Below are 72,089 nucleotides of genomic sequence, written 5' to 3' on the forward strand. Positions count from 1 at the left end.
AAAGGGAATAGTGTCTCTATATATTTATTACCCTTTCAAAACTTTACAGAAATTGGAAACCTTCAGGCCTATACAAGATGTTTCAGTACTCTTACTAAAACTTAAGGTATTTGTTCCATAGATCAAGTTATTTGTTTCCATAGTGTATGGTTAGGTGGTTAAAGACATGACTTATTAATAGGCCTAACCTCGCCAATTGAATTTAATTTCAAGACTAGCCGAAAACTCGATGTTAGCAATTGTCTATTTCTATAAGTGTGTAGTATATCTGTATACCATACTTTTAATTCATATTTTAATACAATCTTATCTTTCTTTAATGTATCATATCACACACTAATTCAACCATCTTTTACCAAACTTTATAAACCTACGTTGCTAGATATACCAATGTAAGAAGTTTCGTAAAAAATTGTGTAATTCGGTGTCCATTATAATTGTAAAAACAAATTAGCAAAGTACCTTTTTAGTTGAAACTGTTAGGAAATCAAATAAAGAAACTTAAATCTTGATTTTATTCAACGGTAAATAGCTAGACTTATTTCAAAAATTAATATAACCATAAATACCCAAGTCTCAAGTATCTTTTCAATAACAATGTAATAATTTACAGTTTACAAATTGTATTAAATATTATGAATTAACCTCTACAATTTATAATCACATTGGAAATAAATGGGGATAACTACATTGGTAAGGGTTTTTAAGCTCCCGGACTATCCAAGAATACACAAACAGTGGTTGTGCTTGCTTTTTGTGTTGACGAAATTCGTTTGAAAAGTTTGACAAGTTTTAATAAAAATTGCAAAAAAAATTAATATCTTTGTAATTTGTTTGGACAAAAAACCGGTTTTTTAAATTACTTTAACAAATTTATCAGGCGACATTTTTTGGCATTAAATAGAATAACACAATTTTTTTTATTTATCACAACCTACGTGCAAAATTTAGTATCTGTATCAATAATAGTTCCAGAGATTATAATTTTTGTATAAAAAATAGAACCATAATAGCGGATAGCTTCTAATAAACAAGGCATTTCTCGACCTATGGTTATGGGACATGTTTTCTTTGAAGTGGTGCGATTTATCAGGCATAGAAGTTTGTAGCACATTTCTGAACACATTGTATGCACTCAATCAGTGTTGTTTTATCTCTTTATTGTAACACTTCTCTCTCTATAGTTTGGCACCCAAAAAAATTGCACTTTGTTTTTTGGTGCATTGCTTATTATTGTATTAGCAATGGTCACTTTTTCCAAAAATTGTAGTCACAAAGGATGATTATTTTGGTTTTCTTCTTGCTACTGTACATATGCCGTCCCAGAATTTCAAATAAAAAACTAATTTTGGTAACCGAAATAATCTAAAAAGTTTTAATTCGTCAGTACTGCCACTGTTTTAATAATGAGATTATTATTATTATTAAAAAACTACCATCATAAATATTTTTCCCCAGAACAGACTGTACTTTTCTCATGCACATAAAAATTCTGGGATGGAGTTGGATTTCGAGGATAAATGTAATATTGCTATGTTATTATTCCAGTTACCAATTGCCAAATGTCGTCTCAACCTGTCTATTTGAATTTTTAGTAATTAAGTATCAAGCATACAAAACATACCAAGCATGTAAAATCATGCGAACATAATTCCCCACAAAATTTGCAAAATTTTTAATATTAAGAGGTATAATTAATAAAGGAATTTTATCCCTACACATCTGTTTATCTCTTGAAGTTTGAATATTAAGAAATAATTTATATCTCAGTTATTAGGACATCATGAAGAGAATTGAGATAGATCTTAGAAATCGTTGTTCAATTGATAAAGTGCTTGGTTCTTACATGTGTTTTAAAGTATCTTAAGATTTCAAGAAACTGACATACAAAATATTTGAGAAATATAAATAACCAATACAATGACCCTTCTTTTAAATTTAAAAGTTATTTAACCTTCATTTTTATATTATTACCAAATTGTAACAAATGCTGCAAACAAATTGTACTATCATTACTGCACAAATAAAAAGTTGATTTATTACCTTAGTAGTTCCTTAAAAGTAAGTTTTTTTCGTTACCTTATAATTAAGAGATCTGATCAATCAGCTGGTACAAAATATAAGCTTTTTCCAGTACGCTAACCTTATAAAAACTTTGTTATTGTTTCAGTACAATTAAGTTTAAAAATACATAGCTGTTTTTATATTTAAACTTGACAGTATCAATATGTAGTGTTGCTATTTAATAAAATGTGCAATAGACTTTATATAAAGTTGTTTCAACATACTTTTCTCTTATGTAATTGGTCAATTACTCTTTTTGATCTTTACTTATTATTACCAAGTTTATAAAATACCAAAACTAGTCTTTGAGCATTTCCTTTACTTTCCTTACATTCTCAAATATATGCTCTCACGTTATTAAACAGCACGTTTAGATCGAAAAACTGACACCATAAATCCTGATGCAGAGTTTTCGTTGCGTAATTTATGGAGTAGCAACTCTGCAGATTTGTTTTTGTTAGTCAACATTTATATGAAACTCGACTCCTGTACCTTTCCTTCCACAGATTTTTAAAAAAAAAATTGTATAGTCATTTTAACGTGTTATGTTTTAATAAAATATTGTTTATTAAATTTGTTTTTAAGTTCAAACTTCAAAATTATGAAATTGTAAGCACTTTTATTTTTAAATAATTTAAATATATTTATAACATTGCATTATTTATTCAACAATTTGTTACACTGACGGATTTGTTGATTTTCCTCAAATGTACGTTTTACCTTATAAAGTTAAAGAATAACGTATATCAAAATAAAAAATACAATTTACTGTGGGTTAATGTGTGTATATCATAGCGAAGTATCAAAACGAAGATACACGATTATTTTAAATTTTTCGCTATTGATGGTATATCCAATTGAGTCTTTTTTTAGCGTGCGAGAATTATAGTGTCTCAAACAGATGTTTACAATATTGTACTATTATTTAATTTGTGTTGGCTCAATATAAACAAACCACATGCTACTAAAATAATTAAAATAATTAATTATCATTTACATTTACAATGATTATTCTCAGTCATCATTGTTTCCTAATAATGTAAAAAAAACTAGACATGTAACATGAACTTTTATTTAGATCTCCTCAAATTAAATACATATACAAATGTACCAAAAGGCCATATAAAATAAAAATCTTATTTTTAAAGTTTAACACACTAGATTTAAAAATATATTTATTTATTTCAGTCAAGTATATTGGTTAATACAAGAACTATATTTTACTATACGTTATAAAAGTTGAAACTTAAATAATACTATTTACTTATATAAAATGCATTAGTAAATACAAGTTGTAAGATACCCTTTTTAACTGCAGTACATTATGACTATATAATAACGTTATTTTATTCATCTTTCACACACATAGCTTCCAACTTCAAGAAGTTCTCTGGAGTTTTACTGGATTATTACAAGTCTGAATTTGGACTCAGTCATTTCAACTTGATAATTAAAGCTAACTTGGAGTTTACCAACTAAATTAATAACTGGTACTGAGTTCATCTGAAAAAGAAGATATAGATACAAGGTGTATGTTTCAAACTTTAAAACCCAATTTGAATTCAGAGAGTGATGTAAGACTCCAGCTTCTTTCGTGAATAGCAACTAAATTAAGTAAGACTTTGTTCATATAATTGATTTTCCTCCTCAATTGAGGTTGAAATTCATATATATATATATATATATATATATATATATATATATATATATATATATATATATATATATTCTTGACTGATACCTTAAAAGAGATATTGCTTGTTTTGTATATATTGAACTAAGTTAAGTTATTCAAATATTTTCAAAAGCAAGAAAATTTTGTCCTAATAAAATCAACTCGAAGAAAATTGAAATTTATTACAAAATGAAACCACATACCTTTTACCGGAAAATTTGTCTGGGTATTTTCGAATTACTGTTCTAAGATAAGTATTATTTATAATTAAGGCTATTACTAAAACAATATTAATTTTAGACGTTTTGTGTGTAATTGAATTTCTGGAATTATATAAACTTGTCGGAAATGAATTAATTACAAATCTTAGACATCTTTTTGTAGTAAGATTTCCTGAAGCCCCAGAAGAAAGGTTTGATACTGGCAGGATTGTACCTTCCAGTTTAACTTAAAATGGGTACAGCAAAGAGGATTATCCTTTTGAATCTGGGCAATGCTATGGATATTCAGGAGCGTAAAATCACAAACAGAATATCTAGAGATATTGCTATGCAAGGAGAGACCGGTAGGTCTAGCCTACTGCGGCGGACGACTGTTAGAGTGGGTGGAGTTGCTAGCCTCTACATGAGGGAGTGAGGTCCCCTACCTGCTTTGACTGGAAAGGATAGAACAGAGCTGGTTTTTCCTACTTCCGAAGAGACATTAATGTGATGCAGTGGCCACAATTCATCCTTGTAGGATCTCTACAGAAGGCGGCCCCCACACCCAAATATAAATATCCCAAATAACATCAATCCGGAATCAAGTCAAAATGTCCTTTTAGAGCTACGTACAATAAACGGTCTCCCACCTTTAAAAAAGTACCGGTCTCCCTGAAAGTACTTCACTTGAAAATACATATTTGGGTTGATTTATACTAAAAATACTGTATATTCTTTCAGTAATGTACATATGTATGAATATCCTTGTACTCTTGTTTACGTTATTGAACTAGACATTATTTGCGGTATTTACAAAGTTTGAAATATTTTAACTTAACCTGCGAATTTATTGCACATTTTCCACGAATCTCTCCAGGGATAACATCTGAGCAGATCTATTAGTTTAATTTATTTTGTACTATAGACCTTTTAAAATGACTGTGTAGTTCTCATAGGAAGGAGACTAAATTTATAGTAAATGTGAGCTTTGGGCTCTGAAATCTCTAAAGACTCAATATTAGCACAAAATATGTACCTGTAATCTCAGTTAGTGTTTACTATAGCTTTTAAAACATAAGACTTGCAAAAGCAAAAGAATTTGCAAAAATGTTACATTACACATAATCTATAATGCATCATAAAAATAATCTTGAAAATCTTAAAAACAGACCACAGAGTTCCATTGAAAAACCTTAACTCTGCGAAAGTACTAACATTTTCATAGCTATTGGGAGTGGGTACTTAAAATCCTTATTACAAGTAAGCATCACAAAGACAATATCTACTATATTATGTTCCTATATAATCGTGTATAATATAATGAAAACCCGGGAGTTCATATGATCTTTAAATGCTTCATGTTTAGCTGTTTTATTTCTGCGAATTAAAATTCAAAATTGAATACTACAGAGGCACACATGCAAGTAAACAATATATTTTTGTTCTAATGCCGTGCAGCCTGTGGAGTGAGTGGTGGTCAGATTATCCTGATAATCAAATCTTTGCGTGTTAAGCGGTGGTTGCACCAAAACTTGGTAGTTGGTGGGAGGGGCGAGAGATAAGATAAGGCTGCCCATTTACCGATAAGCACTAACAGAACTCGGAATAGGATTAGGTCGAACTGATTACGCTTATTATTAACAAACAATTATTTATTATGTTTTAGTTTTTAATTGTCAGTTTTATTTTAAATGATACATTTTTGACAGCAAATACAAAAAATGTATTTCTTAATGCAAAAAACTATAAATTAATTAATGTTATAATAATATAAAATGGTTACCTAAAATGACAAAATGTACGGTAATGATTGGTATTTATTACTTAAATGTCCGTTTGCAGGAAAATTTATCATACATCTTTAGAGTGGGTTTTATTTGAAGAGCAGGAATATTTGCCTGAAGATGATTGCTGGCGGTCCTGTGATGTGGGTTTTCACTCGACATTATGTTCAATGTGGTGTTGCGAGCAATTACATGTTTTGTATTTATACAAAAATAATTTCTTTAGTATTTTTTTTAAATTACACTAAATTAAAACATATAACTATTTAGTTTTAAACCAATAACAAATATTTTACTTCCTGAAGCTATGTACCTCATTTAAATAAGTCAAAAATTTCAAATTTTTCTCCTTGATTTTTGAACCTGATTGTACAAGACCGCCTAAATTTCCTACTTTATGTCTGTAATTAATAGTGTAGTATTTAAAAAATGTTCTCTGCCATTTATTTCTTCGGGAATTTGCCCTTAAGTGTTATTAAGTTAATAAAACAATAGTTTGCCAACAATAAATTAATTGTGCCACCTGAAGGTTCAAGGTCCTGCCTTAGTGCGTAATGCATTTGCAAAACCAGCAACCTATAATATTGTCGTGCACATCACTATGTATGGTAATGGGTTAATTTACAATACAGCTGATAAATGCGAAGTCATCGTTTCCTCGTAGCTAAGTCGGTCCCCTCCCAAATATTACTTTCCTTACATAAACTGTTATTTCTCTATGTAAACACATCTTTCACTGTATACGCAAACAGCTGATTTTATTGCAAAAACTAATTATGAAATCGTGTTAACTTTCCTTTATGAAAAATAATTACTGGAATATGAAATGTCATATAGTTTTTTATTATGATTTTTTGCTTCTTGAAGAAAAGTATCGTTCAATAATCGTACCAAAAGTTATATTGCGGGATTTAATATTATTTTTCATATAGAAATTATGCTTGATAAGCAATTGGAAGTAATTTGAAACTAGTATTTGGTAATAACAACTCTTTTTTAATATTATTTTTTTTGGGATGAATGTCATTCGAAACCAAACGTTTCAGAGGCGCCTCCACAAATAAATATTTAAACTGAATATTATATTAAAATACCACTTATAAAACCAAATAAAAATATAGGTAAAAAATAAAAATACAAACAAAATGTTTAAATGTTTTATAGCCAATATCAAACATTTTGACGGGACTGCAGTTTAGTTTTTTTTTTTTTTTTTTTATTTAAGTATTATTTAAATATAAAATTGTTTGGTAGGGCTTTACTGATTATATTGTTAGTTTTTTCTTTATTTCTATTTATTTGAAGTGATTCCGACGAATTTAACTGCATTTATTTTAGTTACTTCTTTTTTTCATTAAATATTTTATTGATATTGTATGTTTTAATACAATGTAATGTTTGACTACAGCACTGTAATTCTCATTCTGCTTTCTTCTCATTTTATAAGAAAAACTAAACTGTAGTTCCGTCTAAATGTCACTCTAGCAAAAATATTTATAACATTTTTATTTGTACCATATAACACATTTATTGGATCATTATTTGCAGTAATCATTATTTATATATTTACTTGTTAAGTCACCTGAACTTGAAAGCTTTGGTTTCAGAAGGGCTTGTATACAAAAAGAAATAATAGTAGAAAAGATTTGCTATTACTAAATGCACTAGCTACAGAAATTCTTAATTTTTAACTTGCAATAGAAAATAATGGTTTCACCTATATTAGGACACCAAATAGCATGAGAATCTGCAGGAATGTAAGTTGTATTATTAAATTATAAAAAGCTGGTCAGTTTAGTTAAATCTCAATTTTTCTCACTAAGATACTACTTAGCTATAAGACTTAAGCACTATTATCTAATACGGTTGGAAACTTCAATGGCATTTATACAAATACATTTACTATTCTATAAATATCCTAACATTTTCCATATAGATTTATTATTTCATAGGCGCTTAACAAGACCCAATAATTCCTCTCCAAACATCCCAAACCCTTTTTAGCTATTTGGAAATAAAAAGTAAAAATGATGTTTTATTTTGTCAAGAAATTAGAGCTAAGAGTTCCTCTTTAACACTTAAACAGGATAGCTCAAAAGTTATCATCCAGAGATAGTCATAGCTGTTTGACTCGATAACCGTGTATCCACTATACTGCGCTATTGACAATAGTTCCACGACCATATGCGAGTGAACCTACAGGTAATCGTTAGATTACAACAAAGTATTTTTCGTGTTCGCTTTTTTCATTTACAATAAAACGATTCAACAGCGTACTGAAGGACTCGACAGAACCTACCATAAAGGACGCATGGTCAGACAGACGGACTTTAATTTTACCTTTTGAACCTAAAATTAATAGTGCTTATCCTTGGACGAAGATGAACCTATGTACAAAACTTTTAATACATTACTTTATGACTCTTATGCATTGTAGTACATACAGACAAACAATAGATAAACAGAGTGATGGACTGCTTTTTTACCTTTTGAACCGAAAATCAATAGTGTTTTACCTTGGACCAAGAGGAAGCTATGAACCAGGTTTCAAGTTTCTAGGATCTGTCTATCAAGATTTATCGTTTAGGTGGGTAGGCGTTCAGATAGCTTGAGTGTCATTCTATCCACATGGAAACTTTGGACTTCGAGGAGTCTATTGTTTCAAGTCTCTAGGACTGTTTTATCAAAGAGTTACTGACTGGCAGGCAGACTGATAGATACACAGATGAAATTTCCTTTGACCTTTTGACCCCAAGGGAACTAATTTCACCGTTGTACTAAGTTTAAAGTCACAGTAACTTTCTTTTGTGAGTTATCAAACAGACGGAAAGACAGGCAAAGACACGATTTCGAAAGCTCTGCTGGCGGGTCCTTGGAATCTTAAATCAAAATTTCTTTGCGATGGTGAAATAATAAGAATTTATCTCACGCATCCTTTGCATGAGCAGTCAACATACTATTTCTGACTTTGAGTTATTGTAGCTAGTTTCGCTCAAACGATAATAACTAACTTCTGACATTACTCGGCAAGTTTGTGACGTGCAATATGATACATTATAGTTGTGAAACAGAGTTTCCACGGTGACATTATTGACATACCGTTAATGGACATACAGGGTTGCTTGCAAACTTTCACAATCAGGATCATCCAGGTGGGTTGAGATATTGTTATCTTGTAATAGCAGTTAAGCAGCAAGAACACTTAATATTATCGCTATCATTTTCTTAATAAAATTATAAAGAAATGATTAGGTTCTTTAAATGTAATATAACCGTTAAACAATGGAAATGCACTGGTTCATATAACATAATATTAATTCAATTTGCATAATGCTAGAAGAAGGGGTTTGACATGAAGGTAGTTTGAAATAGTGACATATGTTGCTTTCTCTGTTCTGTGCACACCATTAACGAAAATCTCTTGCAAATCTCAAACCAGTATAATCTGAGTCTTTCCTATAGAATGTTTTGAAATGACTTTTAGTATTGACGGAAATCTTGATATGTATGGCTAGAAGTTCCTGCAGCGAGGTCCTCTCTGGCCTGGTTCAACAGGGCTTTAATATACCAGATGTAAAATTCAGTGTTTCCCAGCAGTGGTAATCTCTCATACACGTGGTTGTAAGGAAGTTCATGGAAATGTGCTATGACATTTTAGTAAAAGGTCTTCATCTTCTGACCGAACATAAGGGTGGCTGAACTGACGGAACGAGATTGATTCGAGAGGCAAAAAGGTAATGGTTGTATAAATTTGGAAAGCTATAATAATATCCACCAAGCAATTCTATGGACTTCCTTAACCGCTCGATTTGGAAGGTAGGCTACACTCCGGTTGGGGGACAATCTTTGATGAGTTTCAGTAATAAATAATAAATTAATAATTCATTTTAGATTCGTTATATTTCGTAGCCAAAAACAATACATATTACAACATTTTATCTATAAGGTCTTCAGGTCAAAAATGAAACTGAAATCAACATTCACCGACCTTAAAAATATTAGCTTGTTTTCCTTTCCTTAAAATAATTAAATATTTATTTAATGTTATCAACCATATTAGGTCATAACATTCATTCAATTAAACAAAAATATAGTGTATACTTTACACATAAATCTAGTAACATTCTACCCTGGTTGCTATGGCACACATTCACGTTTTATAATGCTAAAAGACCAACCAGGTTGTGTTCTCATATATTGTTGTTGTTGGTTGTTGTGATTTAATGCATACATTATTTAGGTTCTTGAACTATACAGTACACCACTCTAAGAAGGTTTTATTTCTATTGAGAAATAAGGCACGCATTCTACAAAATTAAAACGTCTACGTTATTTTGACCTAAATATAATTAATATTTAAGATCATCAGTAATACTAACTTACAAAGAAAGGCGAGATTATCTGCAACTATTGAAATGCATTATAATGTGGTTTGTGTGCAACCTTGGGGCTGTTTTGGTCAAATATAGACAATGAATTTTATACACACTAAAATTGAACATAAGAATATTCTATAGAGTGGATTTTGAATGTCATGGTGATCCATCGCTATCTTACAAGTGTAACTTCTCACGGCGCTACAAATTAACAGGTATTCTTTATAATTTTAAGTTAAATATAGAAATAATCTTTAGTTGGAAGATAACTGGTTGCACTCTGCAGGCTATCAGCCTATCAGTTAAAATGCTCAGAAGGAACCAAGGTCGTTATCAGATTGGGTATAGCATTTTTATCCGTATAAAATAATTATAGCAATCCAGCGTGTAGTGATATTATAAACTAATTGACACTAGAACATAATATTTTTAAAAATATTATACATGGTGATGATCTAATAAACTTTATACACTGAAGACCTCATTATCAAAAGTGCAAATCGTTTAAATAAATGCACGTTTTCTTGTGGAAAACCAAGAGATTCGGTAAGTTTGTGACAAAGACATATGGGTTGGAAAGTCTCCGTCTTCTACCTCTAGACGTGTCTTTATCTTTTTTATTTCTCTTCAGCAAAACTACGCTATTTCATAGCATTCAGTTTAGTGTTTATAAACGTAGTTAACATAGTTTAAGTAATACCGTTAATAAAACAAAATTGGCTCTAGGCTCGTAGACTATAGCTGTAAAGTAGTAACAAAAGTAGTTTTAGGCAGTTTCGAAAAGACAAGTTTTTAAAACTGTCATTGAAATTATTCGTTAGTCCTTGAACGCATTTAAAAAGATTATCATTATTTTTTAATTTCTGTAGACATTCTTCACAGGCAGATTACACAATTAGTTAAAGATAAATTACAAATACTACAAACTGGGTGTGTTAATGTACAAAGTAACTATGAACTTGTGCCTGTAAAAGCAGAAGTAAGCACTTCCAACGAGTTAAATTTCATTGTATGTTATGGCTCTTAAATTTTTGTTACAAAACTGATTACATATTCAGACAAATAATATTTAAACTAGAAAAATGTTTCCTAGTGACTCCATAATTAGAAGGTTATACTTAATTGTTTTTACCAAAGAAGCAAAAAGTAAGCTACAACAATGCAATAGTATTCTAGAATTAACCAGACTAACCACACTAGAATTAACCACATAACCAAAAGAACCTTAAAGATTTGCAGCCCATTGTGTCACACGTACTCTACAGTTAATAATGCACTTATTTATGACATAAACACATTGTGTTTAAATACAACATTTTTGTATATGTATGTTCATAATTTATTACTTGCAAAAACTACTCAAATGTCATTGAATACTGTTTGCTACGAAATATGCAATTATTTACTTCTTTTCTTTAATACAATTTATCCATGCAATTAATCATACATACATTAAATGCTGCACAAGAAACACAAAAACACTTAACGATGGTATCTATTTAAGCTATATCCGTTTTCATACGATTGCCTTGAAACGAGGAAAACGTCATTGTTTTAGAAACTCTGAATAACTTGTACGTACATTTTAGTCTTGAATACATAATACGTAGTTTAAAAATCAATTTATGATACTGAATTTTAAATTTTTTAATTTATGTAATATGCTATTTGTCACTTATTTGGTTATTTTTCCTTATCAGTACAGTTCAGTAACTAAAACAATTAATGTTTGTACTAAAGTAATAAATAGTATAATAATTGCGTTTTAATACAAAGTTAACACAAAGCGTTTATATTTATTATATTTTAATGTAAAATAATTCAATAAAATATCTAACCATACTGACATAAAATCACTACAACATTGGAAATTTAGAGATGCTTGTAGTATGCGTTGACAATAGCTGAAGTATTATACTCTGTCGTATTGTTAATGGAACTACGAAAAATACAATGCTTTCAGGCAGACCAGATAAGGATGTCGGTTGGTCACGACACGACATCAAACTTCCACAACCGTAAAATCAGGATTGGAGTTAATACCGAGTTATAGAGAGTTCAGTTATCAATGTTACAGACTCTCCCGCTTGGTAACACCACATAACTACGATATTGCACTCTTACATAATGTAAAGAGAACTCTTGAAACCACTAGGATTTCAGAGAGGTCAGATAAGGATATCGATTGATTGTAAGACGTAATCCAACTTCTTTAATCCTAACATCAGGGAGGAACTAGTTCTTGGTTCTTTGTTTAAAGTTACTTTATTGACAATGGGTGGTTTGAAGAGATAAAAAAATTCCGTATATTTGCCATCCTTATATGTTATAAAATGTACAACATTACGTTTTAAAGATTGAAATCCACCCTCTTCCTGAAGTATAACAAAATAAAAAAAAAGTAACTAAAGAGAAAACCTGTCCATTATTTAGTCACAGACCTGTAAAAATCAAACAAAAATGGAACATAGGAAAATTATAGAAAATAATAAAGTATGCACAATGGCTGGTGGATAAGTATAAAACTGTTTAACACTGTTGCTCTGAAAATCAAAATATGAAATGGGATAAACCCAACATAATACAACACGAGAAGATTTTTTTCGAACGATAAACTTATTGAGGTTTCATACATAAAATTAGCAGACCATAACTATATAAACTTTGACCATCAGTATTTAAAACAGTTATTTAAGAAACCTAAACAGTTTTAACAATTAAAAATCAACCAAGTACATTCTCCAGTATGACCCTCAACTGTTAGTTTATCAGTCAATTATGTTACGTATTTTTGAGTTGCTGTCCATTGCTGTTGATTTTTAGGTTTTAAGTATATGTTTATGTATTAAGTTTTTTACACCTAAAGGAGGGTATGTTTCAAAACGTGGTGCTATACATTTTGTAACATGTAACGATAAAATATCCTAAATCATCCCTTTAAGGATTTTGTTTTTAGACCTAGTTACAGAGTCCAGTTACCAGAGTTACAAACTCTCACGCTTAGTAACAATAATTGCTACTTAACTACAATATTATATTCGTGCATAATATATTTTCAAGTTTCATATTTTTAACTTATTGTAATGTTCAACAGTTAACAATAAATAGAGTTTTGTTTCTTTCTCTCTTATTCATTAGTTTAGTATTTTGATTATATCTTTACACGCGTAACAATCACTCACTTGTTATGTGCAGAAACTAAATGTCTTATAGAGAGAAATCTGTAGTTTATAACAATATTAGAGTATTTTATCAGTATAAAAATATATGCTAATTTTTACCGAGGTGGAATATTTCGTAGATTCACTTCCTTGAAAATTACGGAGAGAATATTAGTGGCATGGTTTATACAAACGGTGAGTGGGAGTAGCTCTATCAGACACCAAGTACCGGTGCCTATATCTCCATCAGTAATCAGGTTTTATCGTCAATCCCACAGCTGATTGCGTTCCCCGCCAATAACGCCACCCTCAGCCATATCAGATCCGACTGCGGCAACTCGTCCTACCTGAACTCATTAGAAACTCTGTATCCTCTCTCTGATGATGATCCCTGTTAATTTTAGTTGTGGAGTACATTAGTGTGCTGACTATCCTTCTTACAACATGTTGTATTGCTGCTTCATGTAGAGTCACATTATCATTTTTAAACTGTATTAGGTTCTGGTATTCTACATTTTAAGACAGTTCTTTGTTTGTTATTTACATATAGTTCTATTTTCTTCACTAGTTTACTTCTTAATTATATTTTTAAATATTTTTATGTATGTGTGTTCGTGCATACATTTTGAAATCTGCTACAAAAACTATATTTCCACACTTTATAAACTGTTTTTAGTAATATTTTGCTTCCCATAAGTTGCTTATTATTAGTATTCTCCTAGTATATATTGATCCAGATATAATCGAATACCGGGAAGTAGAGCAAATCGGTAACACCAGTGTTAAATAAAATTGTTTCGAGCTTCATTATTCCTCCATTAGCGTGATATATTATACGATACAAAGAGGCTCGAGGAGGTTAACTAACTAATGAGGGAAGCTTTGTGACTCAGACTTCGGGCCGAAATAATAAAGAACTTGTGCCTAATGGTCCAGTCCAGGTCATAATTTCTGTATGTTGACAGGAACGTTTGTGAACTTAATCGCTGACTCTATATTATTTCAACTCTGAACAATATGCAAGGGAATCATAACGAAATTTAAGCGAGGGACATCCTAGGTATTAGGTAATCCTATATTTCTTTCATTCAAGCCTGATTCATTTCTTGAAGAATATTCTTTTTTAAACGTGTGGTTGCTTATATCCACGAAAAAAGATATTCTTTTATTTTTCTGACGCTCTGATCATTCGTTCCTTGCTCCTGCGGTATCTTGGATTCCGGCACCAAAAGATTTCTTGTGATATTAAAGGGAAACTCTCAGAGAAATCTCCCATCCAGCTAGACTTTCAAATCTTACCATTTTTCCACGTTAAATATCACTTCCTTGAGGTGCTGTGTAATTTTAGGAAAAACGCCTTCTCATGAAAATTAACAAATATGAGTTAATATATATTTTTTACACTAATTTATTCCTTATTCCTATCGTTAGGTTCTGAAGGCACAAGTACATACTAGTTTATGTTTCAAAATACAATCGAAACTATACAATAAAGTTTTGTTTGTGAATCTCATTAGGGGTCTAAAAATCCTTTTAAGTCAATATTTCTTTCCGCCCACTTCAAGGGTTACTCCATATAGTACGTAGACTGAGTTAATTTGGATTACTAAATTCAACAAGACAGAGGTTATCCTTAACATCTTACAATTGTACAATACACTAACTGTGATGTAAATACATTGATTACATATGAAGACGTGCTGAAGACATTTTCTAACTGTTTTATGGAGATAATATATATTAGACCTTGTAAAGCATTGGTATGAATAAAAATGGTTCAACTTTGATATAACCATTCTAGTTGCATCAAAACAAATACTGAAGATGTTTCCTAACTCTTTTATGGATATAACATAATATGGACATACAACATCTAATACCCTGTGAAGTAGGGTCGTAAATAAAGTAAATTAGAAAACTATCGCGTTTACACCGTACGTTGTCTCCTCACGTAAATTTAACGATGCTGTTAAGACTTAAACTTCATCGAGCGTTAACGCAATGGAACATTACTCTCAGTCAATAACTTTGAGACTTTTATAAGCCTTTATTTAACGGCAGTGCAGCCATGGAGATTTTTATACGACTGCTGGTTTAAATTTTCATATTAAAAATTTTAGACATTTTTAGTTTGCAAGAATGCTTAAACATATAATTTTATTGCACCACTTGGCCTTCCTAATCACCCTGTACTACGTAGTGGTAATTGTTTACAGGAAGAGGGATGGGATATTTGGGTATGTCGTGGACCATCTCTGGGAAATGGCCTTAGTTCCAGTTCAATTGACTTAAAACGAAAAGTGAAGAAAAATATATTTTCTAAATGGCTACTGAATGCTACATTTAAAAATAAATGAAGAAGAGAAGAAGGTGATACGCATTCACACCCAAAAAGTAAACTGGATGGAATAAACTTCAATTGTGGAAAAGACCTTGGAGAGGTTTCTAGAGACATACAGTAGCAGCCAAACTACAAACCAGAGGAAGGCAGTAATATTCAACAGGGGCTTCGGTGGAACGTATGATATTGGAACTCTCTCAGAAGAGTGGATGACGTGGATTTTACAACAGAAGACCATGAGATTTACTACGTTATGAGACTTATTGTTCCTACAAAAACTGCAATAATTTATAACTATAAACAAGCAAAAATTTAGCTTACACAATATAAAACATTACTTAAATTACCGGTTTAATTGTCACGGTAAAGATTTGTTATTTGTTAATACTTTTATATACAATATTTTAATCAAAATTGCTGATTTTCTTTCGCTGTATTTTTTAGTATGGTGGTAACAAGTGAAGTACTAATGAATTAATGAAGTAATTATTCAGCCCCTCAATTAATAACAGTCAGATTGAAGATGGGAATTGTGATTAGAGTTGTACTGTCTGACGGGCAACAATGGTGCCGCAAACCAATACAAGTTGGCCAACCTTCCTCTACCCCCTTACAACTGATATTTACTGGTATCATGGGATGTTCAAAACCACAGCAATTAAATTTTTGAACGTTTTCGCAACAAAATAAATCGGTGAGTTATTCCTTTCAGAGTATCCCACCAAGTTAACTACTTTTGTGTTTTTTTATCCAGTTGCGTTTTAAAAACAAACAAAAAACCAATTCCAACAACCGCCACGTTTGCTGATTTACTAGATATATTATAATGACTGAACATTTATAATGAATTTAAATATTTAACTGGCTAATACGACAGAAAGCGCTAGAGCGTTTTATCGGATCTGTACATTTTAGTAAATTAAACATAAGAAATTTAGCTATTTTAAAAGTGAACAGTAAATCCTTTTTTAGTTAGAAAATACAAGTCCGATATTATTTTTAATTTATCTGCATTTTTTAGAAGAATATTGTGCCAATTATGTATACATAAAAGATACTACGGCCCTGATATGTAATATATACTATGTATATAATATATACTAATAATTTAATACTATGAAATCAGTTTCATAAGGTCAGGTGTTATAACTCAATTTCAGTAAAATATGAAACATACCTCTAGAACAGTATACATTATTGCTTTTAATTTCTTTCACATCTAATAAAAACTTTATATTTCAAAATTTTAATAATAATATTTCTATAAAGTTTCATTTTAAATTCAGTTATACAGAAAACTTTGTAAGAATATTTCTAACGTTTAAGCGTATATTGACTGTTTCACTCAGTATACCCCATTAACTCAATACTATAGTTTATCGTTTACTAAAAACTTAGCCTTTAGGCTAATAGCATGGGTTTTGGGTTTATAACATTAAAGATATTTAAAATACAAACATAGGCGTCAGGGAATCCACCAAATCTTTAAAGGAAAATTTTCAATATTGAACCATATATTTAGTTGTGTTTGACAAACACGCCTAATTATTTCCACGCGTGGACGAATAGTCATCAAAACAAACCAATTCGCTGTAGGAGATCGAAAACGGATCTTATCATGGAAATCCGTGAAACACCATCTTCGTCACATTTTAATTAACATACGGAGAGCAGTAAGCCTTCTTGATTTTCAGAGAACGAGTGTCTTTGTCTAAAAGAAAGTGTAAAAGTTAAAGTACGAAATAACCGGAGAAGTTATCAAATATACATGCTGAACCATAATATACTTACACAGGGGTAAACAGTAGAGGTTCAGTAAATAGCTGAGCGCTAATTTTATAGCCGGTATTTTACTTTGTAAAACCCAGTTCTTTATGTTGACACATTAATATAATTTACAGATACCCTTTACTGAGCTTATAACCATAGATTAAAAATATATTCTTACAAATGGCTAAACAGAAAATGTACCTATTCATTTATATAAGTTTGATACTAGTTTGAGACGGATACTTATGTAAAATTTTATGTTGACAAAAAAATAATAATCGAGTAATATTTTTATCACGGTGGAAAAGTTAGTAATGGATTATTTTTTTTCTAATTAGTTACTATATTTAAACAGTATACTGGTTAAGTATTCACCACATTACGTGTTAAGAGTCTACCTTATATTTTCAAGTACATAGCAACACGTATTATTATATTACATGTTAAACATTTCATATGATTGTACTCAGTTAATTCACAAACGTATTTATCCTGCAAATTTTCTCGTTACCGTCACGGTTATCCATAAGACCAGTATAAAAATGTTGCTAACTCACGACCAAATCTTATGGAGTGACATACAACATCATCGCACTAAATTTTGACACGACGCTTCATGCAAAATTTCAGTTCTGGTTCAGATATCTTACGATATTATTATGCGAGCAGACAGACAGAACGGAAATTTTTCTGATCCTCGAGTGATAGGCTTTGCTAACTCACAGGAAATTAGATTCCATCGAACGTTAGCGTTGATTTGTCACGAAAGAAAATCCAAAACTGTTTAAATATATGCAAACTCTGTCCTATCCCAATGGTACACGAACCATGGACATAAAATTGTCCAGTTTTGGTATGGTCCTATTCAACAACGTTATTTTATGCTTAAAATATTACATATATAATTACAGCATTGAATAATTAATTCTTTCAGATACTCAACGTGTAACGATAAGGGAATGCCCTTCAAGGATGGATTAAAGAAGAAGAAAGAGACGTGTACCGCTCGGATACACGCCGATTACTTTACGTTTACAGGATATTCATGTTACATAATGAAAGTAATATAACGTAAAGTAGAACTCTCTCAATTATATGTTCCAGTAGCCCTTTATTAAGCAATATTAAAACACTACATCTCCGGTTGCATCAAACCAAGTTTCCTAAACCTATTAATACATTTCGTGCTAAACAATTTCTGCTATGCCTGCTTGATAATTTGTTTGATTATCAAAGTTAGTACTGACTTGATGAATAAAATAAAGTAAAGCGCTGACAAAGAGTGAGCTGCCAACAACTAATCCAGTAACAATATCGAGCACGAGTAAAGGCAGACTTAATCTCAAGATCCCCAAAGTTTATCGATAGACTTACCAAACGGGCTTAAAAAGAAAACGGGGCTGCTTTCTTAGGTAGAGATTAAACAAATTTCTTTTTGTGGATTACTTGGAAATAAAATAAATACCAGGTTTCTTTTATTTGCTGACAATAAGAACAAGCGCTTTTTGCTAAAAGCTTCAAATACTTTGTAAAATATATTTACATTTAGTTAATATGTAACTTAATATGTCATTTCAGTTAATATTAACAAGAAAATACATTTTTCATAGTTTCTTTTCACACATTATAGTTTTTTATAAAGTACGTATATGGCTGTCCGAAGTAGAATGTTTGGGATAAATCATTGATGTTGCAATACGTTTAATAACAATACGAGTATTTTTGCAACCCTTAGGTGGAGCGTAACCACAGAACTAATGGTTTTTATAATTACTAGTAATGGTAACACACACACACACATATATATATATATATATATATATATATATATATATATATATATATATATATATACGAGATATATATACATATATTTGTTTCTGTAGAATCAGTATGGGGTTAGGCAGCAACGTGCTTCACCACGACATCCGGGCATAATACTCTGTGGATAGCCTAGAGCTGACAGTTAATTACGCGGAAATCCGACAGGTGTCACTACTGTAGGCTTGGTAAGCTTGATTTGTTTACATTCTGCGCATATTCATGCTGTGCAGGTCAACATACACATTTACACAAATTTTACATACTTATAATATATTGTAAAATCATTAATGTGAAATTGATCTAATATGTATAAAATCATACATCACGCAAATCGCTTTTCGTATTCTAAAGAATGTCTTGGTACTTAATTAAAATACTCTAGTTTACCTCCTTCAGTATTCAAGGAAAAAGTTTATAGAAATAGAATAGATCTTTTAAGGAGAGGCAGATCGTATTTTTAAACTTATTCTGCTCGTAACATGTGCCTACATATCAATAAAGAGAACGATTTCCTTTAGCTTTTTCATCACAAAAATAAAATACTTTATGAATATTTAACTAAAGTACTTTTCTAGGGAAAGTATGGATTTAAACACTGTAACTTGTTAGTAATATCATAAGGGCTTTCATATTTAGTTATATTTCATCACACTAATGTGTGCTAACTACTCACTGCATCTCTTTAGTTTTACTCGGTTCGTATTTTAATTAAGTTGTAAAAACAATACGGAGATAAAATTATTTCTGTTCAGGCTTAGACAAAACTAAAAACAGTCCCTACCAAATCTCCTTGTCTGAGATAAATAAACCTGCTACCTCTTCAAAGCACACTAAGATGCGTTAGTTTAATTCTGGAGTGTATTTAAGTGAATTTATAGTATGAAGGTTATTTTTGACGATGGAAGGATTGTGAAGGAAACAGGATTTTTCCGGACATTTGCCATCGTTCAGTGAAACAAGAAAACAGTAACACTACGTTTCGAGATCTGCAATCTGATCTCTTCTTCAGGTAAAGAACTAACCTAATACATAATTACAAACTAGGTTAAAATAAACAAATCTTACTAAAGCGTTGTGGCACGCCTAAGTCAGGAATCACAACCTATATGTTGTTTGTCAACCACAGTCTTAGGTGGTTAGTAGACGAGTGAAGACGTATTGTGACCTGTATTCCGTAGTTTAGTTTTAATGATTAGTGTTTTGTATAGTTTTGTATTAAGTGCATGTCTATAGAGTTAGTGAAGTTGACAAACAACATGTAGGTTGTGATTCCTGACTTAGGCGTGCCACAACGCTTTAGTAAGATTTGTTTATTTTAACCTAGTTTGTAATTATGTATTAGGTTAGTTCTTTACCTAAAGAAGAGATCAGATTGCAGATCTCGAAACGTAGTGTTACTGTTTTATTGTTTCACTGAACGATGGCAAATGTCCGGAAAAATCCTGTTTCCTTCACAATTTATAGTAGTTATAATTTATAAATGTAATATAACGTATTATTATGCTTAAAATGAGAAACACACTTTCTCTTATAAGTCTGTATTCCAAGATAATGCCAAAGGCTTAGGAAAAATACTGTTCGTACTTATAGTATGGAAATAAACGAATACTCGGAGTTGCAACTGTAGTCTGCAGTAAACTTGATATACGACGAAATAATCCATTTAAGTGATGAATGGCTTGAAAAAGAAATTACAGCTCCTACACAGTGTTGAGTCCATTATTGAATGCGACATTCTATAGATCAAGTTATTCGTATGGACAGCATTAGTTTAAACTGTTTAAATGTAATGTATCCTAATTTATACTGCGTTTGAATGTATACATCTATTACTATATTGAGGTAAATGTAATAAAAGGCATTTTTTCTGCATAATAGTGAGAGATATCCTGATTTTGAATCATGTTGGGGTTTGTATGATATATTTAACAAATTCGTTTGTTACTAAACTTGATAGGGATATCCGCCATGAAATTTCCGCTATGTTGTTTTAGTTCTCAAATCTAAGGAATAGAATATTTACTGTTACAACAAATCCAACCCAAATCCATATCAGGGAGATAGCCTAAAGAACGTCACTTGAAAACAATTCGTATTGAATGAACGAATTAAAAATTCTTTTATTAAAGAGACGGAGTTAGGGCTATCAAGCCCTCTCTAACACTCAACCTCGTTTTGTATACAGTGAATTTACAATAGTTTGATACAATTTCGTGAATTGATAAAATTATAAATTAACAAAATTTCATAAGATATACAAAATTAAATGAGCTTAATGTAAAAATCAACATATAAAAAAAATTCAAAACATAAAATACAAAAGAAAAAGTATATATATATATATATTGTATTAAATACAAGAAAACTCAAAATGAAGAACAAGAAGACACACAATCTCTCTAACACACCCACTGACCACATAACCGCAACAAGCAGTTTTTATTTTTTCATCAACGTCTTATTTATTGTGATCTGATTTACAGTAAGCGGTAGAAATGAGGTAGAAAAATAGAAATTTAGTGCTTGTTTATAGACCAAAGTTAGTTAAAATTGAATATTAATATTTACGAAGCCATGGGCTAATATGTGATAGATGTTATGTAGACTGAGTGAGGATGACCTGTGTACAGATGGGCCAAGTGAACTGCGCGTGCGGGCCAGCCGGTCACCTAATGTGCGGTGCGGTGGAGAGGGGCGTCTTTTCCTCTGAACATGGGCTTTAGAGTCCATCCTTCGATATTTTGTGACCCAAGAGGCAAGAACTGGAATATTTACTGGTTTATTCAGTAGTCTCGTCGTTATATTCAAATAAAGGGTGTTCTGACAGTTCAGTTCTTTTATATCAATCACAGCATAACACGGAGTAGGTGAGGTCAATGTTTTATAGATGGCTAGTACAACCTCAGCCTGGCGCTCAAATACCTTGGCTCATCTGTAGTTTTGAATGAGTTGGTCAAATGGTCCATAAGACATTAAGCTTAGAGACCAGTAAATTAAGGGTTACATAGTTTAATATAAGTCTGTATCACTTATAATTGTATCGCAGGTATTAGTCTGATTTTATTGATTGGTTGATAAAGCCACCTCTTAAATATTATTCTTACGTTTGCTCAGATCTAAACCCATAGCCAACCTGGGTAACTCGGTTAAGGATCTCAAGAACATATATCAGGGGCAGGATAATGCTCAGTTATCGAACATATCGCCGCCTCAAACAATCTAAATATTGGTTTCTATGAGATGGGATTACTAATCACATCAAGAGTGTTAGACTAATTGTATAAATACATATTTTAGGTATCTTATATAAAACAAATAAAAGTAAGACAAGCATAGAGACTAACAAATCATAAACGATAAGTTTATTTAGATAGCTCTATCCTTATGAATTTCCTCTGGATTGACTAATATGTAATGCACACTAAGTATGACTCATCAGTTTGCAAGTCCACACAAAGTAGACGATGGTCGTAACAAGAAGTTTTGAGGTAAATTGATGACGTAATTATCCCTTCCGCATGCCACAACTCTCTGAACAATGTCTGAACAAAATGAAGTTATTGTTGTTCGTGCTGTCCATCTAGCCTAAGTGATATATTTGATTTATTTTGGATTACAAATGAATATATTTACAAATCGTAATATTACATTTACAATAATTTTAACTTTTAATACATATGTACAAATATTTTGTTTCGTGAAGTATACTGTGATTGTCTTTTGTTGCCTATTGATTGATGAAATCAAAGGATAAAAATTTTTTAATTCATAATGATGAAACAACTCAAATAAAGAAAGTAATAAACCCGAGGGGCTAGAAAAAGATCTTTCCATCTGTTCGCACGATATCGTACGAATTTTAATTAATGACCTATAGACTTTTAATTTTGCATGAATCTTCACTTGTACAAGCAAGATCTAGTTCGCTGATACTTTATGTGAACTAATAAAATCAATAAGCGTTAGAAACATGTTTCATTAGTCATAACTATAATGGATACAAGAAAATATCAGAATGAATTTATTTACAGTAAAACAAAATGATGTAATATATTAACATATACGAGTAAATCGTCTTTTAGTGACCTGCAGTGCTGGCTTTTTTATTTAAACACTGCTAGAAAATAACATTAACCAACGACTGTGTTACCACGATAAAAAGTAAGAGGGATAGCTAAGTATGTTATGATTCATGTAAAAGAAGTGACGTAATATTTAAAAGCACTGCAGTCTGGAAGAAATCGTGCCACAATATCCTAGAAAGTTTGTTTGGAATTTAATTTAAACTCATGAGGTCCAATATTTTCGTATTAATTTTCCTTATTGACTTTCAGCCCAACTTTTTTGTATCCTTCTTAGGAACATGCAACTTTTAAAACTATATGAGTGTATTTGGAATTAGAACTTATGAAAATTATACTATCTGAATCCAAAATAAGAAAAAGCACTTATTTGTAACCCTGCAACATTCCAACAATGTAGTTTTTTTTAGAGCTTCGTTGGCAAAGACCCTATTTATTATCTTTAGTTGCCGGCAAGTACACACACTTAAGCTTACCGTCAGACAAGTTAATAAAGGTTACGTCAGCGCCAGCCAGTACGATATAAATAGAATAATGACAGTAACTTTCAGAGTTTTTTTTACTTTCTTTCCTTATTTGGCTTCATATTATATTACGAAACATGCTTAAAAATATTATAAGTGAAATGTTTATCACTATATAGTATATCAGTTGGTATTTCCATTCCTTTCTCTAACTTCCAGCGCTAAATCTAATAAGCACACAACTATTAATTTTTTATCGATAGAGGCGTTTTTCCTGGGCAATAAATCGTTTGTCATCCACGATACTATTAGTTAAAGTCGTAATAGAGAATATAAAAAGTTTGAAATTACAAAACTATTTTTTCTCGGATAATACATTTCCTAGTCCAGTACGCTTAAAACTGACCATCACACCTATTAATAATAGCTATCTCAAAATTACAGAACTAGATAAAGAAACTAGGTTTGTCAATTTAAGTATCTGAATATGGTAACTGACACTAATTCAACATTTATTTGTGTATCTGACGTTTGTTCGTTTTCAGAGAATCAAAATATGAACACAAAGTATCGTTTTGTATTTTTAATCGTTTTAATACTGTCCTATTTCTAGTACCACCGATAGTAGCGCTTCAGAAAATTCATTTCTTTCATAAGGGAATCTTCTCTATCGCTTTCTTGAAAACAGGTTTTATGCTTGAACATGCGAATTGTCACCCGGCTCCTGGAATCTAATATTTGATGGACATTGTTTGAATTTCAGATGGCAACAATTGGGCGTGTAAGCACCTTGTGAGGTCTTGGAGACCTGAATCAGCACAGTTTGCTGAACACGAGATGAGATGAGAATGTGTCTTGTTGAGATTGTCTCTAATACTCCTAATCAGCCCGGTTGAGTCTTGCATTGGTCTTGCTGAGCCACATAAGCCATTTCATCCCTTTCCCCCCTGTACTTGTGTACTGGATAAGTTAAGGTTACCTAAGTAAAATTCTCATAGTTCTAATAATTTTTATAAATACGTCATATCAGTGAAAAAGAGTCTTCCTCCTTACAGTATAAGTACTCAGTCTATGTAATTACATAATAAAGAATTAAATTTCAGAATAAAAAAATATTAGTTCTGTTTAAAGAAAACGCTACCATTCTATATAATGTAGGCAATACACGTGTTATTACTGAGAAGTACAAAATCTATAATTACCAATACAAGTACTAATAAAGCAACTTTATGTTCATAAAGAATGAAACCTAGAGAGGGGTGACCAGTTAGCAAGCTGCAACTTCTCCCATAGTTCTGCAAGTACAAATACAAGTAAAATGAAGCACGAAACTTTAAAGTTCGCCCTAATTCGATTTTTTCGACCTCGCTTCTGCTCATTTAGGGCTAAACTTATTTTACAATATATAACTCTGTTTTAGCAAGCAAATAAATGTAAGAAGAAATTGCTTAATTAAATAGATCTCTATTTTATGATCTCTATTTTACACTTGAATGGTTTGAATTAAGTTTGTTTCGTCGGTTTCGTGCATCCATAAGGCAGATGAGCAATGGAGTTACCACAAGTTAATTAAAATCTCAAATTTACAGGATAATTAATTGGTCGCGCTTTTATTGATTACTAACTAATTTCAGTTTTACATTTATGCTGAACTGTTTAAAAAAACATTTACATGTATAATTATATATTAGTAAGGTATCAAGTGCTTACGATCTTTATAAGGATTCATGCTTATTACGACTACCTAAATATGTGAATTGCCGTAAAACGATTGAAAGTAGTGTTAAATACTAATTAGGATAGTTAATTAAAAGAGATTGCCCTTTTCCTGATAGAAACCACAAAATCAATTATGTTGACCTAATTGAAAAATCCCGCTCGAAATTTACTCAAACGAAGGAACATTATTACACGCTCTAACACTTGAGCAGGAACAACACAGGGTCTGATAATTGAGATCTTCGCTGACTGGGGAGGTCCAAGTCACGCTTCCCATAACATCGTGACCAATCCAATAATTAACTGTTATAGACAATACCTGTTACTCGCTGATTTACTTATTTTAACTCAGTGTTATGCCGAATTTGTAGATATTTATAACTTTTTGGCTAATTAACGAAGCCTATAACTCGAAGGGGGTGGAAAAATGTCAGTTCTGTGGGTATGTCCTAATGGTATCTGGAGATCAAACGGATCTATAAAGTTGAAACGTTTCACGAAGATTTATTTTTGTATAGAGAATATCAAGTTTGACCGTGGTGCAAGTTACTCCAAGGAATTAAGCTGAAATGAATATTATTACATATTTATACAGAATAATTATAATCATATAAAAATGTAATATGTGATACTAGGTGGATTGTTTTAATGTTTTTCTTATATTCTGTCACGCTCCTTAATAACTATGAAATAATTCCATGGGTTTCGTCTCTTGCTAACGCTTAATCAAATCCTGTATCAATCTCATGTATCAAGAATAACTTAGTTATAAACTTGAAAATTTTGTAAAGGGTTGTTGTCTATTTGACTGTGGTGGAACGTATTACAACTTGAACACATATACACACAGTACTGACCTCTTTAATCTCCCAAGCACGTCAGCTTGCTTTATATGACAAAAACAGCATACAAGGGCTATATATTCTTCAATAGTCTATCAGGGATTTATAAAGAAAGTACGAGTACGCCAACCCACGATTCACAAAGGACTTCGATGAAATTGCACCTAAATTACAAATATATAGCTCATTTCATTTTCGAGGTATTCTACGGATAAATAGACAGGGGGAGACAATCATAACAAATAAATTGTTAGAGAAATTACGCATCATATTTTGTATATATATGTATAAAAAAAAGTTTCTCACAAAATTTAAAGCTTATATATAGAATGTTTCTTTACATGAATCTCAATACAAGGAACATTGACATATTTATTATTAAATTGGTTTTTATATACGTGGTACCTTATCCCTTATTTTTATTTATTTTGGTTAACGGAAGGGGTACAAACTTAAGTAGCACTGACGAGTTTGAAACTTGCTTTTAAATAGTTTCTTTCACATTCTCTTTAAACCAATAATGAAGCATCTTTTTCTGACGAGGAAAGAGCAGAGCTGTTTGAAAATATAATGGATTTATCACTCTGAAAACAAACAAAAAAACATTATATATATATCATGATACAACAACTGAGATTTCTGAGTGCGCTGTTCATAAATATCAAGGTAGGAATATGCCAAACCACGTGTCTCATAACAGACGTTGCTGAGGTTGCATGTACAATTTAAAATCTGTAGTTCACTTCATAAAGAACCTACATCCCCTCGGTGGATGAAAAGTCATGTCAGCCATCTAAATGATTAAGGCTTGATGATTCTCAATGGATGAATGCACCATCAAATTCGTTCTTAGCTGTATAGAAATAGTGTCATGCAAATTTAAAGTGTTTATGCACATAAAATCATTCTCAAAATGATGAGAGATTTACACTTTTTATGAAGTTTGCTTCTATATCACTGCTAAAATAAAACGTCTACATTCCTAGTCACCAAAAGATGATGTTTTGTGTGTTTGGGCAGTTTAGCTATACATCTTAATAAGGTACATGTTACAATCCCATGTTATTGTACTCAATTTATTTGTAATTATATTTAATCTTCAACTTGCGCAATCCCAGAGTTTTCCCAAAGATCCATGCTTGCTAACGTATAGCCGAGTCCCATGGGAACAGGACATACAGAAATTTTTCCAGCCCATCGAGTTTTAGGCTTCTCAAACGTTCAGACAGTCAAATTGAGTAGTTGTGTTAAGAAATTAATAATTTTGAAGACATTTTTTTAAGTAAATTTTATTCATTAACCTTTTTACTAAATCACATTTCAATTTAGAGTTGCTTTTTTAAGGCTCTTCCATGAAAAAAATGGTTATTTTACAATTAACGGTTTAATCTTTAGTGATTTTTATTATAAAATATCTTGTACTTTTTCAGTCATAGTATGCTTACAGTAGAGTAAAGCATAACTTCAGGTCTAGAGTGTAGCAGATGTCAGCCCCGCTGGGACCACCGAGGATATTACTATTAATATTCAAGAAACGAAAAACTCCTTGATTTTGCCTAGAGTTCGTCATGTTGTTACATGCTGTTAAATTTCATACAAAATTGGTAATTAAGTAACTGTTGTACCTTGTAATTCAAATTTTTAACAACTGTATGAACACTGTGAAAATTTTGGAATCTCAAATCTGAAAAAAATTTAAAATTACAAATTGGCAGGCGGTTGAATATTTATAATGCAAATGTAATGTATGACAACATTTATCATACTTCCATATTTACATCATCAACTGCGCATTAATCAACATTTTGCTCAGAACTATTTGAACTTACCTTACCAACAGTTTGATTAAGCTCCGCTACCCAGTTCCTTTAACTTCTGATTAGATTAATCAAAATTGGTAGAGGTAACAAACTTTGAAGTTGGGGACCGGTATAAATCAACCGGGAGTGCCAAACTTTTTTACCGTCAGTTCCAATATGAGTTTTCTCGGTAACAGCTTTCTAATATGTGCCTGCCGTGGGTTTAATGCCACTGCTTTGTTCGAACTTATACATATTTGACTGAAGGTTTATAGCACCTTAAAATATAGTTCATTTGAGGTGTAGTATATTTCTCTTTCTAACTTACTTAAAAGTTTTTAGGACTTTTTGGTATCGGTTGTATATTTATGGAGGAATCATTGACTAGAACCATTATTACGTATGGGACGTTGCATGTTCCTCAAGTGGAGCTGAGTGTCATTGAACCCTAACGATGTAAATGTTTGTCTGTCTGCCGTCTGTCTATTGGATAACACAAGTATGATTTGAGACACATATTTGAAATGTTGCATGTAGTATAAGCGAAACTTTTTATTTGACGTGATTTCTGGTATACTCTAACCTAATTATATATTAATGAAATTGTTATTAATTCGTGATAATCTAAATATCTAATGACCAGTGTCCCTGAATACGTAACAACAACTATTTTTTTGATCTAATGAAGCAACTGGAAACTAGTGATTATTAATAACCATAGTGTTTTGCAAATCGGTTATTAGAAAGTCCCTGTTTTATACACTAGTTACCTAATACTACAAGAACGCATGACCGTACATTGTGATTATAATTGTATCTAGAATATAATTATAATCAAACAGAGCTTCTTATTAATGGATGAGTGTACAGTTCCTTTAGATGCCATAAAAACGTTTGGGCGTTATATACTCGGCTTGTCCCACATCCTTAATGTTAGCTCCAACACAACGTGCGCTTGTGCGTGCGTGCGATCAGTACGATCTGGCAGGAGCAGCGAGACATCAATGTTATCTGAGTCCCACAACTAGAGATTGATAGATGACCACAAGTTTGTCGGTCATTAACGCTACATGGTCTCAACCTTAACACAGTCTACCAGTATCAGTATGGTACGTTTTGGCTGTAAATCTCCTTCAAATAAAAATGTTATATGAAAAATAAAACTGAAATTTTGCATATGCAATATTTATATCCTTATGAATTTACAATTACTGCAGATAATTCAAGCCTTGATTAATTAAGGATTAATTTAATACTTAATCAATCGAATAATTATATTAGTCATGTTAGAGGATAAGGACTTAGGATGATGACTTCTACGTATATTTGGCCTCTATAGAATACTTTTAGGCAGAACGTTAGCGAAGCTTATGACTCATGGGACTGGAGCCATTTCTGTCTGTCTGTATGTCTGTTCGTACGATATATCGAAAACACGTGACCTTGTTAGATTTGAAATATTTCATAAAACTTCATTTGTCACTCTATGGGATTTGGCTGAGCGTTAGCAAATACTTATACTTTGGGCTTATGGGTAATTATCATGGAAACGAAAAGACGCCAGAAAAAATAAATTTGTGAGCAATTATATGGGATATTAACATAAAATGTACTAAAATATTCATATTATTCGTGCAGTAAAAAGGAAAACATAATAAAGGGGAAAGCCAAGGTTAAAAGTCGGTGGAAAGATTTAATTTCCGCGAACACTTACTGCGTGTCCTCTTACTGTAGTTTTTATTAATTACACAATGATATGGAACCTAACTTAATGAATATAAATGTGAACGTGTCTTGAGGCATGGTATTTAAAGAAAAATCATCTAAGAGTGTAATCTTTAAAAACTAGTTTCAGATATTTCATCATATTATTTTGCTTTTGTCTATCGGGGGAACAAAAGTCATATTTTATGTATAATATACGTATATTTATATTTCCACAGGACATCTCAAGAATTGCGTGAGTTAAAGATTTAAAAATGTTCAATTAACATCAACGAAGTGTGTTACATTATATGTAATGTAGCGTACTCCTAGCTTGCAGTCAGAGTAAGCGAGGGTTGTATAGTATAAGTAGTATTAAAGTTCTGACGTAGTGTCTTAGTCTTCAGAAAATAAACATTATTTGGTATTAAAAATCAACACTTCAAATATTCATATTTTATCGTACGGGGATATTATTAAACAGGATTGAAGAGTAAGTTTAATTGGTTTGCATGATTTCCAGTAAAGGAAAAAATTGTTTAATTGGTTTGCATGATTTCCAGTAAAGGAAAAAATTGTTTAATTGGTACTAAAATTTAAGAAAATTTGTTTTTAATGATTGAACTGGAAGAGCTGCCTGTGTGCCTACAATAGTATAGAGATCTTATTGTAAATATGTACGATGCTTTAACGTAAGAAGGCACATGACAGTAAATCTTAGAGGTATTAAACCTATGAATCAAGAACACGCTCAAGAAAGCCAATATCCGTATCTAATATATCTACATATTATGGTCTTATCGGAGGCATAAGATTTCAGTTGTTGTTAACCCTTTTGACTCGCCAGATTGTGAAACAAGAATTAAAAAGCATTAACTTATATTATTTTCATAAAATTTCATACTATTGAATAAAACTACTATTTGAATAAAATGTAATTAACAAATTGCACTCTCCACAGAAACTCATAAACACGGGTCTCTCAATTCCCAAGCGAGCATGTTACTAAATTCCTTATAAATTAGGCTATTACACGACTTCAAGTTCAAGTTCAGGAAAAGAGTACAAAATAAGTTTGTCTATAGTTCCGATGGAACTCAGAGGTTGCACGTGGGATTAATGTAATTATTCTACAGTTATGATACAAATTTATGTATTGTCCATACGACAGTAATTACGTGGTATACAAATACCATATGGTATACAAAAATATGGTATACAAAAATTATTATATGATATTCAAAATAAAATATGGTATAAAACATTTATAAACTTAATAATCAATAAAAAATATCAAAATTAAATGTTCAACAACAAATATATAACATTGAATATCTTTATCAATAGTGCAACAAATAACAACAAACTTTACCAAGAAGCCTAAAAAATAAATATTTTATAATCCTTAAATGTATGAATAATAAATAACAGCATAACAAAATATACAACAAGCCAAAGTGAAGAACGTAAACAAAGTAACAACTTCAACTGGAACCGCAAACATGCAAAAAATAAGTAACAATTATTTTGTAACAAATATTGTAAACATTTTGTTTAAGAACATGTTGTTTTAAACACCATATCTATATTATGAAATTGTTTTTACCAAAAAAGAGATTACCATAATTTTCATACTAGGTTTAGCCTCAAAATTAATTTTATATTCATAATACTTCACCATTGAATTAAACAATCTAGGTCCCTCATAATATAATTTTGTTTAATGGTGTTTCAAGAAAAATGTATTGCGAGTTAGTCTATTAATTTCTCTAAATAGGTATTGTTGTAAATATTTATAAAATGCATTACAGTACTATATAACTGTTGAAATTTCAAAATATTATGTTCAGAAAACAAATAACTCATGCTCTCCACCCGCCTTAACCCATAAACTGTGCGCAGTGCATGTCTCTGACACATTATAATATTCTTGACTACGGTTAGGTAGGTTCCTCCATAATGAATCCATACCCCAGGGTACTCACTCACCACCAATAACATTTTTCATATTGTACAGCCCGTAGTTAATTTTGTTTGGTTTTTGACAGGCAATTAGCTCATCCATAAATCATTCTTAATCTGATTAAAATTAAATTTATATTTCATATATATAGCACAAAGTGAAAACTGAACAAGATGATTATCAACAGAGAGATTAAAGGTAACGTTAACGAGCTCCGATGTAGAAAACAGATAACAGCTTGGTACATTGGTCAATATCCACGTAAACCACAACGCCGCCCTCCTGGTTGTCTGGCCTGGGTCGGAATATCATGTCGTATCCTGGCAGCTGATAACGATGTTCTTCGCCGCTCTTTATCCAAACCTCCATTAACGATGCAATGTTATATGAAAAATGCAAACTGTTCAAGTAGGCAATTCGTTCATCAAAGTGTTTCTTTCAACTTCTAATATTTAAATTAAATATCTTGAAATTATTCGCTGAAATAGGATAAACCATTATGTTTTACGATCACAGCACTTTCGCATTATTTAACACCTTCAAAATTTTCCCTAGACTGATGAGTGTCACTAGTAATAAGCTTTTTCACAACATTAAGTGTAGCAGTACAATTCTTGGGACAATTCCCGCCTCAGTACAAACATATTTGTAAACATGATCCCTAAATTCGTTTCCATAGATGTTAGTATTAGCTCTAACACCTTAAACGTCATCAGCAGATTTAAGTTTAGCTTTTTCACACTTCGACAGAAGGAATCACGGATTTGCCTCTATGAAAATTGCAAAAAAATTGATTTTTGACTATCCTTCCTCTCAGTAAGAATTCTATGTACAGTTTGTCGATCAGTTGCAAATTTTATATTAATACCGGCACACTCACCAAAGCTTCCAGTATTTGTTGCAAATGCTCAGTTGGCATTTCAGGGACCCCATCTATCTGGAAATTTTTATTTCTGTTATACTATTCTAATTGTTCAATCCGATTTTGATAGGCAGAGACGCTCTCTTTCAACTGTTTATTTTGACGCTGAAGTTGTTCCTGTGATTCCTCAAGTGTTTTCTAAAAAAATCAGCAATCTTAAGTACATAATGATCAAATTTGTTGGAACAAAATTCAACTGAAGCTTTTAAATCTTCCAATTGGTTTATTTTTAATACGATTCAAGCTGCTCTTTTATGTTTTTTTCCATTTTACTAAGAAAATCCTCATGCAAATCTTTTTTGGAACACTTCCTTAGCACCCTTACCCTTGCCGCTGCTTGACCTGCATCGCCACGATTCTCGAAAATCCCTTCCCATACGGTTCCCAGTACTTTCCAATATGTCAGCACATTCAAAGTGATATTTAGAATCACACTCAGAACGGACAGCAAAATCATTAACATCTGGCAACAAGTCACTACACCAAGCGCAATCACTCATGGTTGATAACGGAGCACAACGATAGGCCTAAGACGTACGCACTGTACGACTGCTTGCTAATGGCTTCTTATCATATGTTTGGTCATTTAACAGATACAGAATAAATACGCTCAAATACAAAATAACTTAAATGTAAGGGCTCTATGGTGTACTGATACATACTGATGGCGAGAGAAAAGAAGAGACCTGGATTCTGGCCTATTTGAAAATTGCAGGCGCTACTACTAGTATGTTGCCGCGCGCCTTGTTTCGTAATTCCATTATTGTTTCACTGTTTTGATTGATTTGCGACCTAATTGTTATGTTTTAAAAGATAATTTAAATGACGGTACTGTTTTGATCAATTAAAATTGAGCAAAATTTATGTTTGTAATAAATTCTAATAACTAGGCTCTACAGTGGTTGTAAACAATCAATAATTAAAGGAATGAATTGCTGAAATTGAAGATTTTTTATTGTTAAGATAGCAATTACTAATGTTCATATATGTATAAAGTAAATGTAGTGCTTTTATGTATATAAAATTTAACATTGATACCTTACTGACTAACACAATATTGAATATACAGTAAAGAAAAAAACCTCTTACGCAAAAAATAGGAACATTTGTAATTGGATAAAAAAATTGGGTCTTTTTCATTTAAGGGCCAGCACAAAAGACCCTAGCTTGCCTATTCAAAACTCAGATCACGCGATGCTTGCCCGCTGCGCAGCGCTTTGCGCTGCTTGCTCTTTTAGAAAAAAAAAATTAACTCGAGCTTGCAAAGTCCAAGCCTAGATCAACTCACCATGCTTACACACACAAAATTCAGACAGAACTGACGCAGGTTTCATTACAGGCAAAAGATAAGCGGCGCGCGTTTATCACTGATAAGATAAGACGAGTTTATACTAGAAGTAGTACCTGGACTACTGCCCTACGAACTAATAACACTAAAAAAACGACTAAATGCACTGTCAGTCAGGTACAGTATGTTTGTAAGGTGCTGGCCCTTAAACGAAAAAGATCCAAAAAATTTGCTTCAACAGCTTTACAAATACCACGTCAAAAGAAAATAATTACATTTTGCTAAAGTTGTAAAGTGTTGAATATGAAACCGAGAGAACACAGTTTAATCCTCCAATGGTAAGCATGTTCGGAAGATAACATAAAAAACTTACTGTTAGTAATGTTGAAATTAACAGCCCATTGTTTTACATTTAAAGTTAAACAAGTGTGTTCACATTCATTTAGAAAACATTTTGTTCTCTGTGCTTGTATCAGTGTCCATCGGCAATGGTACTGCTAATTCTTCATCAGACTCAGGGTCACTAGGGTCATCCGAACTGTCAGAACTGGAACTATCATCGTCATCTTCGCCTAGTCGTATGACGAACTCATCTATTGCGTCTTCCGTGATGCCGTCCTTCTCACAGTACTCCTGTTCAATGTGCTGCACGTGGTCACAATAAGATGAGTCACATTCTGCAGGAATGCCACATTACTGAAAACAAATAACTCCATTGCTAGGATAAACAATTCGCAGGGTTGTCTGTGGGGCGAAGCGCCTGAAATTACCGCGCGGCAACACACTAGTACACAGCTGTGCGCCGGCACAGGCCAGGTCTCTTCTTTTCTCTCGCTACCAGTACCTACTAACCCAAAATGTGGTGGATTCGTGTTCGAGTCCCGGTGAAGCAAGTACTTTTTGTGGGTAAGTTTTATTGACATTAAATTAGGCTATTGCAGTTTATGCAGACTGCAAAAACATGTAAACCCGTTGCAGCGAAAATAGCAATTGAATTATTCGTTACTACGGCTAATTTAAATGGTCTATCTAAAAGTATTGTTTTTCATAAATAATAGTATCAATCGAATGTACATTCAAAAACTTCCTCGGTACATTTGAAAAACAAATACAGTTCTGCTTAAAAATCATCCAAAGTTTTAATGTCAATTTTATGAAAGTAATTTGATTAGTTTAAAAACAGCTGATTACTAAAATATCCTTGCTGCCCAGGTAATTATTTTTAAGTGTAAAGATTTACACTTTTCTTTATTATCTCAGTATAGTTTTGTTTTAAAAATCAAAAACTTATCCTCAGGTACTTTTACAAAAATAATTTAGGATGGTTATGATTTCTTTAATGTCTCTTTTATTGTTAATTTCAAATTTCTTCAAGAATTCTTCAATTAAAATATATTGTTACTAATTATTTATGTAAAAAGTGAATTTCTTTACAAGTTACTGTAATTCTTAGAGGTAGGAGTATAATTTTTAAATATTAGTGTCAGTTTATGATATATCTGTACATGAAGGGAATAATCTTTTCCCGATATTTTACGGTGTTTTGTTATATAAAAATAGGATATAATGAATAACAACTAATATTAGTAATGAGAAATAATATACTAATGAGATAATTTCATTTCAAACCAGTTGTATTATAAGAATCTGTATCTGTCGAATTATTGGAAAAGATATGTGCGTATAACATTAATATATTTAAATAATAATCATATTTTTAACTTTCAAAGTCATCGTTCATATTTTTACATATTAGTGCGCAAATGGCAACTAATACAATTTTAAAATGCCCGTAATAGGCAATAATACTTGTTAGGACTGAAATAATTATGAAACTTCCAAATATCTTTCATCTAACACCCCAGTCACTGAACTCGACGTATTAGTAAAGAAATGAGCAAACGACGCCGAAGTTACTTAGGAAACTAAATGTAAGATTGCGTTATAAAAGTTAAACTATCCTGTTATCGTACGAGGATAACATGATACTCGTACTTCTACGTTTCCGATTTGAGACTTCCAAAGTAATATTAAAGCTTTGTATAGTTTTTACACCACATAAACGCCCTTGCAGTCAAATTAGCTTTGAATCTATTACGGGATATTGCCACCTACACGAACAGGTCGCGCATCATCAACTTAAATGAAATTGTCAGCCAATTTTCTCAGAGATTGCGAAGCTCTTGGTTCAGCAGGGGCTGCGAAGTAGGGTAGAAGTTATCTCTTGTAATGATGGTAGTGTAAGGAACTCCCTGTGACAAAAATTATCTATGTTAATGTTGGTTTTATTGCTGATTTTTGATAATTCTAAGTAAACAACACAATACAAATCTGATTTAAGCTTTTCAACATAAACAAATAAGATTTTTGGTAATTTCGTGTTATTTACTGGTGACCAATGTTTTTTTGTTTAATTTTATAATACTATTTTTTATTTTTATCTGAATTTATACAGTTTTATGTAAAACATTTAAAATTTTTGCTATACTAAACTCAGGATAAAATATACTGGCAACAAAATGGTTTATTATAAATCAAGTGATCAAAGATGTTCTTTCATGTAGTTAGAAATATGTTTGGATCTGCCAAATTTGATTCTTGAACGAATATGTGCAATTGTATAATACTTTTGTCTAGAATATTTCAAAACATACTCGTATATTGATAGTTCATTAATTTTTTTTATTGATGACAGTGTTCCACAATCTACAGTGCTAAATATAAAAAGTATATTTTTCATTTTAATTCAATAATTGATGTCATAAATGTGTCTCTAAACAGAAGGTAGGAAATGAATTCATCATATGAACACAATTCTTAAAATAATTTTTCTTCATATATAAATATTTATATATCAAACAAATATCAATTATATGTAATATATTTAAGGCATAGCTTCACAAAACATCTTAATTATAGTGTACCCATAAAGTATGGTATATATTTAAAAAGTGATTGTGACAAACTTTCCCATTCGTCTAAACATTTGTTGAAAAATAAAACTTACACATAGTTAGCCTAGTTTAACGGCCATCTAGAGTCCCCTACCTTGAATTTAATTTCAAATACGAATATGGAGATATAAATTGTGGTTTTATTCAGAGTTTAATACTATAATACTTGTGTTATATTTCTTGCTTCCAAAAATATAATTAATTATTTTCTTGTAATACTCAGGATCAAGATTACGATATTTGTACATTAACATTCTATGAAGTCCGTGATAATGTCGGGTGGAATATAAATGTAGCAACGTTCCACTTTCTATTACCGACTCTATGTCAGCGCTAATTGATTTAATTGTTGTAATACCCAGGAGCAAGATTGCGATATTTGTACATTAACATTCTATGAAGTCCGTGATAGTGTCGGGTGGAATATAAATGTAACGACGTTCCACTTTCTATTACCGACTCTGTGTCAGCGCTAATTGATTTAATTGTTGTAATACCCAGGAGCAAGATTGCGATATTTGTACATTAACATTCTATGAAGTCCGTGATAATGTCGGGTGGAATATAAATGTAGCAACGTTCCACTTTCTATTACCGACTCTATGTCAGCGCTAATTGATTTAATTGTTGTAATACCCAGGAGCAAGATTGCGATATTTGTACATTAACATTCTATGAAGTCCGTGAAAATGTCGGGTGGAATATAAATGTGTTGACGTTCCACTTTCTATTGCCGACTCCAAGTCAGCGTTACTGGATTTAATTAAACCTAATTGAAGTTAGATGAACAGTCTGAACAGCTATGGCCCACGTTTGGTCCTAATCAGTGTTCAGCAAGTTGTGACATGAGGTGGGGATAATGACGTCATCAATTCACCTTTAAAACTTCTTGTTGTAACCTTCGCTCACTTTGTGTAGACATCGCGACCATTATTTTCCAGTTAACAAGAACTTTGGATTAAATTAGCATTTCTACTAGCACGAAGCGTAATTGGTTAATTTGCAGTACTGATAATAGCAGTAGGTTTTAACTGTTTCTACTTGTTGGTTGAGCGTTATTGTAGTCTCTAAAGGGGCTATAAAAATTAATTTCTATCTGTTTACCAATCTGTCTCAGTACCAAGGTTTTTACCAAATTTTAAGTGAAATATGGAATGGAACTTTTATTTGTTGACAGAACAAAGTTTTTATAGAGTAATAATGGTTGGTAAATTTAATGTTTTCATTTCCAACATTATAAAATAGCTTTTAACGACATTTAAGTGTTTTGTGTGTATGAAAGAAATATACAACATTCAACCATGTCCTCACTGCTCAAACATTAAAGTTGCTTAATCGCAAAATGTAGCTTCACAAACCGACAATTACCGAGTGAAAAGTCGAACGTTCTAACGATTTCTAAGAACTATCAGATTTCTCAAATGCATTTAAACACAGTCCGATTAACTTTTGTTTGACTTACTTATACTGATTTTGGACAGTGAACAATCAGTAATTGCACTATCACAATAGATTTATTGTCAGAATTAAATAAGTTATAATAAAATAAAATAATGATAAAAAGAAAAGTTCTTAATTAACTTTTAATTAAAAGAATTAAAACCTAACCTGATATTTGAATTTATTTTCTTGAAACTATGGAAGTAGTCTTTAGTATAACGACTCAGTGTTAACGTGGAAGAGCCACATTATATATTCATTTTAACACAATAAATTAATATCATCTTACCCAAGATAAGTAATAATTTCTTTCCGTTATTTTTATTTCTTTTGTTACTGCAGTTATAAGCCACTAGTGTGTATGTATTGCAATAACACTTAAGTTTAACTATTAGCTTAGAATGGATTAACACTACTATACGTTGACTGCTAGCATATCCACAACGGTGGATGTGTCGATGTGCTACCATATCCACAATGGTGGATGTGTCGATGTGCTAGCATATCCACAATGGTGGATGTGTCGATGTGCTAGCATATCCACAACGACGGATGTGTCGATATGCTAGCATATCCACAATGGTGGATGTGTCGATGTGCTAGCATATCCACAAGGACGGATGTGTCGATATGCTAGCATATCCACAATGGTGGATGTGTCGATGTGCTAGCATATCCACAATGGTGGATGTGTCGATGTGTTAGCATATCCACAATGGTGGATGTGTCGATGTGCTAGCATATCCACAATGGTGGATGTGTCGATGTGCTAGCATATCCACAATGGTGGATGTGTCGATGTGCTAGCATATCCACAATGGTGGATGTGTCGATGTGCTAGCATATCCACAATGGTGGATGTGTCGATGTGCTAGCATATCCACAACGACGGATGTGTCGATATGCTAGCATATCCACAATGGTGGATGTGTCGATGTGCTAGCATATCCACAACGGCGGTTGTGTCGATGTGCTAGCATATCCACAATGGTGGATGTGTCGATGTGCTAGCATATCCACAATGGTGGATGTGTCGATGTGCTAGCATATCCACAATGGTGGATGTGTCGATGTGCTAGCATATCCACAATGGTGGATGTGTCGATGTGCTAGCATATCCACAACGGCGGTTGTGTCGATGTGCTAGCATATCCACAATGGTGGATGTGTCGATGTGCTAGCATATCCACAATGGTGGATGTGTCGATGTGCTAGCATATCCACAATGGTGGATGTGTCGATGTGCTAGCATATCCACAATGGTGGATGTGTCGATGTGCTAGCATATCCACAATGGTGGATGTGTCGATGTGCTAGCATATCCACAATGGTGGATGTGTCGATGTGCTAGCATATCCACAATGGTGGATGTGTCGATGTGCTAGCATATCCACAATGGTGGATGTGTCAATGTGCTAGCATATCCACAATGGTGGATGTGTCGATGTGCTAGCATATCCACAATGGTGGATGTGTCGATGTGCTAGCATATCCACAATGGTGGATGTGTCGATGTGCTAGCATATCCACAACGGCGGTTGTGTCGATGTGCTAGCATATCCACAACGGTGGATGTGTCGATGTGCTAGCATATCCACAACGGTGGATGTGTCGATGTGCTAGCATATCCACAATCGTGGATGTGTCGATGTGCTAGCATATCCACAATGGTGGATGTGTCGATGTGCTAGCATATCCACAATGGTGGATGTGTCGATGTGCTAGCATATCCACAACGACGGATGTGTCGATATGCTAGCATATCCACAATGGTGGATGTGTCGATGTGCTAGCATATCCACAACGGCGGTTGTGTCGATGTGCTAGCATATCCACAATGGTGGATGTGTCGATGTGCTAGCATATCCACAATGGTGGATGTGTCGATGTGCTAGCATATCCACAATGGTGGATGTGTCGATGTGCTAGCATATCCACAATGGTGGATGTGTCGATGTGCTAGCATATCCACAACGACGGATGTGTCGATATGCTAGCATATCCACAATGGTGGATGTGTCGATGTGCTAGCATATCCACAATGGTGGATGTGTCGATGTGCTAGCATATCCACAATGGTGGATGTGTCGATGTGCTAGCATATCTTCAACGGCGGTTTTGTCGATGTGTTAGCATATCCACAACAATGGATGTGTCGATGTGCTAGCATATCTACACGGCGGATGTTTCGATGTGCTAGCATATCCACAACAACGGATGTGTCGATGTGCTAGCATATCTACAACGGCGGATGTGTCGATGTGCTAGCATATCTAGCGATGTGTCGATGCTCTTCAGTAGGATGACTCATGCTTCGCGACCGCATTCTTTGTTTGATGCGAGATAATGACATGCTTCAAGCGAGGGTACAAGGTGACCACTCCTTTTCATTATATCCACCCTGGGCTTCACCAATAAGGAGTGGGAAGGAAATACACGAATCTTTCTCACTACTCAGCGTCGAGCCACGTTATTTTACTAATTTCACTACTGCAAACTATTACACTATACTAATATTATGAACAACTCAACAATGTTTATGTAGTTAAATATCTTTAAAATAATATAAACAATGTGATATTCATGTTGAAAGTTTTATAAAATAAACGACTAACAATAATTAAATAATTTTTTACGTGCTTTAAATTTACTCTACGGTTACTTACACTCGTAAAATTATCACTTATTATTTCACTTTCAACGAGTTTCCTATGGCATATTTTATTTATACAATCCATTACCAGCATAGTTAACAAATGGGCGTTACAGATTTTGTTTTTAGTTTAATTTACAATGTAAGTAAGACAACATTGGGTAGGCCGCATCGTAGCATGGCCCAGGTGGCAGATTAATGCGACCTACTTCCAACCTCCTTTATAGCCAAACTACGTAGTTTATGAAAACATTTGAAACAAACTTTATTTAGCTCCTTCCAACAACTATTTCAATAGCAAAATTCGTTTGACCTAATAACAAAATGTCATTTCGTAAGGTCCTTTTGACGTTTTTAGTTTAGAAACACAATTGTTACTCGTGTTTATGATATATTCTAATATAAATTAAATATCCTCTCCGACACAGTCAGAAGAAAGGTAGATTTCACATGAGGCTGTCACCTCGAAATGTCAAACTGGAGGTACATTATTAATTTAGATGATGTGCACAACGGTGATGGAACAATAACCCTCAATATTAGCATGTTAAAACATCGTAACTCTTTTAAACATTTAGAAAGTCCATTATCATGAAACCTTTCTAGAAAAACTTTTGCACCTGTACAAATGTCCTGATTAAAACTTGGATTTAGTTTAAATTAATTAAGTTGAAATTGTCTGTAAACATATTTACTTAAAACGCTTGAACTGTATATTTCTATAATTTGTAACAACCACCATCTTGAATTCTAAAAAGCTTTCGAAAAATAACTAGGCATTATGTCTGTAAACATATTTATTTTTCTAAAGGTTCAATTGCATATTTATATAATTTGTAACTGCCAATACCTTGAATTTTAAAAAGCTATCGTAAAATAATTAGGCATCAATGTTGCTTGGAATTACTTGAATATTTGATAAAAAGTGTCAATACTGATTTGTATTCTGAAATACTTAAGATAATAATATCACCCAAATGGGAATGACCGCACATCTTGAAATGACTTATTGGTTAAGATTGGCTAAACATCTCATCCTAACTGTATACAAATACTGCCTTTGTACGAAGTTTAAGCTATGAACATAAAACTCAGCATGCAATTTCACTTCCGGATTATGAAGACGGTAAATATCTATCCACCAGTTTTGGCTGAGCGTAGCGAAGCACTCTCACGATATCTCGAGAACGACTTACGCTATGGACATGATAGGTGACATGAAAAATCCAGTCCCACGTTGGCAACGTAGAGTTTGATATCGGCGTATGTACCTCTACAGGACTTTGATAAGCGTTAGCAAAGGGGCATTAGTAGATCGGGACAAAAGAGTTTTGAATTAATTTCTACAAATAAACGTTTATGTGAAATTTCTCTAAGAAAATCTTCGGTCCCAGTATATTAATGCCATAGACACCGAATATAGAACTACAAACATTTAATTTGGTTGAATAAACACTCTCTTTGTCTTTAAACCACATACGGTACAGACTTACTTAGCGTATACAAAGTCAAGCCCACTTCCTGGTAAACTAAAAACTTGGCAAAATTATAGCTTAGTCCATGTAACCACTGTAAGACGTCTGAAAGCTAGCTGTTTCTTCATTCAAATTACTCAAAATATTTACAATTATTGGATTGATCATAGCTCATTTCCAATAACAAAAGCGTTTTATATTATCTACTTTATATATATATATATATATATATATATATATATATATATATATATATATATATATATATATTATATGTGTATGTGCGTGTGTGTTTGCGTGTGTGCGCGCGCGCGCGCGTGTGTGTGTGTGTGTGTGTGTATGTGTGTGTGGGTGTGTTTTATTAATCTTATATGTAGAAAATGTATCGGTTTATATATATGGTGAGAAATTAGTTCAAAAATTTTAACCGAATATTTATGTCCGCCGTTATAATTCTTTTTTCTTGGTTAAGAATAACTAACAAACTCATCTAAGCTATGTCTAATTATTGTAGATATACCAAGTTTACTCTGAATCTATTAAGAAACGCGTTATATTGCATAAGCATGTATATACATAAAAGCCCACCAATAATAAGAAGCCTTTTTACAATTGTTATCATCTCGCCAATATATATATATTTTTTTAAATTTAGTATTGCTGTTTTAGAAATGGTTTAATTTTTTTACGAATAAGGAGACATAACGGTTTGGCTCTTATATGAAATGTCTATTCTATTTCATTCTTTGTGTCTGTGCTTTGGAGATAATGTTCTGTCGATTCTCCTTAGGTGGTACCAAGAAAACAATTTTAATTGGCCTTTTCCAAAATATAAAAAAATCTACTAAAAATTTAGATATAAAATATGTTACAATAGTAACTTTTTTACCATGTGTGTTTAATTTGGCCAACACTAATTTTACTATAAACGACAAGTTTCTATAAATCACTTTTTAGTTTGTAATTAATTTATATTGAAGTGAAAGGCCAATTAAGGCAACCAATTAGTCTCTGTGTTATAATTAATTAGTGAGCTCTGTGGCCTGGCCCTGTGACTATTGACTCTCAGTGCTTGTCAAGTTTTCACTATCAGCTTGCAGTTGAGAGTGATAATTTGTTCCTTTGACATTGTGAGCAGCCTTTTTGTACAGCTATCTGTTAGTACTTTACAGACTTAGTCTAGCAGGAAGAAGCCTATTGTGGAGTGTACGTATGTTGGTTATATAACCGTAATGTAATTTGTTTAGCATTAGCAAAACATGTCACTTCTAAAAGTTGTGTAAATAAATTTAAATTTGTTTGCCTGTCTGTACATAAGTCCACAATATATCTCGAAAACGAACTGACTTATAGACTTGAAATTTTGCAAGAAGCTCCATTTTTAAATAGTTGACACTGAATTTGATTATGGTGCATAACACTCAACAAAATTTGACTGAGCGTTATCGAATATTTTTACATTGGTGTTATGGGATAGCTACGAAAAAATAGCAAAATAAATAAATTTGTGAACAAACTAAATAGAATCATATAATATTTTAACATGTTAAATTTGTATTTATAAAGTAGAAATATAAAACAGACTTGAAACTTCATCTTAATGTTTCTTTATTCCTCAAATTTCTTTTTTATATTTCCAAGAAAATCTCAAATTTAATATCAAACCGAAATACCACTCTGTACATAAAAATAAAATTTTACATAATAACACAAAGAAGTACATTCACTGTTAAATTTCGAACAATAAATAGAACATAGGAATAGAATCTCCCAGGCATAGTCTGATCGAGGAAAAAATCTAAACTTTTTTAAAGGCTAGCAGAATAATATTCAAATAAAATACATAACCATCCTAAACTTAAGTAAAGTGAAATTGTAAAACTTATACATTGAACCGAACTCAGTAAAATGTGTACATTTGAAGTATATAACAGTGTCAGTAAATAATACTATTAAAATTCAATATTACAAAGATAACTAAATAATAAAGATATTGATACGATTGAGCTATAAAATAATACAGATTGCAGAGACCACCCCCCTCCCACGCAGCAGCCGTACAGCTGATAGATAAGCTTAGGCGGGGAAGGGAGGGGAGGGAGCCAACCTAGATTAATTGAGGAACAACAATAGAAACCAACAAAAACTTATGTCGTTAAAAAGTCTTCGGTGCGTGCTTGTTCTTTGGTTTGTGTGTGTGTGTGTGTGCGTGTGTTCCTAAAGTGGTTATATTTATACTGTTTATTGTGATTTATATGGCCAGTAGTTGGTGAGCGTGTATAAATATGTTTATAATTGGAATACTGTATAAAGGTATGTTACTATTTAAAACTTAACCTAGAAACTAATTTACTCGAAATTTGATAGGATAAAATAAAACAGGTTTTACACTTCAGAACTTAACGCATAATAGAAAATAAAACTTGCTATACTTGTTCTATGCTCATAATCCAATCCTTAACTTATTTACCAAACACTTGTACACTATTAATATTCCTTAACTTATGAGGTATCATATTAAAAATCTTAAGGTCCTAGGTAAAAAACTGTTTTGGTAAAATATGTAACATTGGGCTTTGGTACTGGATAAACATCCGAGTTTTGTAATTTCTGTCTACAATCTAAAATTAAAACACAGTTTCTACTCTTTATAAAAAACAAGATAACTTATTGAAACCTGAAACAACGAAACATAAAGGAAATAATTTTTATGTCAGTTTAGAAAATATGAGTAACTGGAGTAAAGTTCGTTTTCCCAGAAATTTGTATCAACTTCGTTTATGTATATATATACTAATTTTATGAATTTTACTTATACTGTTTTCAATGAAGCTCCCTTCATGCTATTGGAATTAGAGCAATGAAATTTGCTTTAATTCTAAAGCTAGAGTGATAAGCCCAGAAGTCTGAGATATTAGTGCCCTCTTGACTGAATATTTATACCAAATAGAAGGACACATTGTATGCTTTCATTTCAAGGAATATATTTGAGACTAATGCTGTTATAGTTTTAAATTAATCTATAATGTGCTTATTACAATAATATTGTTAGAACTACGTTTTAGCTAGTTAATTTCTAAAATACAGGTTTATAGTGTACAAAAAAGTACGTGATATTGTAATCAAACAAAAAATAAATAATAATAAAAAATTTACTGGAAAAAAATTCTTTTAAAAGCAGTGGTTTTTCTTCCAATCGATAGAGAAATTCCCAAGAAATAGTTATTTATTATATGCATTAGCTTTTATGGATGTCGAGAGGGGAAAGTATCAAAAAGGGTGAAGAACAACATGAAACGATAACGTAATATATTTCTTGGTTTTACCAACTTGAACCAAGCGCCATACATGTAAAGAAATTTCAAAATGGTGCCATTTAAACATACACAAACTCGAAAAGTAGGGATTTTCATCTTTATCCAATTGTTTGACGGTGGTTTAACTTATACGGTTTACGGTCCGTTTTGCAGAATTTAAAGCATAAAAATAAATTTGTCTAAAAGTCGTTTACTTTCAACCCTTTAAATACTCTCCCATTTCGATGTTCACCAATACCATAGTAACTGAAGGTCTCGTATATGGTTTAAAAGACACCATCCTGTGTAATTATCAAGTGCGAATTAGCTCCCGGCTCTTAGACAATGGGGAGCAAATCATGTTATGATTTTTGGTCTGTGTATTTTAGGAATTGATTTGATGGCACAATATTTAATGGTACATTATTTTATTATTAGAAAATATAATTGGATGAAGTTCATGAGTTAATGGACCTGTTTGTCGTCGCTGTTTTGTCAGCACAAATTACGCTATTTACGTTTTCAAAGCAACCAGACTTAAAAAGTTTTAATTGACTTCTTCGTAATTTCCTCTGCACAAATGATTCTTTAGTTTGTAATAATATATTTTTTATAAACTTAATATTTGTACGTATTAAAAATATTGTATCGTTTTGTAAAACATTATACTGTATTATTATTATAAATATTTTACAAGTTGAAGGAAGGTTTTAAAGTACGCAGGCTAAAAGAAATATAAACTGTGCGGTAAGAGTGAACGTTCGTTAGCGAAGTTTTCATAGCTAGAGCCTAATCTTTATGAACGTGAGCAGGTTCATGATGTCATTGTATTGCAACATTATAAACATTTGAGATGTGCCAAAACTTTTAATCGGGAAACAGTCGCTTTTAAAAATGTAAGAAAGCTATATTTACTATGAAAACGATATATTGAAATCTTAATATGAAGTTTCATAAAGTGACTCAAAAGGAAAAAAAGAAGTTGATAATTGAAGATAGTATTCTGCTTATCAACAAGCTTTTTTTAATATTTTTTACTGGAGGCTAATAGCAATTATTGTTCAAAATGTATCTTCTTATTTATTTTTTTATCGGTGGGGAAATTTTAATGCTCCATCAGTGAGGTTTCCTACCGTGTGGGACTCGTACTTACTAAAACCAGGCATCTATCCCTCTGGGGACTGCTTTCCCCAATACTTTCAAGAGGGTGCCAACTTAAGCCAACAGAGGGCTTCTACAGTTTTAGACCACCCGTTGGGCAACACTGGGGCTGTATTACCTTTCTTCTAATTTCTTGGATTTCAGCTATTCCTTCTACATAAGCATAGTCTATCAGAGTGCGTTTTTATTATGAACAGGGTAAAATTAGCGTAACGACTGATTTTCTATGTTTCTTTTGTTCGTGGTTTATTCCAACACTTTCTGTTAAAAAGATTAACTTAAATCCTGTAACTATGACAGTTTACCTCTTCGTTATCTATGCGATGTTGTATTTCAATAAGTGCATAACGTTGATTTATTCATTAAACTTAAATGTACAAAACGATTACTTAATTAACAAAACTATTCCCGAACATACGGGGTTTCCTTTGAGATACGAGTGGTTACAAAAATATTAATTTTATTATAAGACTGTACATCTGTGAAAGTCTTAAAACAATTTGTACCAAAAGGCAGGTAAGTATAATTCTTGTATTTTATTAAAATCAAGATGTTCGTTAATTTTCTTGACATTGTGCATTCTTAAAAAATAATCTAAAACCTTGTATCGTAACGATTTAAGGTATAGATTGAAAAATCTGTGATATACCGATGCTTTTTTATATTGCGACCAACTGCAGGGTTATTTTTTCATGATGCAAAACACATATGAGTAATAACTCTTTGAATTCCATAGCTAGGACAGACGTGACTGGAAACTCGAACATAAATAACGATAAATCACTGTAGTTTTTATTCTAAATTTCATTGCAATCACTTAGACTAACTGGTCTTATCAACATATTTTAGAATGACATTTAGTTTTAGAGAGACGAGATTATTATTATGTTCCTGTTAGAGCTACGAAGGTAAACATTGTATCACACAATTCACAATTCACACAATTCGTTTATTTTACCTGCCCTGGCTTAGACCATAGGTCCACTCTTCCGCCAGGACAGGCTCCAAAATAATACATTACAAAATAAAACAGAGAGTTGTGACGAATACATCATTTACAATCATATTTTAAAAATAACAATTAATAGTAATAAAATCTAGTTTTTCTGTACATGAAAAAAGAACAAAACAAAACAAATAAATAAATTAACCACAATTATCAAAGTATTGACATTATATAAGTTGTATGAAGAATCAACATAATAATAATAACAATAAATTTTACAAAATGTAGAAATAAAATATTTTTCTGCATATGAATAATGTAAATCTATTAAATACAAAAATTTATAATAACATTAAAACAGTATAATCACAAAAAAAACACACTTTTGTCTCAAATTAATTAAATTGTTTATAATAATTAGGTATATCTCTGTAAAAGGATTCCTCTCAATTTTTCTTTAAACAATCTTTTACTTGTAGCATTTTTTACATCGTCATCCAGTGTATTCATGTTTCTTATAGACTGAACATGGAAAGAATTGGAGTACGTAGTAGTCCTATGAATTGGAAACTGTAACGTGACATTTCCATATCTCGTTTGCCTTGCATGTACTTGATCCATTCTGGTATAATTTTTCAAACAAATAATCAGGTTTATGTTCCTTAAGAATACTGTACATAACTGTTAAAACATTATATTCAATCCTTTCTTTTATCTTTAACCACCCTAAATCTCTATAAAATGGTGTGACGTGATCATCTAATCTCAAACCATAAATATACCGTACGCACGCATTTTGTGCTCTCTGTAACTTAGTAATTAACGTATTATTTTACATCACAATAAGCGGCCAAAGAATAATCAAAAACAGGAAAATTAAGGACATAACTAACAACTTTTTAACATAAACAGGTGGGTTTAAAGCACAATTTCTTAAATTGTACAAACTACTGTAAACTCTTTTATGGACATAATTTACTTGATCTGTCCATGATAAAGAATTATTTATCCTTATTCCTAAATTAATTACAGATTTCTGGTATTCCAAATCTTCTCCATCTATTTTAACTCGTGTAATATTTTCTAAATTTAATTGTGACAACAGTCTTTGAGTACCAAAGATGATTGGCTTACATTTTGAAATATTCAGATTAAGACCATGATCACTGCACCATTTAAATAACACTTCCAGATCAACATTCATCATATTAACAGCATCATCAATTTTATCAATGTCACAATTAATATACAACTGCATATCATCTGCATAAAGCAACGATCTACAAAAAACAATTGGTTCATTTATTCTGTTTATATACAATGAGAACAATAGAGCAGACAAAGTGGAACCTTGGGGTACACCAACTGAATTTAATTTCCAATCTGAAAAGGTACCATTTACAGTCCTAATTCTTTGATACCTGTCACTCAAGTACGAATCAAACCAATCTATGACTACTTCACTCAAATTGTATGATTTAAGAATAGAAAGCAACAATTTATGACTGACACAGTCAAAAGCACGACTGAAATCTAAAAGCATTTAAAATTGTCAGTTTTCTCTTGTCTATAGCTGATCTTATGTCGTCAGTAATTTTAATTAAAGCGGTCTGAGTACTATATGATTTTCTGTAACCTGATTGATACTTATAAAGAATATTATTTTTATTTACAAAATCACACAATTGTTTGTAAACTAACTTATCAGCGATCTTGCCCAATACACATAAAATATTAATTGATCTGTAATGCCTATACTCCAGCGGATTGTCTACTTTAGGCAATGGTAATATCAAAGACTTCTTCCACTGTTTCGGATATACTCCATTTAGCAAAGAAAAATTTAAAACATAACATAAAACATACTTAATTTCATCATAAATTATTCTAATGAACTTAAGTTGAATTCCATCATTCCCGATTGCGTTAGACGAGATGTCTTGTAATACTTTCAAAATACAATCTACAGTGACTTCCCTAAAACTAAAACTTATATTCCTAGCTTGAAACACATGTCTCTGGTTATTATAAAACTCAACAAGGTTATTATTTATATTATTGCTAATACCACAAAAATAATCATTTAAACTATCTATATTTACGACTGGGTCTGATACACTTTTACGCTCCTTTCCACCTCCATTATCTCGAACTACCTTCCACAGATCTTTTACAATTCTTATTGGTTTGAAATAACGTTTGAAAATACTGATTCCTTCCATCTCTTAAAAGCCTTTTTATCCTATTTCGGAGAACTCTATAATTCTCCCAAATTGTAACATTTTTAGTCCTTAAAAAACGTTTGTACAATACATCTCTTTGTGACATTAAATCTTTTAATTCATTAGTAATCCAAGGACAACAAGTCTTTCGTTGTGATATTTTCCTCTCTGGCACATGTTTGTTATAAAGCTCTTTTATATTACTACTTAATATTTCTACTTTATATCATCAATAGAATCGCTTAAGTACAAAATCATTCCAGTTCAACGCCAAACATTCTCTTTTAAGACTATCTATTGATATATTCTTAAAATCTCTCACCATCACAGACTCCTTATTTGACACAAGTTTCATCTTTTAAATTAATTTCTAAATAGATCAAATCATGATATGAGATACCAGACACTGGTTCTTGACCAAAAGTTTTAACTCTACAAACATCATTACATATAATTAAATCAAGCCAAGTGTCTGATCTTGGTAGGTGAAAAGTAGGCTCCAACGGCAAAACAGATAAATTCAAATTGCTTATTAAATTTAACAACTCAGTCCTATCATAAAAATACCTCTCGGCACTCAAATCTGTATTAAAATCTCCTACGATGACTACATTATTATAAGTTGGTAATAATTGCGCTAGGACATTAAAAAATTCAGAAATGAAACCAATTTTCGGAGGCCTATAAACTATACATAACAACAACTTCCACCCTTGAGATATTTCTACAATTAAATATTCTGGCTTACGACAATAAATTGCCTGTGACGTTGCTAAAACTTTGTAACCAAGTGACTTCTTTATATAAACACCAATACCTCCTCCCTCTTTATTTTCTCTATCGTGTCTTATAAAATTGTAACCATCAATATTGTATGGTTGGGACAAAAACAACAGGTTTTCAAAAATGTTTCAGTTATTGCAACTATATCAAACAAATTATTGTGAAACAAATCGATAAAAGACTCTTTGTGTACTAACAAATTTTCAACATTTAACATGAGCTATTTTTACACATTTTCTCGAGCTATCAAATTTTTCTTTCAACTTTGCTACAAGAGAGATATTTCTATTAGAATCTGACATAAGACAATCTATTTGAGCTACAAACAAACAACACCGTACACCAACACAATGAGACAATATTTAAACGGATAACCAAATAAATCAAACTTAAAACACATCCGTTTTTCACACACATATCATAAATAACTACATTAATAAACACATTTTCCAAGGCTTTTTGCTGCTAGTCAAGCCAGCTTTTGTAAGTCCTCCATTGATTCAATTACAACAAATCGATCACCTTCATTTTTACGCATAAAGATACGTCCATTTTTAACCCACAGGAAGGTGTACAACTTGTCCCGCCTGACTTTAACGGGCTTCATTGAGGAGTTTTCCGCTTATCCTGAGTAAGGCTGTCATTGATATATATCGGTACCGCGTCCCCCCTCCATGAACCCAAGGTCTCTAGAATTCACGTTCCTTTTCTGTTTACGTTTTGAAATAAACTGCTCCTTATCAAGTTTGCGCAGGAAACGCACAACAATACCGCCCGGTCTAGCGGAGTCCACCACAGCAGATCTATATCTGTAGCAATTATCTATCATTTCCTCTTGAAAATCAAAGCCAATTTTTGCAGACAGCTGCTTAATAATGTCCATAACATTTTCTCCTTTCTTCAATGGGACGCCGTTGATTTCTACCACATTGTCCCTCATTGCTTGTTCCAATTGATTTACTCTTTTAGTCAAAAATTTCGTTATTTCTTTTTAAATTACACTGTTCCTGACTTATGATCTCAAAATCTTTGACTAACTGGGTAACATTGTTTTCAAATAGATTTGATACTCTCTCCATTCTCCTGAACCCATGTAGAGTAGATTTCAAGAGAATTGGCAAACTCTTTATTTTTTTGATTAACCTCAAGACGAAAACTCTTTCATTTCCTTGAGAATATCAGAAAGTGTAATGTTCTCTTGTCTAAAACTTGCCAATGTGGTTTCAACATTTGTCAATAGTCCTGTATGGGGATAGGCAACGGGACTAATCTTATCTGCGGCAGATAAGGCCGCGTCTGCTTTCTTATCTACCGCTAGTCGTCTTGAACAATGCAGACAGGACACAACCAAGTTTTTTCTATCTTTAAAAAATCCTGTCTCGTCATTTTAATACATTTAAAATGAAAACTTTCGCAACAATAACTGCATTGTGCTCTATGCGTATTAAAAGAAAAGCCCTTTTTACATGTATGGCATAATGTCTTTTTAGTTTACACCCGATACAAGAGTAGTACTGGAATCTGAATCGGCCTCGGAACCACCCTGTTTAAAAACAAAGGCTTTCTCACTTACTGGCGTTACTGGTGTGGCATCTCCTCTTGTACTTTTCTTCTTATCACAAATACTACACTTCCAGTTAACTTGATTAGCTATGATGTAATCATAATCAGTCTCGGTAAGGTTTCCTGCACATCCCAAATGAAAAAAATCCTCTACACTCAATACAATTTAATTTCTTCTTCTCCTGTAGATCAATAACTGAGTCACACTTTAAACACTGCATTTTACTATTACCATTAATACTTCACAACAATAACAATTACAATTAATTATAATCTCCAATACGAGTAGTAGAGCAGGAGCGCAACGGTCCCACGATCCTTACTCCACAGCGGCCGCGCCACAACTGATTAGTAATCACATAAAATTAGTATATGGATGTTTGTTTACCTCAAACATCAATGCTAAATAATTAGGTTACACACATTCAAAGCCAATTAAATTTTTTACTGGATATTTTATAAAGGGTGTCCATAAACTTTGGTATTTATTTCAACTGCCAGGTTTATATAAGTAGTGTCGTGTAAAGTATATAGTGTCCTGTCTTACCTAGTTTACCTTCTATCAATGGCAACTCGTATCATATTAGTGGTTTTCCACAAAATTCAATAACTGTTTTAATCAACTGCTCTAATATATTTTTGTATGGAAATAACCTCGTATTTAATAATGAAATCTACTTGAATTTAAATTTAATATTCAGAATCTACTTAATTTGAATGTAATATTGAGATCTGCTTAAATTTAAATAAATATAAATACGGTTACCTGGCAACCCATATTTTTGTGTTGTATTAGAAAACTTGTTTAAATCAACTAACTGCTCTAATCAGTTTCGTATACAAAATGGTCCTATTTAATATTGAAATATACTTGAGTTTATATTTAATATTGAGTTCTATTTAAATTTAAATAAAATACATATTGTTACCTAGTAACCCGTATTTTATGTTATAGTCAGAGAACACATTTTTTATATTTAAAATAAAACATCTGTTTGAAAACATTCAACAATCCTTGAGAAAGTTCAGGCCAAAAACAAACTTAAAAGAGATGTCCTCGGCAGAGTAAACTTTTGGTTGTGAAGTGGCATTGAACATTCTACTGAACAAAATACTATCTTTATCCGAGGAAGGAAAGGCGAACTTCCCTCTTGCGTTTCTTTCAATGAGACAATTTCCTGGCGCATTCTTTTGTCTGATGGGTTTATTGTATGGATATATCTATACACACGTGGATAATTTGAATTCATTTAAATAGTTATTTTTAAGGATGACTTTAGTGAATTAAATAAAATTGGTAGTTGTTAACGAGTTTCAAAGAATGTCGTTTCTGTTTTAAAGTACATTGTAATACTTAGTAATTACTGCTCACACCAAATCATAAGCGCACAATCAATTAAATTGTAATTAATAAAACTGACTAGTCCTTATAGAAATTATAATATACAGTTATTTTTAACTCCCTATTTTATTGCTGCTAAATTCTGTGTGTCTCCTATCTTCATAAATTTCGTGTCTAAAATAATCAGTGTATGTAGATCCTGATTTTGTGTTTACTTAGCACTAGAAGCTGAGGGAAACTCTTCATTGCAATTAGTCCTAAGATTCCCTTTGTGCTTGATTCAATAGTGATAGGATATTCAGGATGTGTGAGGCTGGTGGGTAGGAACCGCCTCCTACCGAGTTAACCATGATAAGAGATAGATAGAGATATTGTATCTCAGCCATGTTACCTTAAGTCCCAGCTTCTTCCAGTCAGAGTGTAGGACTGGAAGTGTAGGTCGAACGTCTAGTTTTGACGAGGGTAGCTGACGTCACTGTTTCTGCACGCTAGGACAGTTATTCCACGCCAACAACCGTGGACTAATTGTCCTACTTATCAAAACTGACCTGGCCGTGCATTAGTTTTTATACCTGCAATCACTCTTCATTCTGAGCAGTGATGCTTTCCACTATGGCGTACTGCTATGGCAGAATATATTAACAACAGTTTCACTCATACCATAACTCAAGCTATCTCGTATGAAGTGGATTTATGAATTATGATTATATATAACAAATTTCACATAGCCATTATATTACTATCTGAGTAATTCGGCATTATCCTAATGAATCATAAACATCTGCAATAAGTTTGTATTAATTAATTCTTCTCTAATTCTTGTATTAACTAATAGTCCTATTGTTAGTATAATACTGTATATGCGAGCAGACACGTTACTCGTAGTACAATTTAATGCATAGGGATGGTTTATTGTTTTGTTAATGCTTAATAATTAACGCAAATATTTAGTTCATATAGTATTAAAAGTAGTAAAAGTAGTAGTTGTATCAGATTACGTTAAATAGATAACTATACGAAGAAAACATATTTTATTACCTTAAATATTGAATCTTGGCATATAAACAAAAAATTGTTTACTTATCTGCCTACAGTGACATACTAACTTACTGGTATGCCACTGACGATAGGTTGTAAATATCATTAAAACAGCAATTTGATGAACACAGGATAAAGAAATTGTATAATTTCATTCAAACTTCCAATTGCTATTCAACTCTATACCGCACTGTGACAAAGTGTAAAGTTCATTCAAATTGTGATATAGGAACGACAGGAGATAATATATTTACTCAGTAGTAGTTACCAGTGACTTCGAACGCAACAAATTCATAAATATATTGTAATACTCTATTAGTTTTATTCCCACAAAAAAACCGTTAACCGATAAAAGTTTTAAAATTTGGAGTTTAGTCAATAAAAAAACACGCAGGTTTTTGAAAGATACACAATTCAAGTCATGTTTTAACTGCTAGTTCCTCGCGGTTTTGAACGCAATTTCGTAGGGTTTCGTATGAGCACTTTTGGTTCGAGTGAATTATATATCGGACGCCAATTTTGAGATTTTCTTGTTCCTACGATCAAGGAAATATGTCTTAAAGTGTATGTATATGGAAATTGTAATTAATTTTTAGGCCCTACTATATTTTGTGCCTTAGTTTATGTTGCTCTGTTCCCTCGATCAAGGAAATATATATATTATTATATTATATATATACATACATATATATGTGTATATATATATATATATATATATATATATATATATATATATATATAAAGGTCCGAGGAGACTTATTTTATCAAAAGTCTAATAAACTATGCGTTTTATTACAGTCTTTAAATTTCTAGTAAAAGTTTATACAGTACATTTTTCTTTAACATCTGCATTATAGTACTCACCAAGCACTGCATACTAAAAATTTGCTAAAATGTTACGGTTATTTACAAAGATAAAAAGTAGATTTTTTACTAAGCCTTTTAATTTTCTTATTTCAATATTTTCTTACTCTGTGCTCAGCAGTGGTTCCATAAAAGGTGAAAATAAAAAGTGTTATTGTTATCGAGTTTACTCAATGCTTTCAAGACCAAACGCAAAAAAAAAATTAGTTAAATTAAATTACACGATTGTGCTACCATGAAACAATGTTTACACAGAACAGTTGACTAAATTTAACAAGCTAACATGATACTATTATATCAAATTCTTGTTTTCTTTACCTATTTTGTCCGTGCACTTGTACGATACTCTAATCGCTGTTCTACTAGTCGGGGGAAAAAACATATCCAATAAAACAAAGACCACTAAAATCGTTTCAGCCATTCTTAAGTTAAAAATGGTGTAATTAACTACACTTTGTTTTATGTATATAGATTGTGTCTAATTCTTTCTGTAACTACCTTTTTTTGTAACCTACTGAAACATATTTATCAGATATAGAGTACAGATCTCAAAACATCCCCTCAACTGCTGCAGAGTGAGTACGACGATCTCTTGTCAACTCCTCGTCAAAAAAAAAACCCGTGAGTGGGAACAGTGGGTCCCAGGCTGGGACCGTCGACCCAATGTCCACCTCTTAAGAAGTAGTTAAGAAATGGATCCGACAGTTTTACGACGTGGACCTCCAGTCTGTTTACCTTCCAGCCAAAACGGGAGGGTGTGGTACTCCTTTATTTTTACTCCAGCAAAAGCCTTACCAAGGGGAAACTCCTCCCTTTCCATAAGTCATCCCTCACAGTGGTCTAGATCTGTCGGCCAACATTTTACACAGATATATCGACACTTCCTGTTAGTTATATTCTGGATATCAATAGAATTGCTCAGATGTAAAAGACACGTTGAATTTTGCTGGGCCCTGTACAGGTTCAACTGGAGGGTATAAAGCAAGACAGACTTGGGGTGCAAATCTTTGATACTAAATAACGTAAACTGATAACTTAGTATATTATGTACCCTGTACACTTTTCTGAAAATTTAAAACACTCACTTCACCTTAACATTTAATATTTCTAATAATAATAATAAATTAAACCAATGTACATTTCATCCCTCTACAAATATTATAGGAAAGACTGCCTACAAGCAGAATTGTGTTACAAATTGTTTATAAATTAGAAAAAGTTAACAATTTTTGCATTTTTTGATACGGCAATGGAAACCTGATTGAGAAAATTGTTTTGATTTTAGAAGTTTTCAATTATTTTTGTACTGTTAAAACCAATGTATAATTATTAACATCTTAGTAATAAAATAAAAAATACACTTTGAGTATTTAGCATAATATGTAAAACTAAACCAGCTGTATGAATCGGCCACTTCTCACGTTTCTCAGAGATGTTTAGAAAAAAAAACAATTACTTTGAGAAACAGACGAACTCGTTCTGTGGAATAAAACACTTAATCCAGGTCAAGCGGGAGCTTATCGTTTGTATTAACAAAGTGTTTCTATACTTGTGAGGAAACTCTTTTCAGAAAGATATTTCATTTTATTTCCAAAGGTTATTTTATTTAGAAATAAATTTCTTCCTGTTGGAATATAATAAATTTTTGTGCAGTTATACATATACAGTACGTATACTTGTATAACCGGCACAGACATCTTCTAAAAGCTGACGTTGTGTGACCGCCATTTACATCACGTATGCGGAGCAATTTCTCTACAGATGTAACAGCTATATACACAAACTGAGACTATATCGACGAAAAAACCTTATTTGTCAAGAAAAATATTTCTTTGTTAGAGCACTATACTTTTTTTTATTGTATTTAAAACGTTTACATTTTAAGTGAATGAATAAATTCTATTTAAAAAGTAAACATCAAAATTTACCACAAAACAATGTTAAATCTCAAGCTTACAGACCTACTTTCTTAACTTTATAAAAACAATAACTGTTATTTTAAAAACTATGGAACAAATTAAAGAAAAGAAAATCAGTGGTATGATTTTTCAACCTTGTTAATAAGAAGACTGATTATATAATTAAAAATACTTTTTTAAGAAATTTCCTGTGGACGTTTCTGCCACATCTCACATGTTATAAACAAATCGAGCAAGGTAATGAATGATGAAGATTAGGCTGTGGCTATGAAAACTTGGCAAACGAACATTCACGTGGTCCGGCTCAGTTTTCAGAAATTTGGGTTTTCAAACGTAAAATTATTATTATACGTAATAAAACAGTTTTTATATCTTACAAAATAGGGTTTTGTAATGGAATTGTAAATGAATATTCTTTTCTTCAATTCAGTTTTCACTTAGTAAGAAATTACTTCGTTCAGAATAGAATAACTCAGAAGTTAATTAAAACTTTCCAAGTATGGTTCTTTTTAAAAACCGTAAATAGCGTAGTTTGTGGGTTTAAAAAAACCAAGGTGAACAAACAAGCATATTGAAACTCGTAAACTACGTCAATTATATTTCGCAATAAATAACATTTTTACTTAATACGAACTTCTGATGAAATTACGTAAATAAATAAACTTTTGAAACACATCAGACTACTGACTCACAAATTATTTATTTGCTCCCTATAGAGCCCGAAGCCTTCTAAGATATTCCAATTCGCACTGTTCTACACAACATGTGTTTTCCTTGAAAGAGATGAAGAACTTTTTTTAGAGAAAACTGTCCGTTAAGGTTTGCGCTATTTTTGAGTGAAGGTCAAAATGGGAGAGTAATTTAAAAGAGTAAAAAATTAAACCATTTGTTGTAAGATTTTTTGATAATTAAGAAAATTTAAAACCGACCGTAAGACAAAATTAATAATTATACTACAGCCAGTCAACTGGATAAAGAGAATGAAAGCCAATATTTTTTTTGCGAGATTTCTAATATGGTTAATTAGTGCCAATTTAACATTAGTTTACATAAGTAGACGATTTATTTTAAGTAAAATCAAAACGAGGAACATATATATATATATAAATAAATTTTTGTGTGTGTTGTCCTTTATTTCATCGTAAACTATTTGACCGATCATTACGAAAAATTGTATTTTCCCACGAAGAAGGTTTCTATGCTATGTCTTAATTGATGTAACTGGACTCCAGTTTGGCGTTGCCAAATAGATAAAAGTACTATTCAGAACGCGCCATCATCACATTATAAACAGCAATTACGAGACAGTCACAAATATTTAATAGAGCCAAGCACTATTTGAAGGCGCTAAGTTACGATGTATATTTGTCATTGAACATAAATTTCTGGTTGAACTTAAAGCTTGAGTGTTAGACCACTTTATAATAAAACAAAATGTACGTGTAAAATGGCTATAAGCATATACAAACTGTCTTGCTTGATCGTGGCAACAAAGCAAACTCCTGCATCGGCGTTGGAAAGTATAATTTACTTGAACCAGAAGTGCACATACACGGGTAACGCTTACGAAAAGCGTGCGAAGCCGCGGGACGAAACAGCTAGTTTATATAACATTTTACTATCATTTTCAGGTTTGTTAACTAACCTTTTGATACCTTTTTTGTCATCCATAAAACTAGCTCAACCGATGATATTATGTCTTTTAATGCGGTACATTTCTATGTAATAAAAAAAAACATCATTTCATGGTCATAACAATGTGACATTAGCATTGTTCTAAACTATAGAATAAGAGCTGCTGATAGACATATATTTTTCAATAATGTTTATATTTAACTATGAATAAATACACTTATGTTTAAACTATTGAATAGGAAACTACTTTTAACCATAATTAATTAATTAAAATTACTATTTATATTTTAATTTGAATTAATAAACCACTTAAGTTAATGTTTTTATATATAACACCCATATTTTAGAAGTTAATAATTTTCTTTATTAGTCTCTTTCTGAAGGCCAACAAATTAGTTTAGCCACAGAAAATGATTCTAAAATAATGTTTTTTATGAACATAAAGCGTATTTAATTATGACAAAGAACATAAATAAACCATACAGACTAATGAACCATTGAGCACGTTTTTCTCCCTTTAGTACACACGGCTCCGTATGATCACACACAAACATGCTTTTTTAAAGTGATAGGAGGCACTTTTACAGGAAAGAAATTCACATGTCCTATGTATTTTTGGTGGAGGTTGAAGTAGCATAAGTTCCTATATTTTTAAAAATAATACATAATAGTTTCCTATAAGGCTTAATATTTTTTCCTAGTTTAAAATACTTTAAAAACAAAATGTCAAGGCAATATAAAAATATCAATTTATATCACCAGTCAGGACACACCTGTTTTATTATTTTACAATTTGTTCTCAAATAAACAAGCAGCAGCTTATCCCGTTTTAAATTATAGTTTTTTTTACAGAAGCTCTTAGTCGCTCCTGTGACCTTAAAGAGTTCTCAATCCGCAGACGTAAAGTCTGGTGAGAGCCACATGTGTAAACAGTATAAACTACCCTATAATTGGAAAATCAGCATATATAAATAATTCATGAGGATTAAATTTCGGGTACCTGGTAACTGAGAAAATTTACTTCCATTTATATGAAAAATCTCTAGACTAACCATACTAACGATTACCCTTACACCTTTTCCATGCTCTAACTTTCAGTTAAATTATCTGGTACTAACAATGTTTTGTTTACCTTTTAGTAGTCTCGAAACCAATATATTTTCCTCAAAGTTAAAGTATTACTTACTATGATAACTAATCTTATAGAATAGTAATTTATTCATAAGCTGCTGATCATAGATATTATATATACTTTCCCGAATAATATTTCTGTACAGTAATGGCAATACGTATTATAAGTAATGTGTCTAATATAGAAGCAAAAAAAAAAATAAGTTTGTGAAGAATCAATGTGTGTTTGGACAGAAAAAGCTCATTAAAAAGAGGGATTCAAGTTGGGGGGAACAAGAAATTATTGAGAGTCCGATTAATCGGCATCATCTAAATTTTACATCTAAGTTTCTTCTGGATTTTGACAAATATAGCTCGCCCTACGCTATTTTATTTTAACGGTTTTCAATAATAAAACACTTTTTGTATGAGTTGTTGAATTATAATCAGAATGTTTTTGTCGTTTAATTAACACTTTCGGTTCTGTGTAATAATATAAAATCATGAATTAACCAGACCCAAACTTCAGTGGAAGAATATATTTTTGGTAGCAAACTTCTATGTAAAAACGTTTGAAAAAGTTTTATTTGGTAGCAGTTTTGAGTCACATTTCCTTAATTTCATCTTACAACAACTCTTCTAGACTTTCAAAGAGAGATTAATTCTTTCCACCACAAACCTTGACATATTAATTTCGCAACTGACTTTGATTGCTCATGGCGGTTAAACTTTCAGGGTCTAGATTTATGCCATCCTAAAAATCAATCGCAAGTGATTATAAAATTTGTTTACCCTTCTAACCTTTTAGATCGATTAGATCTTAATAGATTCATTTTTTCATCAGATTACAAGTCACAGAAGAACGTGCAAATAGTCACTCTAAGTATTATTTTAATTCCCGTTTTCATTTTACAGACATAAATAAAAATACAAACACTTAATATTACTAAAATACAGACCTCCAAAAGCCTTTATAAATTCATGAAATGATAGGCCTGAAACATGCAAAATATTAGCATATAGTGCAGTAACTATATGAATTTAAGTATGCTATGAAACTGAAAAGTGTTTATTCAAATCTATAAAGAGATGGTCCTGTTGACGAATTTCCTGCTATAATCCTGAAAAAGAGAGAATGTTTGGTAAATAACATGTTGGCTAGTTTGACCGGGGATTTGAGAACTGCAAAACCATACCCACCTTTCTACATAATCGAAACTCTCATGTAAGTAGAGACAAATTCCTAAATAAATCATACTCACCCCTAACCATTCTTCTTTGTAGAAAGATCTATGGGCATTGAAAAATTTCTCATTTACAATAAAGAGAAATTGCCGTACATTCTACCCAAAATTTTGTATTGACGAAATTTGCAATAATTTATATTATTGGGAAGAGGTTTGCACTTGATTACTCTCCAGTGATATACTGATATATTGATTTGGTAGTACAATACTCGTCAGATCTACACTAACTTTGATAGAATAATGAAAATTATTGTTCTGTCTATTGATTCTTTTAGTGTGAAGTAAAATGTGGTTTAACTAATTGATGTTCACCACCTGTCTATGTAATTTGCGTAATTGGAATTCACGTTACAAATATATGGACGTGGCTCACGAATGATGAAAAGAGCTTTTGCTCTAAACCATCCTCCAACATTACACCGTTATCCGAGAGAAACAGATAAATTATATAGAAGAAACTAACTTTGGCGGCTGCAGAATATTTCCACACGACAAGGTGGAAGAAGGTCCAAATATCGACAATAGAACTAATTCGGGTAAATTTTTCTTGATGGAATGTTCATACTTTACGACTACTTATACACTCTCTAAGACATATGAAAAGGTTTACCTGATTACATTGTATTCTTTAAACCTTCCTGTAGTCTATTTAGAATCAAGCATTTTACATGTTGTACATTTGTTTTTAGGATCAATCTTAACGTAAATCACAATTTATTTAAAAATGCTGAGTTATTGTATGATTGATTTTATTCTTTCTATTGGATTTTTGAAATAGCACAATAATCTAGTGTCTAATCAGTAATAGCTGTATTACAAGAAGTAAATATTTTCCGTTACTAAAGAAAATGTTTTGGAACAGATAACATAAAATTCTTTCTGCCCCCTAAGATTTAATTATTTTTTAAACTCTATAATATCACGCTTGTGGCCATAGTACACATAACAAATTACAGCTTTTTCTGTTGTGCCTAATTAAAGGGTCATGTAGAAAGAAATCTTTTGACAAACAACGTAGTGCGTCACCTTTATAATTAGTCCCCTTAGCAAGAGCTGATAATTCAAAGAATCGTAGGTGTGTGAGGAGTGTCTTTATGTATGGTTAAAGGACAGTCAATATCAGGCACTGGATCTTGAGAGGTTTTCTTTTCTTATTTGGGATACGTGCTTTCATGTTGTTTCGTATTAATATATGTCAAATGTCCCGCTTACAAAACAACTGGTATGTATCTAAAACGTGAACTCTACAAAAACACAGTTGTGTAAGCTCTGTTTGCTGGCAAAAATAGTATGAGAAAAATTACACAGTCCAGAACTAAGTATTCAGAAACCTATTTTTTAGAATCATCTTAACATACTGTGTGTATTATAGATAACGTTTATGTTATATACGTCAATGAATTATGTTATCTAAGGTTTGATTTTTTTATATGAACGGAGTGTTTTAACGAATTATGTGATTACTCCTAGAATGTCTGGAAAAGCTCAGCTAGCGTTTGTCCACGTCTTAACGATTGAAGAGAAACGAGCTTGAAGCAATTGAAGTCAACACAGTGTCGCATTCACGGGTGCCATGGACACTCCAATGGCTGAGGCGTTTAGCAAACATTTTTTACATTGATCCATGGGGGTAACACTGATGGGTAATCGAAAATAGTGTAGAACAAATAAATGTTTAGATAAACTTGAATAAAGTTTTAATGACCTATTTTAACTTAACATGTGAACATAGTATCACAATGATGTAGCTGACAGATTTAAGTGGGGTACATGCAGCGGTCACCATTATGACCTGGTATCGCTGCACATGGTATGGCCTACTCTCCTACTTTTTTATATTAGAGAATCCTAGTATATTCTTAGCTACAGATATATTCCAATACCGGCGTATTTCGCTTTTAGCTAGGTAATTCTTAAATAGTAATCGTCCCTCATCTCTATGAGACCTGGTTTACAGTCTAGATGAGAAGTATACGGCTAATTAATAGGTGTCCTTCCCAGAAATGGTAATAAATAATTACAACATCACACAGTAAGGGTAATATCAGGGATTTATAATCAGTAAAAGCGATTCATAAGCCTTTCAGGAGGTATTAGTCACCAGAAAGCTATTATGGGTTATTGCCAAATAGTTCGGTATATAAATTTAAACAGCAATCGTAAATAATGTATTCAAAATCAAGCATATGTCCATTATTTACAGAAAAAACTACCAGTTTTTTAAAATCAAATTTTTGTCCCTATGTATTCTGAAATGATTCACTAACCTCAACTTTACACTGAGTAAAAAAACAAATTATCTGTATGCCTTACTAATTACAAACGTCAGTTGTTATACACGTTAGTAAAACTTGATAACGGGATGTACGATTAAGAGCTAACTCTAGAACCGCAGCATTTTGACACGCTACAACAGGACAACTGTTTTACTGGCTCTTGGCTGAGTAACTTGGCTGAGGTCCTTAAATAACGTTTATGGACCGGACTTTAACGGTGAACCTGTAACATTTTAGGTGCAGTTCTAAGAACGAGTCCTGTTTTAGGGTGCCACCAAATTCTTGTCGGCCCCTCGAAATAAAAGTAAGAATGGGATGGTAAATAACATGAGTCAACAATAATAGCTGCTTCGGTCAAGGGTCAGAGGATTTTCCACTCTTTAAAACCGTGATGTGTGGAATAATAATAGGTACTTAATCCGTTTTGTCTTCGTGCAATAAATATTTCCTCAGCTATAATAACATTCCCTTGCATTAGTGGATTTGGTGATGGGTCCTCTGCGTTCTTGGTACAACTCTGGAGACTTTTGCCTTATCTCATCTGCCTCCGAAATGATCCCTCACATTCTTCTACCCCTTTTACCTCCGCATAATTAAACTCAGTTTAACACGTTTTTATTCTGCATTTTTTTAGACAGTGCGATTTCGGACATTGCTGGATCAGTTCTTTTTTGGATTAACAGTATCTAATATACCAATTTTGTTAAAGCTCCCTAACCGTATTGAACTATTTTGACAATTAAATACAAAACCATAACTCGTGTGCTTACAAAATTAACAATGGACTACGCACTATATTGGTTCATTTATCGTGCAAATGAATAAGCTAGCGCTGTTCACATTATTGTGCTAACGCTACTTCACTAGGTGAATTTAGCTAAATAATAGTAAATGTCAAAAAATCTAAATATAAGTAGTGATTTAATTTGTCTTAAAATAATATCGCATTTCTACACTGTACTCTTGATACGAGCCACATTTTTCCGGATAAAGGGTTATAGATCTCATCAATTGTGACTGGCATTTTTTAGGGACAAAATAAGCCCCTTGTTTGTGCCAGACGTTCGGTTACCAATACAGAGAAATGTTGTGAAAATTCAGTTACTTTGATACCAATAATGTTTATTTCAAAGCCTGTCGTTAATCGGCTTCCTGGAAAAGAACACATGACGTATAATACTACGTGTTTACGGGATTATTATATGTATTTTTATATTTAAATTTAGATTAATAATAACTTCTGTAGTCTTATCTGAGAATAAAGAATCATTTACATATAAAAAACTTTAATTTAAGTAAAATTTAGTTGTGATAACTTTTAAGATAATAGTAGCATGTGCCCCCACCCCCCCCCCCCCCCCCCCCGCCCCGACCTCCCCCCTATATATGGGACAATCACGGGCTCCCTTCTCGGCTCAGCCGTCCCATTGACATTAACAACCAACATTAGAATTCGTATTCATCCTCGAAAAAAACTATAAGAAGAAAGAAAAATAAATAAAAAGGATGCATAAATCCCCCTAAAAATAAGAGATGGATTAACATCCACTAGCACAACGATCAGCACTCGGCTGTCTCTGATTTATAAGATTTGGATGTTAATAAACAAACCCGTTCCAGACTCGATATTTTCAATTTGAGTTTTCCGTCCTCCTCATATAACGACCATTTAGACAACAAAATGTACAGGTTAGTTTTTCATTATACAAATCTTACTCATTATAGAAATTAGAATTAGAGCTGACACACAATTCTAAAATTAAAAGTACTAATTCAGTCATAAAAATTTTGTAGACTTGACAATAATTAAATATATTCCAAATTTTTACATGTAACATAAAAGATAACTAATTTGCGAGACATAAAAAATAAACTTGCTATCCAATACTACTGACTAACAACTAATCAGCTGACAAGATATGTACTCAAATTCAGCCCTCTAGTTTAAAAATTGCACATGTATTACTAGGCAAACACAGCTTAAGCGTCTTATCCGCAACAAAATGAATTATAACCAGTTATTAGATGTATAAATTATAACAAAATTAAATTACGTAATCCATGTAAGTATTAAAAAAAACAGATTCGTAATTTGTCTTAGTAATATCAATATTAGTTACTTAAGTAAACCGTCAATATCATTAGTTTCACAGGTTACACTTCGTACTTACAACTGTTCCCCAGCTTAAATAATAATGTTCAGATCGGAGTTAGAGACTGGAGATTAGGGTCGCATTGATCTACACAACAACAATGGTGGCCGCCAAACAGAACAAGAACAGCATCATCTAGCTGGCCTAAACAGTCCCTTCATCCTTGAGTTGACATCGATTGAATATAAAAATCTGTTGTCATATTAACATCACTATTGCATAGTATTTCATTACTTAGATTGTTTTTGTTGCCCCATTTAAAATAAAATTTTAGGCAGGAATGGTCATACCGAGTGATTATACAAAAACTAATATATAAGCTTACATGACACAGTACAACAATAAACAGTTACACAAATCAGAACAATAACGTGTAAATTATTTTATAGGAAACCAACATTATTTATTAGGATCCAAATAAAAATACTATCAAACCTTATGCGTGTTCCAATGAATATAGCTGTATTTCCCAATTTCTCAAACTATTAATACACATTATTCTAAAATTTCTTATAGTTTTTGTACAAATAGTTTTGTATATTAAATTATTATAGATCAAATTTTTCACTGTGAAAGCAAAGCAAATACTAAATTTCAGTAAAATAAGTTTCTGTCTAACAGCAATAGTAAAATATATAAAATTATCAATCCTCAAAACTGAAGCAAACTTAATTGTTACAAAAATGCAGTTGTATTTTAAATTTTCCAAACTATAATCACTATGTAAATTGCTTAAGTTTTGTAATAAGTTGGTAATATGAATTAACAAAAGATCAATTTCTTTTCTGTGTTGAAAGCAACAGACATATTAATTTCAATAATTAGTCAATTACTCCGTTATAACAGTTCCAACAGTAAAAAGTACTAGTAAATTTTATCGTCAACCACGTTGGAGCGTAACTCTTGTGTGGCGTACTCTATCGAAAATTAATTTATGAGTTACGTAATTTAATTAATAAGAACATTACAAAATACAACTAAAAACCATTTTGACAGTAATCATTACTGTCAAATGGTTTTAGTTATATTTTGTATAGTTTCTTATTAATAAATACGTAACTAAATAATTTTCGATAGAGTACGCCACACAGAGTACGCCCAACGTGGTGACGATAATTTATAGACTTTTACTGTTGATGTTAACGGATAATTGTATTATTGAAATTAATATTTCTGTTGCTTTCACACAGAAATTATCTTTTGAATTCAATTACCAACTATTACAAACTTAAGCAATTTAAATAGTGATAATAGTTTGAAATTTAAATACAACTGCATTTTTGTCACATTAAGTTTGTTAGTTTTGAGATGATAATTCATATAATTTTACTATTGCTGTTAACGGATACTTGTATTATTGAAATTAATATTTGCTGTTGCTTTCACAAAAAATTATCTAATAATTTAATTACTATAATTTAACTATTAAAAACTTAAGAAATTTAAATAATGATAATAGTTTTAAATTTAAATATAACTGTATTATTGTCACATTAAGTTTGTTTCTTTGATATTTTTATTGGATCTATAATTAGTTTGGTTCCTATAAATAATTTACAGTATTGTGATTTGTGTACTTTTATTGTTATACTGTGTCATGTAAGCTTATATTAGTTGTTTATAACATACGGTATGTCATTCCTGCAAAAATATATTTTTAAGGCCACAAAACAATCTAATAATGAAATACTATGCAATAGTGATGTTAATAGAAAACAGATTTTTATATCAATCGATGTCAAACTCAAGGATGAAGGACTGATTAAGCCAGCTAGATGATGCCGTCTTGTCCTGGTTTGGCGGCACCATTGTTGGTGTTTAGACAATGCGACTCTAATCTCAAGTCTCAACTCCAATCTGACCATTATTAATTAAGCTGGGAACAGTTGTAAGTATGAAAGTACCTGAAACTAATGATATTGACGTTTTAATTAGTACTAAATATATACTAACAAATTACAATCAGTTTTATTACGTGGATTATAATTGGTTTTGTTATAGTTATACATGTTATAACTAGTTTAATTCATTTTGTTGTGGATAAGACGTTACTAAACGCTTAAGCTATTGCCTAGTAATGCAATGCAATTTTTAATTAGGGCTGAATTAGTATAGTTGTCATAGTAACAGGAAGAATGGACAATAACTAATAACCAAGTGTTGTCTGCTGATTAGTTGTTATCAGTAGTATTGATTGCCAGTTATTTTTATCTTATAATGTTTATCGTAGGTTTGTTACGCTAGAACAGAACCGGAAATGAGATAAGAATGAGATTGCAGAGTTATGGGTGCTCTAATGATTGTTATTTTCTAAAAATACAAACCAGTTAGTAGTAAATACATATATTGTTAAGCAATTTAGTTTTTGTATGTCGCAAATTAGTTACCTTTATGTTACATGTTAAATTTGGAAAATATTTATTATTGTCAAGTCGCAAATTGTGATAATGCATTAGTAATTTTAATTTTAATGGTGCAGTTTTAATTAAATTTCTGAAGAGTAAGATTTGTATAATGAAAACTACCTGTACTTTGTTTTAAATGGGTAAGAGGAGGAGAAAACTGAAATTGAAATATCGAGTTGGACGGGTTTTATTATTATTAACATCAGTCTTATAACACAGCACCGAGTGCTGAATTGTGCTTGGATGATAATATATCTCTTATTTTTAGGCGAATATGATCCTTTTATTTATGTATGAAACGATTTAATGTTGGTGTAATGCCATGGATGGTACTTATTTAAATTATCAAATAAATTTTACTAAATTAGAGATGTAAATGATTAATTTATTTCTGATTAGGTCTCAGAAGTTATTATTCTAAGTGTTAAAGTAAAATTCATATAATATCCCGTAAACGAGTTACACGCGATGTGTCCTTTTCCAGGAAGTCGATAACGCAGGTAGAAATAACATTATTGGTATCAAAGTAATGAATTTCACAATATTTCTTGTATTGGTAATCGAACTCTGACACAAAAAGGGAATTATTTTGCTAAAAAAAGCCAGTCAAATGATGAGATCCATAACCCTTTTCCAAAAATGTGGCTCTTATCAGAGTACAGTGTAGAAAAGCGATATATTTTAAGCAAATTAAATACTATTTATATTTAGTTTTTACATTTACTATTATTTAGAAATTCACCTAGTGAAGTAGTTTACACAATAAGTGAACAACTAGCTTATTCATTTGCACGATAATGAACAATATAGTGGTAGTCATTTAATTTTGTAGCACACGAGTAATGTTTTGATTTAAATGTCAAATAGTTCAATACGGTTAGGAGCTTTAACAAATATATGTACTGTTATCCAAAAGAACATCCAGCAAGCCATCACTGCTAAAAAAATGCAGAATAAAAAAACGTTAACTGAGGTTAATATGCGGAGGGGTGAAATTGGGACATTCGGAGGCAGATGAGAAAGGCAAAAGTCTCCAAAGTGTTACAAGAACGCAGAGAATCACCAATCCACTAATGCAAGGAAGTTAATATAGCTGAGTAAATATTTATGCACGAAGACAAACAGATAAGTCCTATTATTATTCCACCATCACGGTTAAAGAGTGAAATCCTCTGACCTTGACGAAGCAGTATTTATGTTGACTCATGTTATTTACATCCCATTCATATTTTATTTCAAGAGCCAACAAGAATTTGGTGCACCCTAAACAGACTGTTCTTAGAACTGCACTAAATGTTCAGGTCACGTTAAAGTCCGGCCATAAAGTATTAAGGCCTCAGCCAATTACTCAGCCAAGAGCAGTAACAGTGTCCCTGTGTACGTGTCAAATGCTGCGTCTAGAGTTAGCTCTTAATCGTACAGACCGTTACAAGTTTTACAACTGTAACAACTGACGTTTGATTAGTAAGCATACAGATAATTTGTTTTTCTACTCAGTGAAAGTTAGGTTGTGAATATTTCAGAATAATAGACAAAATTTGATTTTAAAAACTGGTAGTGTCTGTAAATAATGACATATGCTTGATTTTTAATACATTATACGATTGCTGTTTAAATTTATATAACATATTTGGCAAAACCATAATAGCTCTGGTGACTGCAAAATACTCCTAAAGCTTATGAAATTTACTATTATAAATCCTGATATTACCTACTGTGTGTGTTGTAATTATTTATTACCATTTCTGGAGACACTATAATTAGCCGTAACTCTCATCTAGACTGTTACCAGTCTCATAGAGATGAGAAGATACTATTTAGAATTACATAGCTAAAAGGAAATACGCCGATATTGGAATATATCTGTAGCTAAGAAATACTAGGATTCTCTAATATAAAAAAGTAGGAGTAGGCCATACCATGTGCAGCGTACCAGGCTATGGTGACGCTGCATGTACAACTTCAAATCTGTAGCTACATCATTGTGATACTATGTCACATGTTAAAAAGTCATAAAACTTATTCAGTTTATCTAAACATTTATTTGTTCTACACTATTTTCGTTACCATCAGTGTTACCCCATGGATCAATGTAAAAATGTTTGCTAACGCTCAGCCATGGAGTGTCATGGCACCGTATGGACACTGTGTTGCTCAATTGTTCAGCTTGTTTTCTTCAATCGTAAGATGGACAACCGCTACTGACTTTTCCAGCCTCTAGAGTAACTTAATTCGTTAACACTCGTTCAATAAAAAAATCAACTTAGAAACATAATTCATGACGTATCTAACATAACGTAAAATATCTACAACACACAGTATGTTAAATGATTCTAAAATAGTTTCTGAATACTAGTTCTGGACTGTGTAATTTTCTCATACTCTTTTGCAACACAGAGCTTACAAACTGTGTTTTGTGAGTTCCGTTTTTACATACCAGTTGTTTTGTAAGGACATTTACATATATTAACGAACACATGAAAGCACGTATCCAAATAAAAAGGAACCAAGATCCGTGCCTGATATTGACTGCCTTTAACCTACATAAACACTCCCTACACCCTACGATCATTGATATCAGCTCTTGCTAAGACTAATCTAAAGGTGACCCATACGTGTTTGTCAAAAGATTTCTTTCTACATGACCCTTTAATTAGCACAGCAGCAAAAGCTAATTTTAATGTGACTATGCCGCAATAATTATAGGTTAAAAATAATAAATTTAGGGGCAGAAAGAATTTTATATTATTTGTCCAAACATTTTCTTTAGTAACGAAAATATACTTCTTGTACAGCGGTACTGAAGCAAATTCTTGCTATTAAAAATCCAATAGAAAAATAAAATCAATCACAATAATTCAGCATTTTTAAATAAAATATTTACGTAAGATTGACCTAAAAACAATGTAACATGTAAATCATGATCTAAAAGAACAGAAGATTTAATTACAATAACAGTAAACCTTTCATATGTCTTAGAGAGTATAAGTCGTAAGTATGAACATTCAAGAAAATTTACCGAATTAGTTCTATTGTCGATATCTGACCTTCTTTACCTTTCGTTGAAATATTCTGCAGCCAAAGTTAGTTTCTTCTACTATAATTTCTTTCTCTATAACTTGTTAATGTTGGAGATGGTTAGAGCAAAAGCTCTTTTCATATTTTTTCATCATTTGAGCACGTCCAATATTGAACGTGAATTCCATTACAAATTCATAGACAGGTGGTGAACATATTAACACATTTCTTACACTAAAAGAATCAATACAGAACAATAATTCATTATTTATCAAAGTTATGTAGATTACGAGTATTGTACTACAAAATAAATATATCTACAAGAGTATATCACTGGTATCAAGTGCAACCTCTTCAATAATATAAATATTCAATTTCATCAATACAAAATTTGGGTAGAATGTACGGCAATTTCTCTTTATTGTAATTGAGATCTTCAATGCCCTTAGATCTTTCTAGAAAAGAGTGGTTAGGGGAGTATGATTTTTTAGAATTTGTTCTACCTACATGAGGTTCGATTATGTAGAAAGGGGTAGTTTTGCGTAAACCCGTCAAACAGCTAACTTTACTTACCAAACATTCTCCTCTTTTTCAGGAATAGCAGGAAATCG

This window comes from Homalodisca vitripennis, chromosome 5 (assembly GCF_021130785.1).
Source record: "Homalodisca vitripennis isolate AUS2020 chromosome 5, UT_GWSS_2.1, whole genome shotgun sequence".
NCBI classification, from domain to species: Eukaryota; Metazoa; Arthropoda; class Insecta; order Hemiptera; family Cicadellidae; genus Homalodisca; species Homalodisca vitripennis.